The sequence below is a fragment of the Nicotiana sylvestris genome, chromosome 2 (assembly GCF_000393655.2).
Source record: "Nicotiana sylvestris chromosome 2, ASM39365v2, whole genome shotgun sequence".
NCBI classification, from domain to species: domain Eukaryota; kingdom Viridiplantae; phylum Streptophyta; class Magnoliopsida; order Solanales; family Solanaceae; genus Nicotiana; species Nicotiana sylvestris.
The window spans coordinates 207,291,896-207,363,984 of NC_091058.1; the positions used below are offsets into that span (position 1 = coordinate 207,291,896).

The 72,089-nt window shown below is 37.5% G+C and overlaps 4 protein-coding genes across 4 annotated transcripts; 3 read left to right on the top strand and 1 right to left on the bottom strand.

The window, feature by feature from the left end:
* The first annotated feature begins 9,487 nt into the window (after positions 1-9,487).
* Positions 9,488-16,004, top strand: LOC104237038 (ERBB-3 BINDING PROTEIN 1-like). The gene is made up of 10 exons (XM_009791106.2): positions 9,488-9,597; positions 9,698-9,807; positions 10,469-10,553; positions 10,659-10,808; positions 11,218-11,371; positions 14,037-14,252; positions 14,329-14,465; positions 14,834-14,925; positions 15,060-15,242; positions 15,708-16,004. Exons 2-10 carry the CDS (start codon positions 9,717-9,719, stop codon positions 15,782-15,784), a joined length of 1,185 nt encoding a protein of 394 aa, XP_009789408.1. The 5' UTR covers positions 9,488-9,597; positions 9,698-9,716; the 3' UTR covers positions 15,785-16,004.
* A 10,612-nt stretch (positions 16,005-26,616) lies between these two features.
* Positions 26,617-29,493, top strand: LOC138886211 (uncharacterized). The gene is made up of 5 exons (XM_070167265.1): positions 26,617-27,131; positions 27,233-27,289; positions 27,652-28,329; positions 28,971-28,996; positions 29,249-29,493. The coding sequence occupies exons 1-5, from the start codon at positions 26,617-26,619 to the stop codon at positions 29,491-29,493; spliced, it is 1,521 nt and encodes a 506-aa protein (XP_070023366.1).
* Positions 29,494-35,762: 6,269 nt separating this feature from the next.
* On the top strand, positions 35,763-42,362 carry LOC104237039 (ran-binding protein 1 homolog c-like). Its single transcript, XM_009791108.2, has 4 exons — positions 35,763-36,115; positions 37,269-37,420; positions 38,055-38,180; positions 41,785-42,362. Exons 1-4 carry the CDS (start codon positions 35,958-35,960, stop codon positions 42,012-42,014), a joined length of 666 nt encoding a protein of 221 aa, XP_009789410.1. The 5' UTR covers positions 35,763-35,957; the 3' UTR covers positions 42,015-42,362.
* Positions 42,363-47,493: 5,131 nt separating this feature from the next.
* LOC104237040 (F-box/FBD/LRR-repeat protein At3g26920-like) lies at positions 47,494-49,954 on the bottom strand. The gene is given in 2 exon segments (XM_009791109.2): positions 47,494-49,450; positions 49,552-49,954. A coding segment is annotated over 1 exon segment (699 nt). The 5' UTR covers positions 49,233-49,450; positions 49,552-49,954; the 3' UTR covers positions 47,494-48,533.
* Between the last annotated feature and the right edge of the window lie 22,135 nt (positions 49,955-72,089).

Genomic DNA, 72,089 nt, shown 5'->3' on the forward strand with positions numbered 1-72,089 from the left:
AACATTGGGGTTGGGCCCCACCCCCTGGACTACCTCTCTGGGATGGCCTGCAACTGGCTAGCCTCCACTTCTAGCGGTCGAAGCTCCACCTTTAGAACCTCTACCTCCACCTCTAGCACATCTACCCCCACCTCTAGCTGGCTGGGCGATCTGTGGAACACCTAGTGCCTGAACCATAGGATGGGAACCCTGCTACTGCGACTGAGTACCCACCAATCTCGGACAAGCCCTCCTAATATGACCATACTCATAACTCACCACACTCAAAACATCCACCTGAGTGTTGCGACTGAGGAAATTGAGACTGACCCTAGCAACCTGAATGACCACCCCGAAAACTCTAGAGCGGTGGTGCACTGATAGGAGCTGGTGGTGCACTGTAGGACTGCTGATCAGAATACTACATCCGAGAACCACGGCCACCTGAAGCACCGTGAGAAACCTGAAGTGCTGACTGAAAAAGCCGAGGAGAATGGACTCTACCATATGAATCCCTACCTCAAGACGAAGTACCATTGAATCTGCCTGAATGACGAGGCCTCTTGTCCGACCCATGACCATCTCCCTATGACAGAACCATCTCCACTCTCCTGGCCACATTGGCCACCTCCTAAAAAGATATCTCACTCCCAGTCTTCCTAGCCATCTGAAGACGAATCGACTGAATAAGTCCATCAATGAACCTTCTCACCCTCTTTCTCTCTCTCTCGGTGGGAAGTATGACAAGAACATGACGAGCTAGGTGGATGAATCTGGTCTCATACTGGGTAACAGTCATAGAACCCTGCTGGAGACACTCAAACTGCCTCCGATAGGCCTCTCTCTGAGTGATGGGGAGGAACTTCTCCAGAAATAGCTGAGTAAACTGCTCCCAAGTCAAAGCTGGTGATTCGGCTGGTCTAGCCAAATAGAAATCCCTCCACCAAGTCTTGGCGGATCCAAACAAGCAAAAAGTGGCAAAATCAACCCCATTGGTCTCAACTATCCCTATGTTCTTGAGAACCTCGTAACAACTGTCTAGATAATCCTAGGGATCCTTAGTAGATGCACCGCTGAAAGTAGTAGTGAAGAGCTTGGTGAACTTATCCAACCTCCACAAAGCTTCCGAAGACATAGCTGACCTATCATCGGTCTGAGCTGTTGTTCGGCTGAAGAAGCGGTACGTGACCTCGCCATGTGCAAAAGGACAAGAGTAGGGGTTTTAATTTAGCACTGAGAGAACAAAATCACACGATAGGAAAGAATGAATATGAAGTTTTTCCTAACTCTGTAGCCTCTAGGGGATAAATACAAACGTCTCCGTACCGATCCCTCAGACTCTACTAAGCTTATCTATGAACTGTGAGACCCATGTAACCTAGAGCTCTAATACCAACTTGTCACGATCGGTATTTTCTACCCTCGGGAGTCGTGATGGCGCCTACTAATACGAGCTAGGCAAGCCAATTATTTGCACAATTTACCTTTTTACCCATTTTATATTCATTAACAATTTTGAAGTAATAACATTTAAACAACGGAATTTAACATAAGCAAAAGAAAAAAAAGCAATAAACTATCAGAACATGAATCCAATACAACTATTTGAATCTCGACTACCCAGAACTGGTGTCACAGTTTCACACATGGTCTAAGAACACTACAAATAAAGGTCTGAAAGAAATAAATACAACACTGTCTCTGGAAATGCATGAAAGAAACAGGAATAGTAGATGGAAGGAGACGCCAAGGTCTGCGAACGCCTGCAGGGCTACCTCGGGTCGCCTAATGAATAAGAATCAACAATCCCACCGCGGTCCGAAGTCTACAACACTAGGGTCTGCACAAAAGAGTGCAGAGGGTAGTATTAGCAAAACCGACCCCATGTGCTAGTAAGTGCCTAGCCTAACCTCGGCGAAGTAGTGACGAGGCTAGGACCAGACTACCAAATAAACTTGTGCAGTATATAATGTACATCGGAAAATAAAACAGAAATGAACAAGTAAGGATGGGAAGGGATACATGTTATATGGGTATACCAGTATTAACAGTAAATCAAGAGTAATAGTCTAAGGGCAACTTAGAATTCACAGCAAAACAAAAAAAAGTGATATCCAAGCTAAACACACTTGTATCAATAATTGTTGCGGTGCGCAACCCGATCTTAATATATAACAACACTGTTGCGGCGTACAACACGATCCATATCATTTATCATTGTTGCGGTGTGCAACCCGATCCACATATATCTTTGTTGCGACGTGCAACCCGATCCATAACATTTATCATTGTTGCGGCGTGCAACTCGATCCACATATATCATTGTTGCGACGTGCATCCCGATCCACATATAATATTGTTGCGGCGTGCAACCCGATCCACATATAATATTGTTGCAGCGTGCAACCCGATCCACATATAATATTATTGCGGTATGCAACCCGATCCACATATAATATTATTGCGGCATGCAACCCGATCCACATATAATATTTATAATTATAACGAGAGTCACGACAAGGGATCAATAAGGTCTACACTATCCCGGCAAGGGATCCAACAACATAAGTAATTACGTCCAGGCAATGGAGAAACAACTATAACCAAACTTGTTACAACATCTAACTACCTCAGCTATAATCAAACTTGTTACAACATCTAACTACCTTAGCTATAACCAAACTTGTTACAACATCTAACTACCTCAGCTATAATCAAACTTGTTACAACATCTAACTACCTCAGCTATAACCAAACTTGTTCCCCGAGAATAACCATAATCCTTACCCAACGCAAAGAATCATCAACCTAAGCATCCGTAATATCAACTAAGAACACAATGCAAGGGAACCACAACTCAACAATAGCTCGACAAGGGGGCAACATAATGATCTCTTCTCTTTCTCATCTTTACTTCACAATTCACTTCACAACTCGAGCCAATGCTCTAGAGGTTCAATTATCACATATACTTTCACAATTCGTTATACAACTTGAGCCAACGCTCCTCAATGTTCATAGGTCTCAATTCTTTCTACAAACTTTACACAACAATAGAAACCTTCACCAAGGCATTAATAACACAACGAAGTCGTGAAAATTACAATATAAGACTCACGGTCATGCTCGACACCAACGTATAGATACTCGTCACCATGCCTATACGTCATACTCAACAAGATACAAATAGAAAATAGAACACAACTCCTAATCCCTCAAGTTAAGGTTAGACCAAACACTTACCTCGATGCCACGAACTTAATTCAAGCCCCAACTATAGCTTTACCTCGTGATTCTACCACCAATTCACTCGTATCTAGTCACAAGTTACTTAATTACATCAATAAATGCTAAATGAATCAATTTGAATGCATGAAAATGAGTTTTCCAAAATTTTGCCCGAAAAGTCAAAAATCACCCCCGGTCTCACATGATGAAAACTCGAGGTTCAAACCAAAACCCGATTACCCATTCCCCCATGAACCCAAATATATAATTTGTTTTGAAATCGGACCTCAAATCGAGGTCCAAATCCCCAATTTTTGAAAAACCTAGCTTCTACCCAAACACCCAATTTTCCCCATGAAAATCATTGATTTTAAGTTGAAATCATGTTAAAAGATGTTAATGATTGAAGAAAATGAGTGAAACATGACTTACAATTGATTTGGAGAAGAAGAAGCCTTTGAAAAATCGCTCTAGTGTGTTTATGTTTTGAGAGGATATGAAAAATGGGTTTAAAATCGTCTAAGTATAAAAGTTGCAGGTCTCAGATGTGGGAATTGCGAACAGGGGTTCGCAATTGCAAACCCCGACCTCTGCTGGCTTGGAAATTGTGAAGGGAAGCTCGCATTTGCTAACTCTTAGGAAATCTGGATTTTTCGCATTTGCAAAAGAGACCCTCGCATTTGCGAGGTCGGAATTGCGGAGCAGAACTCGCATTTGTGAGATAAGGCAGGCATGGGATGGTTCACATTTGCGACCAAGCTCTCGCATTTGCGAGCCAAGCTTCGCAAATGCGAAGCCTGCAGGCATGATCACACCAGCAAAAATCCTGCAATTTTTCTAAGTTCAAAATGCACCCCGTGGCCTATCCAAAACTCACCCGAGCCCTCGGGGCTCCAAACCAAATATACACACAACCTCAAAAATATCCTACAGACTTATTCGTGTACTCAAATCACCAAAATAATATCATGAACATCGAATTAAACCTCAAGATCAATGAAATTTTCTTAAAACTTCTTTAAACATCAAATTTGCATTTAAGGTCCGAATCACGTCAAACGGATTTCGTTTCTCACCAAACTTCACAGAATTATCTCAAATCATATATAAGACCTGCACCGGGTGCCGAAACTAAAATACGGGCCCGATACCAACATGCTCTAATCAAAATTCATTTCCAAATCATTTAAACAATTTCAAAAAATAATTTTCTTTAAAAAAATTCATCTTTCGGGCTTGGGACCTCGAAGTTCGATTTCGGGCATACGCCCAAGTCCCATTTTTTTATAGGCTCGTGCCCTCTAGGACCGTCAAATCATAGGTTTGAGTCTATTTACCCAAAACGTTAATCGAAGTCAAATTAATTCATTTTATAGTCAGAATTTCACATATAAGCTTTCCAGCTACGCGCCCGAACTGCGCATGCAAATCGATGTGATGCTAAAAGAGGTTTTTAAAGTCTCGGAATGCAAAATTTCATTTTTAAAACAAGTGATGACCTTTTGGGTCATCACATTAGAATTTCAAGTATGTGTAGTCCTTTTTGTTTTTTTAAAGAAGGGTCGATTAGGGTTTTTTAACTGAAAAAGGATTTGAGCTATTTGTTAATAGCTGACTTGTTGTTATTTGGTCCCCTGTTTCACCTGCAATTACTTTGAAGATAATGCTCATGTGGGTCTCTTACATATATGTTTTGTCCTTATTTTATTGAGGTGAGACTCTAAGTTTGACACTTTATTATGTGGTCCCCCATATGCATGCTTGTGTCCGTGTCTTTATCATGTACATCATTCAATTTTGTTTCTTTATTCATCTACCTCTGTACCTTTTCTTATTCCCTTTATTCATCAAACTGTTTTGTTTATTCAAGCTTTCCCTTACATGATTATTTATTATTTCTATACCTCTTGTCTTTGTTACTTCTTTATGCATTTACTATGGTAGGCTGTAATAACTTTATTCATGGTTACTATACAACCTTTTATAGATAGTGCTAGTTGAGTTAGTTTTTCATCATGGTGAGAAATGGACTAGTAAGCCACGTCCGATGTATAAAGAGAAGTATGTGCACATCAATAAAGGTTTTGACTCTGACTTACTCTCTTATGCCGATTTAGTTGATGAATTTGATACCAAGTTTGGGTATATAGAGGTGCAACAATTAATAGTAAAGGTCCATGCTAGTAGATATTATGAAATAGAGTGGGATTAGGACTCTATTGGATTTTGTTAATGAACATTTTACTATTATTAATTTGTTTGCTATAGAAGAGTGTGAACCAGCAATTGATGTACCTAATATAATCACTCAGTGAGTCGCACACAGTAGAAGTTGAAGATGCTACTGATTGTAGTGATAATGATAGTGAGGAAAATGATTCTGATTCTTCTAAATTAAGTTCTGATGAATTGGAGCAATTTTTTTTTACAAAAGATGAGGGACATCAATGATAAGTTAACTGACTATAAAGAGTTAGATAGGTCAATGCCATTTAAAGATATACCTGAAGCTAGGAAAATAATCAACATGTATTCTTTTGCAAATGGATATGACTTGCAGCAAGTTAAAAGTCTGGGTTTAAGAGTGGCTTGAGACCTTTCATTGGATTGGATGGAATATTTTTGAAAGGGAAGGCTAAAGGTCAATTGTTGGTGGCTGTTGGTCAAGATTCTGCCAATCATTTTTATCCATTGGCTTGGGCTATTGTTGACAAAGAAACAAAATTTACTTGGAAGTGGTTCTTAGGTCACCTACAGACTTCACAAGACCTCAAAATGGGTGAAGGAATCACATTTATATCAGATATGCAGAAGGTATGTACTGTATATTTGTACTGTTATTTAAGTTATTTTATTAGTTTCTTTGTACTATTATCTGATTTATTTACTGATTTTTGTAGAGGTTGATTGACTCAATCCAAATTGTTCTTCCAGAGTCACACTTCAGATTTTGTGTAAGACATATAGAAGCAAATTGGTGTAAGAGATGGAGTTCTGGTGAGTTCGAAAAATTGCTATGGTGGGTTGCATGGAGTACTTATGAAGAGGACTTCAAAGATCAGATAAAAAATATGAGTCAAGTAGATGATGATGGAAAAGAAGTTGTTGAGGATTTGTTGAAGTATCTACCAAAATGTTGGAGTAGGGCATTCTTTGATACTGTTTGCAAGAATTAGTCTGTAGACAACAACTTGACTGAGTCATTCAATGCATGGATCTTGCAAGCAAGGCACAAGCCAATCATTAAGATGCTTGAGGATATTAGAATCAAGGTGATGAATATAATTAATGAACATGAAGCTGAGGTGATGACATGGGGAAATGAATATAGTCCTAAAACTATGGAGTTGTACAACCAATTCATGAGGATTGCATTGAAGTGTCATGTTAATGGCAGTACAGACCATGGATATGAGGTGACTGAAAGTAGTGACAGGCACATTGTGAATCTGAGGTTAAAGAAATGTACCTGCAGGGCATGTGATCTTTGTGGCATTCCATGTCCTCATGCAATATGTGCATTATTGAACAAGAGAGTGGACCCTCTAAGTCATATTCATTGGTACCTTACCAAAGAGACTTATCTCCAAACTTATTCACATAAGTTACAACCAGTAAGAGGAGAAAAGTTCTGGAAAATTGAACCTTCACAATACATGGCTCCACCTCCTTTGGTAAAGATGACTGGGAGACCAAAGGTTAAGAGAACATAAGAAAAAAATAAGGAAATTAATAGGCAAGGACAATGGTCTCAATCAAGAAAAGAGAGGGTAATGACATGTAATAAGTGTGATGAACCTGGACACAATGCTAGAGGGTATGCAAAGGTAATCAAAACCACAACTTTTTCTATCATTCTTCATGTTTCAACATCTAATCAAAACTTTCTATCTTACTAACAACATTCTAAAGGAAAGCAGCCCATTGGAGGAAAAAATAAGGGAAAGCAGACAAAGAGGAAGAGAACTTTACTTGATGAAGCCGATGATGAACAACCCAAATCTCCCTCTCCTACACCAGTGCCACAACAAGCCACCGCTGAGAAAATTTCTTTGTCAGTCCCTCAGCCAAGTCATCCTACTCAAACAAGTTAATCTAGCAACTTGTTGTTCATGCCAACCCCTTCAGTGCAGAGGAAAGAACCAAACTGCAGTGCCATTCCAGACTTCGACTACCCAGACTTTGAGCCTGAGCCTAAGCCTGAGCCTGAAATAGCTATAAGGCCAAGAAGTATCTCTGAGGCAAAGACTAGGCTACAATTGAGGCAACTACAAAGTACAATAATTAGAACACGGGCAATCGGATTTGTTGGTGATGCTAATGGTGTGAGTGAGCCATCAAACCTACCATTCTCACCAAAGAAGCTGCAATAGAAGGGAAAAAATGCTATTACTGGTAATCAACTTAACAAGCAAAGATTGGCCAAGTTTAAAGCAAAGAAAGGTAATGAGAAGAAGCAGACTTAAAGAAATTTGGTGTTCTGGAATGTAGATCTACTAAACTCTATTATGCTTGTATATTTTTGGTTGTGCTGTAATTACTATTAGCCAAGTAAACTTGCTAAACTTGTGTGGCTATTTAGTTAGTGACCTGTTCACTCGGATGTCATGTTATCACCTAGTTGTGTAAGTTTTTGGAGTGATAATGTGACATCCCCTTGTTTGTGATTTAATGTAGTTTGAATGTTTAGTTGGGGAAACTTGATGTCATGTTGTCACTTGTTTGTGTAGCTTTTTGGGGTGATAATGTGACATCCCGTTGTGATGAATGAAATGGGAGTTTATGAATTTAAATGTTCTTTTCATTATTATTCATTGTACAACTATTAGGTTAGTGAATTGTTTAAGTGTTCGTTTATGAGTTATAGATGTTGTCCAACCCCTTAAACACATACAATCTGTGAAACTATACAGATTTTGTTTAAAAGTTATTTTGTGAAACTGTCCAAATTTTGACATAACTGGTGTTGTGAAACTGTCCAGATTTTGGAGCAAAATGTTGTTGTGAAATTGTCCAGATTTTGGACCAAAATGGTGTTGTGAAACTGTCCATATTTTCTGACATAACTGTTATATTCATCAACCTATAACATCAACTAATAATATAGCAGGTTCATCACAAAAGAACCCACACCTTCTAAGATTACATTAACTAATATAAGCGCTAATGTAAACGGTTGCAAGCTCATATATTGGAATTACATTAACTAATTTTTGACAACTAATATATTGGAATTACATTAACTAAGATTACAAGCTCTAATGTAAACAGTTCAAAATAACATACATAACACATTCTCTTCCAATTTCAAACGGGAATAAAACTGACAACAAAACATATTCATTAGTATCATCAACAAGATTTACCAACATTCACTTCATCATCGACGCCGCAACAAATCCAACAAAAAGTGCCCATGAGATCATAAACATCATCCTCGTCTTCAAAACCTTCTCTTCCAATTTCATTACTTTTGCAGCTTCAGCTTTGTGTAGAGCCTCCATAAAAATTAATTCTTCTTTCAATTTATCATTATAATTTTCAATCGCTTCCCAAAACGATGTTACATCTTTAGTTGTAACCAAATCACTGTTCAACGAGATTTCATTTCCCCGTTCAAAATAACCTCAAGAACGATTCTGTCGAAGACAAAAAAAATAGAGAAGAAACTAAGATCGTTATTATTAGACTATAATTTAGAGCAAACAGATAATAATTTAGAGCTTTTGTTACACAATCACTAATCTTAGGCTTCAGACATTTAAAAAATTGCCTTTCAAGATTTAATGGAATCATTGAAGTGAAGTGGTTTGCAAAGATGCCACAACGACATCTAATTTGGGAAGAACACCTTCCTTGCGACATTCAAGACTCAGGAAAAGGATTGGGGTCGTCTGAGCCCTAATTTGTGGGAGACGGGAATGAAATGAGTGTTATGGGGTTTTAATTTGGTGGGACCGCTGACATAACAACTGACTTGGATAAAATTGATGTGGTCAGCTGTCACGGTGTCAAAACATTAGGGTTAGAGATATTTTGTCAAACTTCATTAACGGCAGGGACAAGAATGACCGAAAAGTGTAACGGGTGGCTCAACCAACCAATAAATAGTAGAGGGGCAATTTTGACCCTTTGCCCTATATTTTATAATCGACCACAAAGCTAATACCAGCCACGTCACATGACCAATTTATCCTTAAGTGGGACCCGTCTCATGCCACGTAATCACCACGCTGTCACATGTCTCCCCATATTAGACCCACACATAAATTCCTAAAATAAGAAAACAGTCGTATCATATCTATAACTTTGGCTAAACTCAAAACCCTAGCTCAAATCCCGTTTGCCTCCATTTTCATTCCATCAACAAAAACCTAAGTTTATACTCAGGTTAGTTCCTTGCATTTTCGATAACCCTTTTCATTATTTCTAGCATTATCCCTTTTCTCATTCCCCTTTGTTTACTTCAGTTTCAATTTTTATTTTTCAGCTTGAGACATTTGATAACTATGTCGGACGACGAGAGAGAAGAGAAAGAGTTGGATCTGACAAGTCCTGAGGTTGTTACTAAGTACAAAAATGCTGCTGAAATTGTTAACAGTTAATATCCTTCAACCCCCTTTTGTTGTTTTTCTCAGTTTTTTTGGTCATTTTCTGCTTTCTTGCTTGTTAAAAAATAGAATCTTTTCATGTCTTTTATGTACCCCTTTTGATTTTTTGGATTGAAATTGTCCCCTATAAAATGGGGTTAATCTATTGGGGTTATATGATAGCTGAAAATCATTGCTGATTTAATGTGTGATTCACTTTCAGAAAGAATGTTGGGTTGTGAAATAAGAGAGAAAAACAATTTTCAGTATCAATTCAGACATTGATTTCTAAAATTTTTGGATAAAATTTGCATTTTAGAGGATGCATAAGAACGTCACAGAGTTCAAACCCTGCTGTAGGCAGAAGCCTGGTATATTTAAGTGGAGAAGGATGAAGGGGGTGGGCCCATTATCCACCGAGAATCGAACTGTGCACCAGCTGACCCTTGGGGATCTCTTGATATTAAAGAAAGTTACAAACTTTTGTATTAAATTTTTCGAAGTATGTGAAAAAAAAAATGCCTAGTGAAAAACAATTTATACCCCAAATAGTATTTTATCAAAAGTAAAGATAGGAAGAAAAAACAGTTTGACACCTATATAATAATGATGCCATATAAAATGAAACAAAAAATGTTTTAAATTTTGATATTTTGCTATTAATTTTGCAGAGGCTCTGCAGTTGGTGGTGTCTGAATGCAAGCCAAAAGCAAAGATAGTTGATCTTTGTGAAAAAGGAGATGCCTTCATCAAAGAGTATGGACTTTTCTCGCTTTATATCTTCTCAACGGATTTTGTATTTCAGAATTGGTGATATATGTGATGTATAGATGTCTGCTTGATGAGTAAATTCTGGTACAGGCAAACTGGGAATATGTACAAGAATGTGAAGAAGAAAATCGAGAGGGGTGTGGCATTTCCCACCTGCATTTCAGTTAACAATACCGTGTGCCATTTTTCTCCACTGTCTAGTGACGAGACAGTATTGGAAGAAGGTGATATGGTGAAGATGTAAGTAATAATTTAGAGCACTTTGAGTTGATCATTTTTTTTATGATTGCGCATGGTAGGAAAGAGAAGTGCAGTTTATTTATTTGGCATAATTACATTTTTGGGTCAACCCAAAAAATAATAGCCGGCAAATGTATATGTTTTGTATATTAAGTACAAGTATATATATAATATACATATCATATACATAATCAGTATATGTGTTTTGTATATTTGAGCTGCCTCCTGTAATTATTTTGGGCCGCCTGGCCAAAAATGAAAAAAAATCTCCTGATCCAATTCTTATTCAATGAGATTTAATTGTTTATTGCTGAACATGAAGTTGTTTTTGATAACTTAACTGTCTTTTACTGTATTCTGGAATTAGATGATCTGTTTGTAAGAGTAAGACATGGTTATTTTTGTGCAGTGATATGGGGTGTCATATAGATGGCTTTATTGCTGTAGTTGGTCATACACATGTGCTCCAGGAAGGACCAGTTACTGGTAGAGCAGCTGACGTTGTTGCGGCTGCTAATACAGCTGCTGAAGTTGCCCTGAGGCTTGTGAGACCAGGAAGGAAGGTAATGTTTAATCTAACTCTTTGTTTAATCCAACTAGAAAAACTCACATTGGGTTTAGGTTGAATGTGGGGGCTGTTCTTATTTTACTGGATGTGTTTGTGTCCTATAAAAACCAGAATTTATGCTTGTGGAAATTATTGAGTAATCGGAGATAAAAAAGAGGACTCAGATGAGTTGTGGTTAGGGGTGAAATGCCCCTCGCACCTAGTAGAGCTAGATGGTTCTTCCTGAAATGCATTAAGGCGTAGCAGTTAACTGGACATCTAGGGGTAAAACACTCCAAATTGATTTTCCTTGGTACCTAACATAATGCATGAAAGGATTCGTAGGAAATCCTTTGATAACCCGGATTCCTATTTCTCAATGATATTCCATGATCAAGATAATTGGCTGAATCCCGTGAAACACCATAATGCTAGGGTATTAGATGTTATATATTGGAGGATATTGGGAAATGTATTTTTGTTGAGACATGCTTTTCAAACTTTAGATACCACCACATATATGCAGTGGTTGGCGATAACAATATCATTCCCTTATGGAGATTGTGTGAGTATCAATGTCGGTCAAGTACCAGCTTCTAAAGAATACTGTAAGATTAGTTCAGTGGTTAACCTGAAAATATGCTTATCTATTGTTCTAAAATAATAGTCTTAGTTTAATCCTTTGAAAGGATTGGTTTCCCAGTTATGCGTCAAAGAATACCTTCATATCTACAAGTTTCCGTATGACAATGAGTTTTGGGTGGGTTTGAATGAATATGTCGATAAGGTCATTGAATTATCCAAATGTACCCCAGATATGGTTTACTGACAACCTAAGCTTGAGATCCAAGCTGATGGCTTCTCTTTGATTACAAAATAGTTTTCTCTGTTCCAAAGGTTAGGTCTTTCAAAATAATACGTCCATGATTTTTCCTGCTAACTAGTAGTAATTATTTTTCATCCCAGCACCTTTACTGAATAAGTGTGTCAGTTTGCTCATAGTTTAGCTGAAAGGAGATTGTTAACCATGCTTCTAGATCTGCTAAGTATCTTATGTATGATGTACGATGTTATTATCTTCAATATTTGCTGCTCTACTTTTTGTCTGATGACATCTCTTGCTACAAAACTTGCTTAGCATAACTGCTATGACATAGTTAGTAGATGATTCTCACATGTTTGTCAGAAAAGAAATTACGAATTTTTTTTGTTTTGTTTGAAGCATCCTAACTGCACTACTTTGTTGATATATTTCTTTGATTGAAAGAAACCTAGCAGGTTTTATCATAGTCACTAATTGTTGATGTGGACATTTGCTTATTATGCTTAGTAAACATGCTATATTTTAACCTGCTTTTTCAACCATGTAATCTTATCATCTTTATCAGCACTCTGCCCCTTAGCTACTTAAATACTGTCAGTAAACGGTTGTGAAAAGCATGGAAAAATACAGTCAGAAACCTCAAAGATACTTTTAACTGGGAGAAGAAATTTTTATCTTAGGTAGTACTCCCTCCGTTTCAATTTATGTGAACTCATTTGACTGGGCACGGAGTTTAAGGAAAGAGAGAAGACTTTTGATCTTGTGGTCTAAAATGAGGCACATATATTATGTGTGGCTATAAATCTTTGTGTAAAGGTAAATTGTTTCCAAATAAGGAAAGGGGTCATTCTTTTTGGCACGGACTAAAAAGGAAATAGGTTCACATAAATTGAAACGGAGGGAGTAGTTTTTTTCCCTGAAAACAATTGATTTGTTTTTTTTTAAAAGAAAAAGATAAATGATTGTACTCTGATCTGTTTCCAGAAAAAAATATAGATAACAGAAAACATGAAAAAAGTAGCAAGTGTTTTGGGATGGAAAACTGTGGCCAGATTTGTGCCTTGTCAAAAACTGTGGCAACAGTTGCGAAAATGGAAAGGGTAGAGTGTTTTGGCACCATATTTTTTTCTTTCTGCAGCAGTTATTCCCTTTCAACCAAAAGAATCTTTTTTTTATTATGTTAGAAATAGTTTTAGTTGCACAAAAAGATGTATACTTGGCCTCTTAGAATCCCTACAAGACTAGAAAGGGATGTCTATTTTTCCATCTTTCCTAGTCTGCTAGTGCTAGAAGTAGATCTGAAGGTCAAAATTGAACATTTAAGTGAACTTTATAGACTTCTGCACCAAAGGTTTGTTTGACTTGAATCTTTATCCCAGCTCTAGACGCAAGACCTTTCAGTCAAGTCTTGGAAAGCAGATTAGTTCTAGTTGTAATTAGTTTAAAAAGCCTAATATGCTAATATTCTGCTGTTAGGTGGTGGTTACTTATTGTTATACATTATGTATGTTATAGAAGTGTAAAATTGTTCTTAAACGAAGTGTTCATTGTTACAAGTAGTAGTTAAATGTCTTTTGTTGCTATTGTCTTCTAGTTGCCTCAGTATGCTGTGTAGTAGTAAGTGTTTCTGCGTTGGTCGTGGTTGAGTGTATTGAAATGCTAAAATAGGCGAATTAATGTTCAGGATATAGCTTCAATAGAGGCTATAAAACTCTTCATTGCGTGAAGATGATTGCATGCCTTTTCTTATGTCTTGTTATTTCAACATTCATCCCAGTAGTTTCTTTTTAAGCTGCTTGTTTCAGTGCTCTAAATGTTTCTGTTAAATACTTATTGTTCAGTTTCTTTGGCGTTGCAGAACTCGGATGTAACAGAAGCTATTCAGAAAGTTGCTGCGGCATATGACTGCAAGATTGTTGAGGGTGTTTTAAGCCATCAAATGAAGCAGTTTGTGATTGACGGAAACAAAGTTGTGTTAAGTGTGTCCAATCCTGAAACGAGAGTAGATGATGCAGAATTTGAGGAGAATGAGGTCTATTCAATTGACATTGTAACAAGCACTGGTGAAGGAAAGGTAAATGTTGCAATGTTTGATGCCTGAAAATTACATGGAGACTAAATATTTTCAATTGAATCTCAAAATTTTGCAGCCAAAATTGTTGGATGAGAAACAAACAACCATCTACAAGAGAGCTGTAGATAAAAGCTACAACCTGAAGATGAAAGCGTCGAGGTTTATTTTCAGTGAAATCAGTCAGAAGTTTCCTGTCATGCCATTTACAGCAAGGTTGTTGCGATTTTCAATATTTTCTCATGTAACAATATGCTGTAGTAAATATATACTCCCTCTGTTCGAATTTGTTTGAAACTTTTCAGAGTACGAGGGTTAAATTGGCTAATTTTCGGTATGAATTCGGACATAGATTCTTTAAGTTTTTTGAAATAAAATTTCCATATTTAGAAACTACATAGTAAGAAGGATTATAAGCCGCAATAGTTAACAATTCAAAATATTTAAAAACTATTTGCAAAATATATGGTCAAAGAAAACAACGTCTGACTCCCGAAATATTAATTGGTTCATTCTTTTTGAAGCAGGGGAAATAAATTTTCATGATTATCATGTTGTTTTCTTGTTCTTCTTTACTTGAACAGGGATTTGGAGGAGAAGAGAGCTCGTTTGGGACTCGTTGAATGTGTTAACCATGAGCTTTTGCAGCCCTATCCTGTTCTACATGAGAAACCTGGTGCGCACTATATTAGCTCTCAGTTCTTTAATGCAATGCTATGCTTAAGCAGTATATTGTTCCTGTATTCTTACTGAAACTCCATTTCCAGATAATGTCCGTTTCCTTTATTTTTTTCTTGTGTTGATGTGCAGGTGATTTGGTTGCTCACATAAAATTCACAGTGCTGTTGATGCCTAACGGGTCAGATAGGATCACAACTCATACTCTCCAGGAGCTGAAACCTGCTAAGACAATAGAGGATGAACCTGAAATCAAGACCTGGTTAGCCCTTCCCGTAAAAAGCAAGAAAAAAGGCGGCGGGAAGAAAAAGAAAGGTGAGTTTAAAAAAGCATTTGATAAATAAGTGAACTAATGTAGTGTTTGATTCATCGTGAAACAAGCATGTTCTTGGAGATAAATGTAGTAATATGATGGAAATATAAAGGATAATGTTTGACTATGTAACCAGTAATTGCTTTTAATGGAATAAAAAAGATGGATACCAATTAGTTGAGATTAAGTTTAGTCATGTTACTACGTTACTATATGTCCAATAACTTGTAGGAGTTTTAGTCCTCTCAGAGATTTATATGCCACTAGAGAATACATAGAATTCCTCTAGTGTTTTTTTTTTTAATAATTTTTATTCTATATAATACTGGACGAAGATGAGTTTAAATGGAGCGACTTGAATAGTGACGATTTTTATAGTCGATCGCAACTTGCTTGGAATTGAGGCGTAGTTGTAACTGGCGATTGTTTTGAATTCTCACAATATCAATCCACCCTTTGATTTGCAGCGAAGAAAGGTGAGAAGACAGAAGACTCATCCCAAGCTGAACCAATGGAAGGAGAATCAAATGGTGCTGAATCTTGATATGTTGCTAGAACTTTGATTTGATTCAATTCCAAGAACTATTTGTTGATTGTTAGTTAAATGTGGGATATTGAGGTAGTTGTGGATCTTTCTTTGCGGCATTTTGCAATACAAGAATGGCATGGACAGTTGTTGTCCTTGTCTTGACACTTTTGTCATGTTAGAATTATTCAGTGGGGTTTCCAATGCTATAATGCTCTATTATCAAAAGCTTCAGTAAGATGTTTTGTACTCTTCTCATTTTTGAACTAGGATAGCTGAGTGTTGTTTGTGATATTAATGTGTACTATCCACCACTCCATACCGGAAAAATGAACAAAAACAATGAAGTGCCATTATTGAAGTGAATAAGTTACCGACTTACCGGTAAAACTCTCTATAACAGTCTTGTTTGTTTCGATATTTTTTGGCTATTATAGTAAAGTGTTATTAGAGACAACATATATTAAAATATAACATGATTTGTTCTAAAGAAAAGTTGGCTGTAGAGACAAAAAAATGTTTTAAGTGTTTAATGAAGAGAGTTGATTCGGTAGTAATTCAAATTATATTATAAACAATCTTACAATAATTTAAATACAACATATTTTTCTACAACAAAACAGCCAGCATAAAAAAATTAGGGAAAACTACCCTCTATAGCCCCTCAAAATTTTAATAGCCCATGTTTTGTCCTATTTACAAAAAATGGCCCTTCGGCCCAAAAGTATTGCATATAATAGCCGAAAGGAACAAGTATGACAACATAAGTGCTTGTAGCTTAGTGGATAGAGCGTTTGTTTCATAAGCGCGCAATGTATAAATATTGTATCCTAAGTATGACAGTGTATCCTTGGTGTATATTGAGCCTATCTCGAGTGTGCTTGTGTATCTAAAGTGTATATATTTGTGTACCCCAAATGTATTTTGTATCGTGAATGTATAATCTGTCCGAATAATGTATCAAAATTGTATACATGTGTATTTTCTAATATGTAACATAGTGTATATAAATTATATACAATTTTGTATGTGTAATGTGTGCACACAGTGTATTTGGAGTGTATCATGTATTTTTGTATAGTGACAGTTTTTTTTATATATATTTTGTATAGTTACATCTATTTTGTATAGTTACATCTATTTTGTATATTTTTTGTATAGTGACAGTTTATTTGTATATTTTTTGTATAGTGACAGTCTATTTTATATATTTTTTGTATAGTGATAGTCTATTGTATATAAATTGTACAATAAGAGTCTATTTTGTATATTTTACGAATAGTGACAACCTATTTTCTATGTACCTTCCACTACCTTTCTCCCTTGTACGGTTATACCCTACCACTTACCAAGACATAACTGAGAAATCAAATGACCAATTGCATATCTGATTTAAAATGTTATAACCAGAATTGTATTCTTCTTTTCATAAGTTTCCTTTTCTTTCTAATTTGATGATATCATGTAAGCCAAAAAAGATTATAGCTTGTCAAGAAAATAATTTAAACAGTTGTATGTCCCTCTCAAAATTTGCCAATTGGCAACATTGATGATTGATGTAATTCTCCTTAATTCGTACTTCCAATGTTTTTGATGGGAGTATTATAAAAGCCAAAATTCTTGCAAATGGAAAATAATGTAATTCTTTGGGCTATTAGTTTTGGCCGACAAAGAGCATCTTTAGAAATTCGCCGAAAAGAGGTCATGCGAGGAAGAAAAAATTACTGAAGTAATACTACAAGATTGGGAAACAGAAGATATATATAAAGAATCCAAGCAAAACTAAATGGGGAAAGTGCAAAAAAAACTGTTAGTGTTGCCTTCGGCCAATCAGGTGCTTGTGAGTTCGGTGGCTAGCCACTAGAATAACTTTTTGGCTATACAGTGTATAATGTAACTTTGGGCTAGTGGGTGTTATAAATTTAGCCCGAACGGCTATAAATGAATTTTGCTCATAAAATTATACGTGAATGAAACAATAAGTATGAAAAAAAAATAAGAAATATATATTACGCTCATCTGTACGTATCTGTTCTACATTATAAGTCTCAAGAAGATTATTGTTCTTAGCAGTATGGTAGAGCACTAAGGGGTGGAGGTAGAGTGTGAGTTATGTGTTCATTTGATCTGAAGCAGCATTATTGATTCGGATCTTGTACGCGATAAAAAAATTTAATAAATGAATAAAAAATATAAATTTTGAATCCAAATCATTATTCATTCAAATCCAATAAATTAAATGAGTTATGGTATAATTCTGAACATATAAAGTTCAAATTTTGAATCTTATCTTTGAAGCATTATCTCCATGATGGTAAGTTCAAACCACTTTAGTTTCATTAATAATAATAATTATTATAAAATAATAAAAGAAGAAGAAGAGTATTGCAGAGCAAAGTAGAGAGAGAGAGAATTCTTATTGATATGAGATGATTTACAATGGAATAGAACCCTTTATTTATAGGGAGATGGTGACTTAGCCACCAAGTAATAAACCCTAGAATCTCTCTAAATATGGACATCCACCATAAATAAAATTCTATTTATAACACTCCCCTTGAATGTCTATTCAACAGATAATGTGCCTTGTTAAAACCTTAACTAAAATAAAACCCAGTGGGAAAAAAATTCTAGAGAAGGAAAAAGAGTACACATATCTAATAATACGCCTTTTGGTTGCCTCGTTAAAAACCTTGCAAGGAAAACCCAGTGGGACAAAACCCTGTAAGGAAAAAAGAGTACAACGCGCATTAACTCCCCCTGATGAGAGCATCAATTCACATCCTTGAGCCTTCACATTCCAATCTTGTGCACCATCTCCAAGAGATCGTTGGTAGAGATTTGATAAATAAATCAGCCATATTAACTTGAATGAATATTTTACACCTTGAAATCATCATTCGTGATAGATATATAACGTCTTCATAAATACCATGGAATGGCTCTTCAATATCTCCATAGAGGTATTCTCGCTATCACATTATCATGTTTATAGTTATAGCAAAATACATTTGTGCATAAATTGCATTGATGATGTGGTATTTCAAGATCAAGAATTGCATATGCTTTTAAGCAATTTGAATCCTTTAGGGATTATCATATAAGTATAGTCAAATAAGCCATATAAATAGACTTTAGATGCATATCAAATTTTTATGTCATGCCTAGACATATAAGATAGATAAAGGTCGCACATACCATTGACTTTATACTTTCAAATTTTTGAACTACATATCCAAAACTACATGTATTTCATATGAAACCAATTCTATTCGAATTGTTTCTTCAGGCTTAAGATCCTCATATATATTTAGTGCTATCATAGATGTCGTCGACGAACATTTTATATCGGTTCCAACCTCCTTATTTTTTCATAAATACATAACATAGAGATCTCTTCATTCATATTTTTAGGTACCTAATTCTCTCCTGAGATTTTATGAAGTGTTATGTCATGTGATCTTCTAGATCACTTGCCTCCTTTATTATGATCATTTTGATCATTTGCTCATCTTCTTTATGAAGAAGTTTATTTGAAACCGATTTGTCTATACGCTTTAAGTGTACTATTGACTTTGTCCTTCTAGGACTTAATATGAGCATTTCCAATGAAAATATAGTTACTTTCTTTGGGTCAGCAAATGCGGATGGCATGTTTTGCAATATGTTGCAAATGCATTATCTTTTTATGAACTTCAAGTTCATATTATCTTATTCTAGGATCTAGATATATACATGATAATTCATTCCACGTAACATTTTCCCAATTGTTTATCCAGTCTCCCCCTCATGTTAGAAAATTAACGTATTTTCCTCAACTTTGAGAACCCATCTTTGTGCGTTATGGTATTAATCAAAATATACCCTGCATATCAATAATAATAAGATGGAATTATTTGGTTCCTAACCCTCAACCACTTGTGAGGGGAGAAAATAATATACTTTGGTATATAACGTATATCAAATTGATATAGATAACTTTGTTCTCATAAGCAATTGTTTAGCTATTAAGTGGAGGTACTCAATAAATCATTTTGCTAAACCAACTGTGATATAAACCAACTTATCAAGATGAACTATCTTGAATAAAAAATCTAAAAATTATGCTCTAAATCAAATTATTGAGCAAATTACCTCGCAAATACCATGTTGCGGGTTAATAATAATCGCACATGTAATTATCTCATAGATGCATCTTATGTGGTATACGTGGCAGGTGAATGAGCTCATATTCACCTTTAATATTTCCAGCACTCATGGGATTCAATCCCAATTTTAGTTGGTCAATTAATTAATGAGAACAAACGACATTAGAAAATTCATAAAGAATTTTCTAGTTCTTTCATATTTACCCATGTGAATTCTCTTTTATTTTTGCACATCATACTTAAATTGATATGACTAAACCAGCTATGCCAACTGGATATCAATAAAATCCAAGTTTATTATGATATGAGTTTTATATCAATAAACTTCTACTTTATTGTGACATTCTTTTATTTGTGTAGTACAAACTGGAGAATAAAGCGGGTAACTTTTCACATAAATATTACCCCGCTACAAGTTGTAGTAATAGAAGATATTAAATCTTTCCTTTATTTATAGTCTCAATATAACCAACTGCTCTCGCGAATACTTTAGAAACTGAATAATTTTCTTTGAGACTTACTGCGACACAATAAATTGACATGATAATCAATTGTATTCCTCCAAAATAGTAATAATTGGCTCTTTCAGAGCTCTCAATTAATTTTATACTACCACAGATTCATCAACATCCATGTGGTGAATATCTCTTTTAAAGAGAAAGTTATACCATTATGGTCATGGTCAAAATATTATAGGCAAGATATGTTGCTTCTATTACTTTTGCCATGTAATAATCGCACTGCCATAATATTTTGGCTAATCACAATGGGTACGTGATCAATGACCGTTCATGCCATAATAATGAAATTATTTTCTTATTTCATTTCAAACCTCCTTCTAGAGGGGAGTGTAGTTTATTCACTACCACTATAGCACGTTCATATTCTTTCAAGAATGAATATGTATTCATAAATCAGATGTTGTCACATTCACATCATGAATGGACCATGATCATCTATATGTGCTTTACAAAATCTCATGTCAAATTGATGACAAATATTACTTTCACAAAGTGAATGATTATTTTGAGAATCCTTACTGTTCTCATTGTCACAATGATGACGATTATAATTTCATCTATTGCCACTTCCATATCCATTGATATATTCATAGTAATAATTTTGTCTTCTTTCAGATTTATCACATACTGCTATCACATTCTCTTAAGGGAATGAGAATGGAGCAAATTTAATGGGACAGGTTTTTAATTTTTTGCCCACAATCATACATGAATTTGATCATGGCAAGGCATAAATTTTTTACCACTTTGGGTGGTTATAATTTCTTTCAAACTCCATTAGAGTTATAATCAAAATTTATCGTCTTTGTTTGTATTTAAAATCAAATTGTAGAATGTCAAGAATTTGAAAGAAAAAAGTAAAATGCTTACTATGATGACCCAAAAGGTCATCACTTGTTTTAAAAATAAGTTCTGTATTTCGAGGCCTTAAAAACCTCTTTCAGCATCACCTCAATTTGCGTACGCAGTCCGGGCGCGTAGCCGGAAAGCCATTATGTGAAAATCTGTGAAAAATGATGAATTTTGATTTTAAAATGAATTTAAGTTGACTTCGGTCAATATTTTGGGTAAACGGAGCCGAACCCGTGATTTGATGGTCTCGGAGGGTCCGTAGGAAAATATGGGACTTGGGCGTATGCCCGGAATCGAATTCCGAGGTCCCAAGCTCGAGAAATGAATTTTTTAAAGAAAATTATTTTCTGGAATATTTATGAATTTTTGGAAATGAAATGTGTTTAAAACTTGATGGTATCGGATCCGTATTTTGGTTTCGGAGTCCGGTACAGGTCTTATATGTGATTTAAGATGAGAATTTGGTAAGAAACGGAAGTCGTTTGAGGTGATTCGAACCCGTAGTTGTGAAGATTGATACTTTGAAAGTTTTGAGATTTTTTTTAGATTTCTATGCTAAATTCATTGTTTAAGAGGTTATTTTGGCGATTTGATCGCACAGATAAGTTCATATGATGTTTTTGAGTTAGTATGCATGTTTGGTTTGGAGCCCCCAGGGCTCGGGTGAGTTTCAGAAGGTTTTGAACTTAGGAAAAAATTGCAGGTTTTTGCTGTCTCAGGTGCACAGAGGGTTTGTTCTTCGCGTTCTGATAATAGGCTATATAGTTGTTATTTACACCATAATTGCCCATGCTTTGTTGTTGTTTTATAATGTAAGTTGCCAATAAAATACTTTAATTAATGCTATTTGGTTTCGCAGGGAATATAAGATGTGAGGAAGCAACATGAAGTGTTTAGAGGCAATAACGTGAAGAAAACACCCACTCAAGAAGTACCCAAACACAAAAGAGCAAAAAGAGAAGGAACGCGGAGACAAAAAGGCCCAGCACACGCACCGCGGTTGCCACCGCGATCCGCGCCGCGGTTGGAGGCAGTATTCTCCGTGGTCAGTGCCGCGGTCGACGCCGCGGCCGCGGCGGCATGTTCACAGCCCAGAAATTTAAGGGGCCAAAGTGTTAATTCGGGAAAACTTTTGTAAAACCCTTATAAGATGTAGGAAACCCGCCCAAGAAAAGGGAGCTTATTTTGAGATTATTTTGGCAAGAAGAACAAGTGTGAGAGATCATCCAAAACATCATAGTTCTTATTTTCTATTTTTCTTGCAATTTTCCATTATGAATATTTTCGTAGTTTATTCTTACGTTGTCATGAGTAGCTAAATACTCTAATCTAAGATTTTGGTGAAACGCGTTGGGGATGACTTGGTTGTTATATTAATATAGTTTGAATTGATTGTTAATCTCTATTTGTTCATCTACGTTTTGATTGTGGTTAGTTGAAAGGGCCCTCAATTATCCGTTCCTATTTATTATGTATCTTCTTGAGAGAGAGTGCATATTTAGGTAGTTGTTTGAACAACACCACTCCTGGAGTATAGACGAGAGTCATAACCGAGGGTTTAAAGATTGGATTAGAGATAACTATATCTCGGGTGCAATCTAAAAGAACGGTAATGTGAATCTAGCTAGCGTAACTTGAGAGAGTGCGTCTAGTAAATTATCATAATTGCTTGAGAGAGATTTATGATAGCCGGAGAGTTCTTGATTGATAGGGACAACTAAGGCATCACTACAAGAAACGTACAACCAAGGAAATCACCAACGGGGAAAACCATTACCTTAGACCTTATTCCAACTATTTACACATCAAGCATAGTTAATTGTTATCTGTTAATTATTTTCAGACTTTAGTTGGTAGAAATATCATCAATTGTGAATTACAAAGTTTGGGGAAAATTGATTTTGTGAATTTAGTAAATCAGTCAAAAGTAATTGATAGGGTAATTCTCCGTGGTTCGACTCTAGGCAGAATTACTCATATTATATTTGTTACGCCCGTGTGTGTCTTTGTATAAGGCATAGTTTGGCATTATCAAATTTTGGCGCCGTTGCCGGGGAGTTAACGGTGTTATCAATTACAATTGAGAGAAGTACAAAAATTCTAAGTGTAGTCAATTTTCTCTGTACCCAATCTTTTCATTGAAATTCTAACGTTTGAACTCTTGTGGAAAGCAGGTATATGCCTAGAAGTTCTTCGAGGACTAGAGAACTGCTAGAAGGACTCTCAGACCCCGAGGAAACATTCAGGGCATTGAACCGTGCCAACAAAAGACTTAAAACATTCACTGAGTGCAAAATCCTTCTCGATAAGATGTCACAAAATTCGGGGTGGATGACTAGAGGTACAACACTTGCACCCATAGTGCATTCAGTTCCTCTTGACCCAAATAATTCGTATGCAGAGAACATGGCCACACTCATGACCCAGTTGAGCATATTGACAAAGAAGATTGATGAGATGGGTACAAAACAGGTGCACGTTGTTGATACAACAAATGGGGGACTGTGTACATCTTGTATTAATCAGTCTTATGTGTGTTCATGGAGCGGAGAAGGTGAAAATCAAGGGGCAAGAGAAGATATGAATTATGTCAACAACTATGGGGGTCAGAGGCAAGGAGCACAGCAGTGGAGACCGTAGCAAAATCAGCAGTACAGGCCTAATATGCAGCAGCCTGGGGGTATGCACCCTCAAAACCAATTGGTGCCAGTACCATATCAGAAACCATAGGGCTATCCACAGCAAAATCAGCAACAATTGACATACCAACCACCCCTCAGCAGCAAGATAACAACATGGTGGAAATCAGGGGTATGCTTCAGCAACTCATTGGGACAAATAATAAAATGCAGGAAAAATTGGCAGTGCATGATTCAACCATAAAGAATATAAACGCAACTGGGTCAGCTGTCCATGGCTTTGAACAACCGTCCTTAGGGAACTTTGCCTGCAGACACAAACATAAACCCCAAGGACCAAAACCTGAATCAGTTGATGACAGTAAGTCTTCGGAATGGGAGAGATTTAGACAGAGAGCAGGAAATTGCACAAGCCAGCAAGGACACTACACCAGCCACTCCAGTTCAATTAGAGGTAGAGGAACCAACAGAACTTACTGAAGTGGTGGTTGAGTAGAGTTAGGAGGAAAAAGGCAAAGAAAAGATGAATGAGCAAGTTACAGAACAGGTGGCACCTCTTGTGCCAGAAAATTCTAACAGAGAGAAGCCAGCAAGCAATGCACAAAGGGTGATACTTGCACCCTTCCCTCAGAGACTGGTCAAACAAAAGAAGGCAGACCAATATAAGAAGTTCATGGAGATGCTGCGTCAAATTCAGTTGAATATTCCTTTGATGGATGCCTTGAGGGAGATGCCCGGTTATGCTAAGATGATGAAATATCTAATGTCACGAAAGTTTGATTTTCAGGATCTATCCACTGTAACTTTAACATAGACCTACAGCGCAGTGGTGGCAAAACCGATGGCTCAAAAGATGTCGAACCCAGGTAGCTTCACTATTCCATGCACAATTGGAAGTTATGTCTTTGCAAAGGCGTTGTGTGATTTGGGAGCCAGCATAAATCTGATGCCGCTGGCTGTGTACACCAAACTGGGCATTGGTAGAGCTAGGCCAACTTCGGTGCTGCTACAGCTGGCTGACCGCACAGTGAAGATGCCCATTGGTATTCTTGATGATGTGTTGGTACACGTGGTGAAATTCGTGTTCCCTGCAGACTTTGTTATCTTGGATTGTCAGGTGGATGAGGAGATACCCTTTATTTTAGGGAGACCATTTTTAGCCACGGGGAGAGCACTGATCGACTGTGAAACTGGGGAATTAAAAATGAGATTGAACGATGAGGAAGTCATATTCAATGTTCAACAATCTATGAGGAGACCCAGTGAATATGCTAATTGTTCTCTAGTGGAAGCAGTGGATGTAATCCTGCAAGAAGATGATATGACCCTAACTGTAAAAGCTCTATTGGAGGCATGTCTGACGAATTTAGAAGAAATGGATGGTGAAGGGTTAGCCGAATGGGTCATGGCACTGGAAGGTCGAGGATTTTGGTCAAGGGAACCTCAGTTCGAGTCCCTTGAGCTAGAAAAAAGGGTCACTCCTCCAGCAAAGCCATCAATAGAGAAACCACCCAAGTTGGAACTGAAGCCACTCCCAGATCACCTCAGGTATGTGTTCTTAGGCCCTGATTCGACCTTTCCTATTATCATATCATCCGGTTTGTTAGATGTGCAGGTAGAACGGCTCGTACAGGTACTGCAGGAAAACAAGACTGCCATAGGCTGGACCATGGCAGACATAAAGGGTATCAGCCCAGCCTTCTGTATGCATAAGATTCTCCTGGAAGAGGGGCACAAACCTTCCAGGGAACACCAACGAAGGCTGAACCCAAACATGAAAGAGGTTGTAAAGAAAGAAGTAATCAAATGGTTAGATGCGGAAATCATCTTCCCCATCTCTGATAGTAATTGGGTCAGCCCTGTCCAATGTGTGCCGAAAAAAGGGGGAATGACTGTTGTAAAAAATGTGAACAACGAGTTGATCTCAACTCGTACAGTCACAGGGTGGCGTATCTGCATGGATTACAGGAAATTGAACACAGCCACCCGGAAGGACCATTTCCCCTACCTTTCATTGACCAAATGTTGGATAGGCTGGCTGGGCGATCGCACTTCTGTTTCTTGGATGGATATTCGGGGTACAATCAGATATCAATAGCCCCCGAAGATAGAGAGAAAACATCCTTCACCTGTCCGTATGGCATCATTGCCTTTCGGAGAATGCCTTTTGGGCTTTGCAATGCACCCGCGACTTTTCAACGGTGCATGTTAGCCATCTTCACAGACATGGTAGAGGATATTATGGAGGTCTTTATGGATGATTTCTCCGTGGTGGGAGATTCATTCGAAGACTATCTTCACAACTTAAAGAGCGTGCTTAAAAGATGTGTGGAAACAAACTTAGTGCTAAACTGGGAGAAGTGTCATTTTATGGTACAAGAAGGTATAGTCCTGGGGCATCGAGTGTCCAGTAAAGGAATTGAGGTCGACCATGCTAAGGTTGACGTGATTGAGAAGTTACCAACTCCCACTTCAATCAAGGCGGTGAGAAGTTTTCTTGGACACGCTGGATTCTACTGGCGTTTCATAAAAGATTTTTCCAAAATTGCTAACCCATTATGCAAACTCCTTGAAAAGTATTAGCCCTTTGTGTTTTCTAATGATTGCAGGTTGGCATTTGAGGAACTGAAGAAGAGATTGATCATTGCACCCATCATTGTTGCACCTAACTAGAGCAACCATTTGAGCTCATGTGTGATGCCAATGACTATGATATAGGAGCAGTCTTGGGGCAGCGAAAAGATAAGCTGATGCACCTGATTTACTACGCAAGCAGAACCCTAAGCGGTGCACAGCTCAATTACACAGTGACGGAGAAGGAGATGTTGGCGGTGGTGTTTGCGTTTGACAAGTTCCGATCATATCTGATTGGTTCCAAGGTAATTATATATACTGACCATGCAACACTCAAGTACCTAATTGAGAAACAGGAGTCTAAGCCGTGCCTGATTCGTTGGGTGCTACTGTTGCAAGAATTCGACCTCGAAATTCGTGATCATAAGGGCACAGAAAATCAAGTCGCTGATCATCTATCGCGACTTGAAGGAGCTGAAAAATCAGCCGAGGTCGAAGAGATCCTGGAAACCTTTCCAAACGAGCAGCTGCTCGCAGACAGTCTTGAAGAAGCCCTATGGTATGCAGATTTTGCAAACTACCTGGCCTGCGGTATTGTTCCCTATGACATTTCATCTGTCCAAAAGACAAGGTTGCATTTATTATTGGGACGAGCCTTATTTGTTTAGAATCTGTGTTGATAATATGATCCGGATGTGTGTCCCCGAGATAGAACAATCTTCTGTTTTGCAGGCTTGTCATGCATCAACATATGAAGGACATTTTGGAGGAGCCAGGACAGCTGCGAAAGTGCTAAAGGCCGGGTTCTTTTGGCCAACAGTGTTTAGAGATGCACACCTATGGGTGAAGGGCTGCGACGAATGTCAGCGAACCGGGAACATTTCCCGTCACCACGAGATGCCCATGAACCCGATTCAAGAGGTAGATGTGTTTGATGTTTGGGGGATTGACTTCATGGGCCCCTTCGTCAGCTCATTTGGCAATAAATACATACTTGTTGCTGTGGATTACGTGTCTAAATGGGTGTAAGCTGCAGTGTTGACCACTAATGATGCAAGAGTGGTGATAGGTTTTGTGAAAAAGAATATATTCACCCGATTTGGGATACCAAGAGAGATCATCAGTGATGGAGGCACTCACTTCTGTAACAGAGCCTTCGAGAAATTGCTTGCAAAGTATGATGTACGCCACAAGGTGGCTACCCCTTACCATCCACAAACCAGTGGGCAGGTTGAAGTGTCTAACAGGGAGATAAAAAGTGTACTAACCAAGGCGGTGAATGCCATACGAACTGATTGGGCAAAGAAGATTGATGACGCACTCTGGGCCTATAGAACTACGTTCAAAACACCAATAGGTATGTCACCATACAAGTTGGTATTTGGGAAGGCCTGTCACCTACCGGTGGAGCTAGAACATCGAGCTTGGTGGGCACTGAAACAATTGAACATGGATCCCGAAGCAGCTGCACAAAATCGACTGACAGAGTTGCATGAGCTGGAAGAATTTAGATATCAAGCCTTTGAAAGCATAAGGCTCTACAAGGAAAGAATGAAGAAGATGCATGATAAGCACATTGTGGACAGAAATTTCAAACCCGGTGACAAGGTATTATTGTATAATCCAAGGCTGAGATTGTTTCCGGGTAAGTTAAAGTCCCGATGGTCAGGACCATTTAGAGTGGTGCAAATGTTTGCAAGTGGAGCTGTCGAGATTGAGCCAGAAAATGGGACAAACAAGTTCTCAGTAAATGGGCAAAGGTTGAAACATTACCTTGGAATAGCTGAAGAAAAATGGAATACAATGGTGATCAATTTGAAAGAACCCCAGTAAGCGAATGAAGAGTGAAGGCTCAACCACTTGCGTCGTGCCGCGACGTTAAATCAGGCGCTGCGTGGGAGGCAACCCACGAATGTGTTGTAAGTGTAGTATGTAACTTAGTGTAAAAAAAATTAAAACAAAAATTTTTGCCAGCCGCGACCGCGGCCAGGACAACGGCTTCGACCGCGGAAATCACTAAGCGATTCGGTTTTTCACCGCGGCCGCAGCTCGGACCGCGGCAATGACCGCGGGAGACTCTGTCTCAAACCGCGACGACGTCCGCTGAATTTTAATTTTTAATTTTTTTATTTTTTTCCCACTCTTCTTTTTAATTTTAAAACCCTTCCCTATATCAAAATAAACAATCCCCCCTCTCCTAAAATCCCCACTTCTCTCTCTCTCTCTAACCCTCCCTTCCAAACCCTCCCCTCCATACTCTCTTCTTCTTCTTCCTCCTTCACAACACCCCTCATCTTCTTCCCCCACCAAGGTATGTTTCCGACCCCCCCTTCTCCTTTCCTTCTATTGTTTTTGTTGCATTATGCTAGTTCATATTATTCTAATGTAGTATTAGTGATAGGATTTTGTTTTGTTTAGTTCTTCTTCTTCTTTTTAGTGTAATTTCGTTTTTAGCATATGTCTGGTGAAGGGGCTGTGTTTTGAATGTTTGGAATGGTATTGTTGGTGGGTGATAGTTAACAAAAAGTGTGGAATGTGTGGGTATAGTAGATAGTTGAATTGGGAAAGTTTTCTTGATTCCCTTGGGGCCATGAATATGAAGAAAATGCCTTGCCCACAATATGTTTGAGAAATTGCCTCAATGGTGATACAAAGAGATGTTGTGACATGGTTTTGGTGAAGTCGGAGTAACCACCCATAGTCACACATTTTAGGCTCATCCTAATACGTATTTCTCTATTTTGACAGGTATTATGAGTTCAGCCCGTAAGAGACGACACACCGGGTCCTCTGCTAGTGGACCAGGAGGCTCCTCCCAAGCTAGGGGCCAAACCAGTGCACCACGGTTTGATAGCATTCGGTTCGTCTCTGCAGAAACAGAGGCAAGGTACAATCAGAAACTTGCTAGGAAGTTACTCCATGAGGTCCATATCGACATGAAGGCTTTGGTGAGGGAATGCCCCAATATGTTTGATGAGCTACGGAGGTGTTAGCTTGAAATCTTCTTTGAGGCTCCCGTGGAAGCAAATATTCAGCTAGTAAGGGAATTCTATGCAAACCTGCCAGAACACGAGGACAAGGTTGTGACTGTGCGCAACACCCCGGTTAATACTGCTATAGAGGTCATCCGCAGAGTGTATCGCCTCCCCGCATTCATGGGTGCAGATCATTACATCATGGCTAGTTGCCCGATGGTTGACTGGGACAGAATTCTGGAGGTCATCTGTATACCTGGTAGACAGCCCAAATGGGTAGCACAACCGATGACTCTGCATTCCAAGTCTCTTACTTGGGAGGCCAAATGTTGGCTCACTGTCATCACCACTCGGTTGCTACCATCCAGCAATACCACCGATGTAAATGGGCCACGGGCCGCTATGATCTATTGCTTCATGACTCACCAAGGGTTTGACGTCGCCCGAGTCCTCTCTAAAGAAATGTCCATCCGATTGCCCGAACTAAGCAAAGGCCACTACTTCCCTTCGCTTATCACCTGTATATGCCGCCTTGCTAATGTTCCCGAGAACTCCCGAGTTGATGGGAAATTACCTATAAAAACCCCTTTCCAGGCGAGAAAAATTGGGCAAGAGGGACGAGAGCCAGTACGACGCAATGATGACTCGTCTGATGAGTCTGAGTCTGAGGATGATTCTGATGCTGCTGAAGCTGTTGAGATCACAACCCCTCCTAGAAGAGACGAGGCAGGATCGTCACAGCCACACCGGAGCACTCGGATGGATGCTTTGGAGCAGGGAATGACTGGACTGCGGACCTACGTCACTGACTTGGGGTCCCGCATGGATGTTGTGGCTAACCGACAGGTGAAGTCGGAAAAGAAATTCATGGGTTGGTTGAGAGCACTTGTCGCACCTGCAACGTGAACCCAGACACAGTTTCAGATCAAGAGTGACCCTTCAGGGAAGTTTCTTTACCTCACTGCTCTTTATATTGTCAAGCCATGGGGACATGTCTTAATTTTAAGTGTGGGGTGGGGGAAACTTCGTTGTATGTTGTACTTGTGAATATTATCTGTTTATTTTTGTTTTGTGTTAGTTGCTTTAGAAATAGAGTACCAGTGTTTTTTTAGGAAGTTAAAATAGAAACGACTTGTCCCGACGATGGATCTCTTTCGGCGGGGTTCTTGAGGGACTAAGTTGAGATTTTTTTTTTTGAAATATAAAGACTCTTCCTAATGACCGATTCTTTAGACAAATTTTCTTGAGGGAAGCTAGTAAATAGAAAATACCAAAAAGTTTTTTTATTTATTTCTTAGGTAGTGTAGTAACTCCCCCTTGGTTTTTCTTTGGGCCTCGGTTCTTTTCCAAGGTTTTAGCTTGAACCGGGTATAAGTAGATTTTTTTTTTGGTTTTAGGTTAGGATTAATGGGTGACGAGCTTAAAATTGAAGAAGAAAAACCCTTAGCGTTCTTACACCCGAACACGATAGACGCTAGAGTGTAGCGCTTAGCTTCAAGGGTTGAATCTTGTTTAAGTACCTTAAAAATTGTATGTTTGTACCTAACTTGAACACTCAAAAGAGAATGTTTTGATAAACTAATCCGGAGTGAGTCATGTGCCATGTGGGTGTAAGTATCATTGTATTCCATGTTGTACATTTGATGCCTAGAACTTGCCCTGTGTATTTGCAAAGCGAAATAGTAGCTTCATTCGGTTTTAGAAGTGATATAGACATTTCTTTGTTGAGACAGACATATAAAGTTAACCCACCTAAATGCATTACATCTTAGTTAACCCCGTTGAACCTATAAGCCTGTTTCTTTGGCAACCACAATGTGAACCTTAACCATTTGTTTGAATAGCCTGCTGTTTGAACCAATTTTCCTCCCTCTCACTAAGCACTAGATTGGTATTGAGATTATGTGAAAATAAAAGTGTGGGGTGGTGGTTTGGTTTTTGAAGTGGAACCATAGAAATAGAGAAAATGTGCAGAATGTGAAGCGTAAAAAGAAAAGCACCACGAAAAAAAAGTTCATATATATTTTGTAGTGATTAATAAGTGGTAGCTTGTACAAATTGCACCTAATGCATGGGGATGTTTAAATAAATGTGGAGGAGTGTTGGTTTACAAAATGATCATTATTAAATTCAACGTAATTGTATTAAAAGTGCTTAGGGAGGTTAGTCACTATATCCAAATGTATCCTACCCGTCCCTTAGCCTACATTACAACCAAATAAAGTCCTATTGATCTTAGACTGAATGGGGCTCGATTAGTCGAGTACTACACTGGGGCAAGCCTATGGTGCATCTTTGTGGCATGTGAATGTTCTTTTTGGAGAGTGAGCGAATTCTGTCTATTTGAGTTCCTAATTGTTATCACTATCATTATATATATGGAACTACTCTCTTGTGTGATGTGAGGGCATGTGATTCACAAAGGAAAGGTGCATCGTGACTATTGTGTAGAGTGGTTTGGGTAAGTGCAAATGTTACAGGATACGAAAAACTTGAATCTTGAGGTAAAAGTTGTTCACTACTAGGTTTAACTCTTGTGAAATGTTCATGGCGTGAGTCGTTGAGGGAAAAGCATAGGAAATGAATTTTTATGGAGTGTGGTGAATTGCTCGAGGACTAGCAATAATTTAAGTGTGGGTGTTGATAATAGGCTATATAGTTGTTATTTACACCATAATTGCCCATGCTTTATTGTTGTTTTATAATGTAAGTTGCCAATAAAATGCTTTAATTAATGCTATTTGGTTTCGCAGGGAATATAAGATGTGAGGAAGCAACATGAAGTGTTTAGAGGCAATAACGTGAAGAAAATACCCACTCAAGAAGTACCCAAATACAAAAGAGCAAAAAGAGAAGGAACGCGGAGACAAAAGGCCCAACACACGCACCGCAGTTGCCACCGCGGTCCGCTCCGCGGTTGGAGGCAGTGTTCTCCGCGGTCGACGCCGCGGCGGCGGCGGCATGTTCACAACCCAGAAGTTTAAGGGGCCAAAGTGTCAATTCGGAAAAACTTTTGTAAAACCCTTATAAGATGTAGGAAACTCGCCCAAGAAAAGGGAGCTTATTTTGAGATTATTTTGGAAAGAAGAACAAGTGTGAGAGATCACCCAAAACATCATAGTTCTTATTTTCTATTTTTCTTGCAATTTTCCATTATGAATATTTTCGTAGTTTATTCTTACGTTGTCATGAGTAGCTAAATACTCTAATCTAAGGTTTTGGTGAAACCCGTTGGGGATGACTTGGTTGTTATATTAATATAGTTTGAATTGGTTGTTAATCTCTATTTGTTCATCTACGTTTTGATTGTGGTTAGTTGAAAAGGCCCTCAATTATCCGTTCCTATTTATATGTATCTTCTTGAGAGAGAGTGCATATTTAGGTATTTGTTTGAACAATACCACTCCTGGAGTATAGACGAGAGTCATAACCGAGGGTTTAGAGATTGGATTAGAGATAACGATATCTCGGGTGCAATCTAAAAGAACGGTAATGTGAATCTAGCTAGCGTAGCTTGAGAGAGTGCGTCTAGTAAATTATCATAATTGCTTGAGAGAGATTTATGATAGCCATAGAGTTCTTGATTGATAGGGACAACTAAGGCATCACTATAAGAAACGTACAACCAAGGAAATCACCAACGGGGGAAACCATTACCTTAGACCTTATTCCAACTGTTTACACATCAAGCATAGTTAATTTTCAGCTGTTAATTATTTTCAAACTTTAGTTGTTAGAATTATCATCAATTGTGAATTACAAAGTTTGGGGAAAATTGATTCTGTGAATTTAGTAAATCAGTCAAAAGTAATTGATAGGTTAATTCTCTGTGGTTTGACTCTGGGCAGAATTACTCAGATTATATTTGCTACGTCCGTGTGTGTCTTTGTATAAGGCATAGTTTGGCGTTATCACGTTCACGTGGTTCCACTCGCGAACGCGTGAGGCAATTTCCTCAGGTGCCAGTTTGTTCTTCGCGAACAGGGAGCTTGGGACGCTAACGCGAGGTTGTGGGGGGAGTACCATTCGCGAACGCGTCGAGGCACTCGCGAACGCATAAGGTAAAGGCCTGGGGGGTCATATTTGTTCTACGCGAACGCGACCATCTGACCGCGAATGCGAAGGCTCTAGGAGCTGAAGCTCCGCGAACGCGATGATCAGCTGGGTCTAAGCCATCGCGAATGCGACAGGCCTATCGCGAACGCAATGAACGCCTGCCCAGTGATTTTTAAACACTAACAGAACATACGAGATTTAACCCAAATTTCATAACTTCTTCTTCCAAACTCCAAACTGGGCAATTTTTGAAAGAGAACTTCACCACAAATCCATAGGTATGTAATCTTAGACTCATTTTCTTCAATTTCCATTAACACCTATTAGATTTCTAGGCCTAAATCATGTTCTTAAGGGTAGAAAATTAGGGATTTGGGTAGAGTTAGGGCTTTTTTGTATAATTGGGATTTAGACCTCGTTTTGGGGTCGGATTTTGGAACTAATTACATATTCGGGCTCATAGGTGATCGAGTTTTGGTCCGGACCTCATGTTTTGACCAAGCGGGCCCGGGGTCGATTTTTAACTTTTTGGGAAGAATGATAGGAAATCTATAATAAGCATTGGGATTGGATTGTTTAGCGTTTATTGATGTTATTAAGTTGATTATGTCTAGATACAATTGATTTGGAGCCAAATTCAAAAGGAAAATCGGTATTTGAGGCTTGAGTTGGCCGTGGAAGTTCGAGGTAAGTGTTTGGTCTAACATTAATTTGAGGGATTAGGAGTCGTGTCTTATTTGCTACGTGGTAACTGTGGAGTAAGACGTATAGGCATGGTGACGAGTATTTATACGTCGGTGTCAAGTATGCCCATGAGTCTTGTATTGTAATTGTTATGACACGTTGTGGTTTATTGCGCTTCAGATGAGGATTGTCATTATTATTCCCTTACCGGAATGTTATTATCATTATTGTTCCCTTGTCGGGATGTTATTATTCCCTTACTGGGATGTTTGTTTTGATATTATTGTTCCCTTGCCGGGATGTTGTTGTAATATTATTGTTCCCTTGCCGGGATGTTCTTACATTGTTGTTGTTACCTTGCCGGGATTCTTTTATGATTGGTGTTGATAAATGAAATGGGAGCGGGTGGCACGCCTGCAAAGGTAATATATAAAATGGGAGCGGGTTGCACGCCTGCAACGGTAGTATATGAAATGGGAGCGGGTTGCACGCCTGCAATGGTATCATATGAAATGGGATCGGGTTGCACGCCTGCAACAGTATTACATGTGTACCTATTTTTCTATTTCCTTATCTTTGCTGGTAATTGATTTATGACATTCCTTATATTTCTCTATTGTCGTTCTGTTGTTACCTGTTACTCCCCGCAGCATGTTTCCCCCGCTCAACTTTAGTTGTAATTATCTGCTTCTATTTCCTCTGTATATGATTTAACTGCACAGTTTTATTTGGTAGTCTGGTCCTAGCCTCGTCACTACTTTGCCGAGGCTAGGCTAGGCACTTACTAGCACATGGGGTCGGTTGTGCTGATACTACATTCTACACTGTGTGCAGATACTGATACCGGAGCGTTTGGACCGCAGTGAGTGTGCTGTCTTCAGTCCATGCAAGTGACCCGAGGTAGTCCTGCAGTCGTCCGCGGGCCTTGGCGTCTCCTCCTATCTTTTCTCTTACTGTTTTTACTTATTCAGAGACAAACTTATGTATTTCATTCAGACCTTGTTTGTAGTATTCTTAGACAGTGTGTGAACTTGTGACACCAAATTCTAGGTAGAGTTGTAGTTAGACTTTCGCAGTTTGTATTAAGATAAATTATCAGATTTTGTCTTCCGCTTAATTATTTTCGCTATTTGTATAATATCTACTCATCACTAATAATGGTTTAAAACTGGAAAAGGTTAAGTAATTAGAATAATTTGGCTTGCCTAGCTTTCACCAGTAGACGCCATCACGACTCCCGAGAGTGAGAAATCCGGGTCGTGACACTTACCTTAAATCCAGAATTTAATCACGAAGGAAGTTCATGGAGCAATTGACAATCATTATGCTCAATCCCAAAGCTTTTACTCAATTGGTTAGAGTGTCGTGCTGATAACATGTTATAAAATAATAAAAGAAGAAAAGTATTGCAGAGCAAAACAGAGAGAGAATTCTTATTGATATGAGATGATTTACAATGGAATAGAACCCTTTATTTATAGGTAGAGGGTGACTTGGCCACCAAGTAATAAACCCTAACTATTTATAATAATAATAATAATAATAGTAGTTTAACTCGCCTATTTTGAATTACTTCATTCTATTTAAAAGAAATTGGAGTACTAATTTGATTATTAAAGAAACCCTATATAAAACCCTTGGTCCTTGTAGATCATTCCTACCATTAATCAAACGATTTGATTCAAACAGCTGCTCCACTGTTTTTACTCTCTACAATCCTCTCTGCATCACATCCAATATCAATGGCAAGCACTGAGCCTAAACTCGAGAACAGGGAAGAGGAAGAAGAAGCAGCCGGAGCCGATGATGAAGATACCGGAGCTCAGGTTGCCCCAATTGTCAAGCTTGAGGAAGTTACTGTTTCAACTGGCGAGGAGAATGAAGATGCCATCGTCGATTTGTAATTCACTTTCTCTTTATTGTGTCAATTGATCTGAAATTAGGGTTTAATTAATTACGCAATTGATCAAATCTGTCATTTTCAATACTCCTTCAAGTGGAATCTAGGATTTGAACTTTATGGATTCGATTCGGGATTCTACGATGAACTCATTTGATTTACTGGGTCGAAATCAGTTGTTTGTACTTATTTAGTGTATTTTTTAAACAACACATATACAGGGTCCGAGTCAAAGCTATCGGATCAATGATCCAGTTTATAAAATATGTCTGTTTTTATATATTCTTCCGTTAGAATGATGTTGGAGTTTGCAGGGCGAGTATCAACACAGTTAATTTGCATGGAAATCTGTTTATTGCTTGTCCATTAATCCAATTCTAGGGTTAGTTAATAACCCAATTATTCAAATATGCCGTTTTAGATGCTTCTTTCAAAATAGAATAACTGGGGTTGGATTACATGTGTCAACACAGTTAACTTTTAGTGTGAATCTCTTTGTTGCTTGTCCAGTAATTCGATTTAAATGTTCCCTTATTTAAAAGAAGATTGGTGGTGTACAAGTGTCAAAGTAGTTAAATATCTGCATCCAGTTGCGGATCCGGGATTTGAATTTTATGGGTTAGGGATTCTAGCATATTGACCTCAAGTGCTAATAAGTGGGTTTGGAATTTAATATTTGTTCATATTTTGTGGATTTCGTAACAAAATATGCAGGGTTTTCGTCAAAGCTATTGGGTTTGGCCGAACCATATGTTACGCCCGTATCCATCCAGATCTCTTTATTACTTGTCCATTAATCCAATTCTAGGGTTAATTAGTAACCTAGTTGTTCAAAGAATGGCTGCTTCAAAGTATAAGTGCCAATGCAGTCAATTGGTCCGCCCCAAATCTGTTCATTGCTTTTGCATTTATCCAATTCTAGGGTCCGGAGTATGAGTGTCAGTGCAGTTAATTTTCCGTCTGAATCTGTTTATTGCTTGCCTGCTGATCCAATTCTAGGGATAATTAATAAACCATTTTCCCAAATCTGCTGTTTAGTGCTCTCACCTTCCAAATGTAGATGGTGGGTTCCGAGTAGGAGTGTCGATGCAGTATATTTGTTGTGTGATTTCGGATCTGATTTTCTTCTTCTCTTTTGAAATAAAATTTGCAGGAAAGCCAAGCTTTATAGGTTCGATAAAGATGGGAATCAGTGGAAAGAGAGAGGTGCTGGAACTGTGAAGCTATTGAAGCATAAGGAAACTGGCAAAGTTCGCCTTGTTATGCGCCAATCCAAGACCCTTAAGATCTGTGCCAACCACCTTGGTCTGTTTTTCTTTTAAAGAAAATTATTTTATGGGGCCCTCCTTATTATGTGAATATTTCATGACAATTCCTGCTAGAGCATTCTATAAAGGGTAAAGAGTAAAGTATCTAAAAGATGTCAATCTTTTTAGAATTGAACAAAATGGAAAGAGTGTCATATATAGAGGAATATAAGAGGTATTAAATAATATTATACTCCCTATATCTATAAAAGGATGATGATATTTTGACTACATGCATAAAGAATGTAAAATTCAGTGTAAAGTAGGATGTAGATTTCTCAACCTTTTTGAAATTAAATTTAATATTTTATAATCTGTTGACTTAGCAGGAATCGTTTGAGTTAGGAAAGAGATTTGTATGTTAGTGTAGATATGTGATTTAGGGAATCTGTAGTCTTAAAGGACCCGTAATTTGTCAAAGAAATTATTGAGTATTGTAATGAAACTTGTTCGAATGAAGTATAATGAATATAGAGGATCTTTATAGCAGTTTACAGTGTAGTTACTTTTCTCCTAATTCTCGTTATGAATCAGTTTCATTTGCTTGGGTGATCTGAAGTATAGTGTCTCTTCTAATTTTTTTTGGGTTTAATTTTTTCTTGACAAGTATATGTTTTGGACGTGTTATCCAGTTCTCCCAACGATGACGCTTCAGGAACATGCTGGAAATGAGAAGTCTTGCTTGTGGCATGCACCAGATTTTGCTGATGGTGAACTGAAAGATGAGCTTTTCTGCCTCAGATTTGCATCTATCGAGAGTGAGTAATCTCAACTCTGGATCACTATCTTTATCTACTTGTTTCTAAGTTTTCTTGTTAGTTAGATGGAGTTCTAGCAAATTAGTGAAGACAATACTTGATAGTTTCTTATTCATCAATCCTTTTCTGCCCTGTTAGCACATCATTATAGAAGTTTTCTCTATCACTATCAATCTAGAGGAGTTATCATAATTACATGTTTCTTATGCTTGGTAGTCAACCTTCCAATCCTTCTCCTTTATCCTAGTCTAGGGCCGGCTATGCTTTACATATGCAGTTGCTTCCTTATTTTTTGGGGGATAAATATAGGCAGTAGCTTCCTTTATCTCTATGGTTGCAAAATCAGCCATTTTATGTATGGATAGATTCTGTTTTTCTCTGAGTGCTTATTGCTTGAGTGTTATTTCCTTTGTTTTAGAGTTTTACGTACTCAGGTAGAAGTTTTACATCTCCACCTCTGTATCATTTATGAGAAGATTCCATATTAGTGACATTTTTTCAGTTGAAATATCAAGATGTATCATGAAACAACTTTTAGAAACTTTTTCAGTAAGAATTAATTTTAAAAAAAGAAACTTATAGCCCGTTTAGCCAAGCTGCAAAAATCAGCTTATTTTGAGAAGTGCTTTTTTTCAAAAGTGTTTTTCTCAAAAGTACTTTTGGTGAGAAGCAGTTTGTGTTTGGCTAATTAGTTTGAAAAACACTTCTGAGCAGCAATTAGTGTTTGGCCAAGCTTTAAAAAACTGTTTCTAAGTGTATTTTTCTCAAAAGTCCTTCTCAAAAAAGTGCTTTTGAGGAGAAGCAGAAACAGTTTTGGAGAAGAAGAAAAAAGCTGCTTCTCCTCAAAAGCACTTTTTTTCCTTCCAGAAGCTTGGCCAAACACCTCAATTTTTGGCCAAAAAAAAGCACTTTTGGCCAAAAAAAAGCTTTTGGCCAAACAGGCTATTATTCAGTTAACATAACCAGTGAATTGTGCTGGGTTTCCGACATACTATGAATTGCATGTTTCTCTCGACTTCTCAAATCCTGATGGGCCATAATTTTCAATCAAACATTAATTTTCCCCCTTGCCATATTTTAACTCTAGTCTGATCCTTTTCCTGTTAGAAACCAACTCAGGCTTGGCTATGCTGTAACTAAAGCCTGTATTTGTGTGTGTTTTTTACTCGGATGGAACTATAAAAAAGACTAGAATCTATCAGAGGGAAAAATTGTTTGTAAACCTTAATTTTTTTTTTGAAATTGTACTTTTAAATATTCCTTTTCCTTTTCCTTTTTACACTCAATTGACGCTGATCTGGAATATTGAACGTCTGAGAAGTGCGAATCATATGATTAGATTTTGAGCCTGCATCAAATTCAGCGATTTAAACCTTTATTTAGATGCCATTCTGTATTTGTTTCCTTTTACCTCTTAGAGCTTTTTGGGTTCATGATGGACCATAATACCAACAAACTATAGGTAGGTACTTTGATTGAAATTATACTGTCTGTGTCCTTTTTTGGGGCATAGATGGTAAGAAAAGTCTCTTCAGGCTAATTGTGTCAAATTGTTATAATTTATCTGAAAGTAATTTTCGTACAAAAATTTGACTAGTAGGCACGAAATAAATGTTAGTGAAGTTATTAAGCTTGTAGATAAATTAGGCTATGAAATAATCAAAAAGATACGAGAGCAAGAAATAAATTTATATATCAACTAAAACATGGATGAAGAACGGAAACACTGTTTTATCCCATGTGTTGGGCAGCAGTAGCCCTGAGGGGTTGGGGTGGTGGTTGGTTGGCTGAGGGTGGGGATGGGGAATAGGTGAGATTTTGGGGGGGGGGGGTTACAGGAGTGAGAAACAGTACTTTTCAATCTTATGTGACACGAAAAAACACTAGGTGATTTCTTCCCATCCGCCAAAACCTTGGTGGGCAGAACCCGGTACTTGTGCTGGTGGGAGGTAGCAAGTACATAGAGGATTAGTCGAGATGCACACAAGCTTCCCAGACATCATCTTTATGAAAAAAAAGAGTCAAATATCCCAGCAGATACCTGAGCTAACCATAGGGTTGATTTTTACCTCAAAAAGCTTTATATGTATATGTTATATAATTTAGTTGATAAATCAGAACAAGAAAGTTTGCTGCACGTGTTTCACATTGGACTTGTGACTTGTCAAAAGGTGAATAAACAGAGTCCATCGCCAAGCTAAATGCACATGATGTGTTTCCTCTTCATCTAAAGTGAAGTGAATATATGGACGTGATTAATTTTTTCCATCTCAGATCTTTAGTCTAAAACTGACCTGTTTTCGTCATTCTTCCTCGAAACTCAAGGCTGCAAATTAGCTGACGGTTTCAATTGCTTCATCGAATCATCACTCTTTCCACTGTAAACCAAAGCCCTAACTTCTGTCTGAATATAAACCTGCTGTCCGTACTGTCCAAAAAGAAAGGGAAAAAGCCTAGTATATTTTGTTTGTTTTTGTTTATGCATGTCTGCAGATGTGTAAGTTGAATATGATTCAGATAGAAAATCTTGGTTGATAAGTTGGGATAGAACTTGGAAGGAGTAAACATTTTTAGGAGTATAGGAATTTGCTCAGCCAATCTGGATACATTTTTTTGTTTGTTTTGATAACCATGGTGTCCGGGCCTGCTTGCGTGCACCTCGATTAATTCCACGGGACACAAGCTACCTCCCACTAGCACAGGTACTGGGTAACTCTATTCACCAAGGCTGGGATAATTGGAAGAAATCACCTAGTATTTTTTCCTACGCTTGGATTTGAACCTGAAATTTCATAGTTCTTAACCTACTTCATTGACTACTAAGCCACACTCTTGGCTGTACCTCTGGATACATCTAAAACTCATGAATTGATGAGTTTATTCTTAAATGTTCTGCTAACTCAATATTTAGAGTGATTTTACTTTTGAAATTTGTGCTTTAGGATATAGATTAGTATCCCCTTTTTGGCCATGCCATACCTCAGGACCATGAACAGTAGGCCTACAACTTCATTGATGTAACTGGGAGAATAAAGAGCAAAAGGAAGTAAAACGAAATAGGTTGAATGGGACATTCCTTTGCTAGAATCATCAGTGCACCCAAAGCCTAGTCTTTGTTTGATTGAGATTCCGGAGAATCCATGCGTCCTATTTTTTTTTTGTTGAGGTCTCTGTTGGCGTCTAGAGAAGAACTGAGCTTGGATCTTTCACGGAATCGAAATATATCTCCATGGCTGTGGTGGTGAAAGACCATGGTCAGTAACATATCCAATGAGTAATATTTCTTAGCTTATTTTTTTTTGTGGAGGGTTGCTTTTTATGGGCTTGAGGAGTGTTTTGGATTATAAGGTGTGGAATGTAACTGGGTGAGTGTGAAAATAATCTTATGATGCATTAGGTCTGTAATACTGCATGCATCACTGCATGTTTGCCTTGAGGGGTTGGAGTTACAGTATTTGACTTTTATATAATTAGATAATTGTCTAGACACTTCAATGGAGAGGGGTCTTACAAGTGTGATGTCTTAAATTTTAACACTGTTCCTCTGTTTTTCCCTCTCTCTTGTCCGATATGATGTTTTAATCTGACTTGTTTTTCTTCTTAGATTGCAAGTCTTTCATGGAGATGTTTCAAGAGGTTGCTGAATCACAAAAGAAAGTGGAAAATGAAGATGGATCTACAGCTGCTGGACTGCTTGAGAAATTAAGTGTTGAAGATAAAAAGGCTGAAGAGAAAAGCGAAGATAAAGCCGAAGACAAAACCAAGGAAGGGGATGGTAAGGATGAGAATCCATCCAAGGATACAGAGAAAAAGGATGAAAGTGCTTCAGCCTGAGGGGTATGCACCCCGTGCACTCGCCCTTGTAGTTTTGAGGTTCATGATGCCATTCCACAATTCCACTTTGAGGTTAAGTGGAATTGTCTTTTGTTTTTTTCTTGAGGTTGGGTTGGGGTTATGGGAACTGGGAATTGGTTGGCTTTATTAGTCTATCATTGAGGCGTGTGAACGTTTACAGAAGTTGTCTCACTTTTAAGGTCACGTTCTGTTTTCTGGTTGAAATATTTGTCGAGTGGGTGTAACAATAGGTTTTGTTTGTATTGTTTGCGCACACAATGTACTTCGCCATTTAGTAATGCGTCTGAGTTTTGAGTCCATTTTTACTTGAGGTTTCAGTTTGATTCATATCTCGACTTCATAGTTTATTTGAAAGGTGTTGCTGGTTAATGCTGCTGCGTCATATTTTGATGTGTTTACTTTGTGCTTTTGTGGACATATCCTTCTCATATCAAATATTGGGGTGCTCAAGGAAATGGGCTCTCTTGATTGAAGTTATGGGACGGTTGAGCTTGCCATTAAATAGGATTCTCTTTTTTGGTATTAGTCCTGCAGTTTAAGTTATATCCACTACAAAGCAGTTACTCGCAGATGGTGTTTATGGCAAACCTAGAGGTGGCAAAATTAGAGTTTTTGGCAAAAATCATCCTTGACCTATAGCCAAAACTTAAAGTACATCCTTGTGATGCTTTAATGAACAAAAAACATCCTTGTATTATTTAAACGGGTACAAAAATGATCCTTGCATTAATTTTTGTTAAAAAAACTAAAGGCAGAAACAAAAGTGCATACCAAGCACCCCTAAAGTTTCCAAAACTGCCCCTCCTGCCAATCATCTTCCACCTTCACCAAAAAAGACAAAGGCTTTGAAATAAAAGTTATATTAGCGTGCACATCCAAACAATGGATCCAGCTTGGTGCAGATTCAAAGTTATATTACGGGAAGAAGGTCGGCCACGCCAGCTTGGTGCTTGTTGATGAAATCAAGTGAAGAGAAAGTCCGAAAAATAAGCTGCATTAAGAATAAATGTAAATATGGAGTGTAATATATTTGTGATGTAGAAGAAACAATCCCAATTAGTTATATGTTCATTGTCAACAATTTCTTTAAATCTTATGATGAATGATCATTTTGTGTGATACTTTTAGCTTCAAGATCAATTCGATTTACCTTTACTTGAACTATTCCAACAAGTTTTAGACAGGGCAACAATCAAATAATGCTTTTATTAAGATAATACTGAAAGTACAAGAGGGGGGGGGGGAGGGGTTGCACTATAGCCTTTCTAAATTTCTAGTCGACTACTCTTCAGACCTAGTCGACTTATGCGGAGACAGCCTGCACAGAACTGTTAGTTCTTTCGATTTAAATAAGTATTAATCACAATAAACAGTAAAGGAACATAATATAATACGAGAACGATAAAGTAAATGACACCAGGAATTTTATACTGGTTCGGAACCAATGTGGTATCCTAATCTAGTCCTCTTGGGTTGCAAGAGTGTTATCTTTTAGAGCTCTTTGTAAATTGAATTGAGTACAACCTTTGTGATTTTTAGCGATCACCACCAACGCTGACAGAGTTGGTTTTCACTCGCTCACCAATAACGACCCTTTGGTTTTCACTCGCTCACCAAAGAAACGAACAATGACACAACCTCTAGGACACACTGTCTCTCCAATATTTTTCTGTCTCTCTTCTCTCTTTTGGGTACACAGTAAATCTACTAAAGTGAATTACAATGCTTGTTAAGAGTAGAATAAAGAACTTGTAGTTGGATAGACAATTATATAGAAGGCTGCATGCTTTTCTTCTTTATTAGAAGCGCCTATTTATATCCTTTTCAACTTGTTCTAGCTATTTCATGACCCAAGGGAATTTTGAATATTTCTCGAGATCTTCGTTGCATCCATTGCTTCCTTGAATCTTGGAGTAATATCTGTATCCATATCTAGCCTTGACATAAATTTGGTCACGCCATGAGATCCTCCTTCGAACCAATATGATTTGTGGCTTTTTGTCCAAGGTTAGATTGCTTCTTATTAACTTGGACAGAATATAGTCTTTGTCTTGCTTGAAATCCTTTCCTTGTGGGTCTCTCCTTAATTGCAGGACATGATAATCTTTCTTTTCTGATCTTTCCAAACATGGCCACTAAGTCTTTGAATATTGATATTCTTTTGTGCACCTGCTAGACTTTCCTTAATAATTGTAGGTAAGAATCTTTGCTTAAAAGCTTCTGATAGTCTTAGATAGATTGGCAGGGCTCATTGTATCTTGACGGATGACAAATAGATATTCCTTGATTTGTTTCCTTGTATGAAATCTTCAGCGGTTTCTTTTTCTTCTACAAATTGTGGTGAATATCCTTTTTGAATTTACTTTCCTTGCTAACTAATATTCTCTTTAGTTGTCCAAAGTTCTTTCCATAATATAGAATATATTATACCCATAATATATTTTCTTTCCATAGAAAATAAATTCTTCTCCCATTATATTGAAAATATTCCTTTCTTGATCTTGGAAAATAATATCTTTCCATAATATAAATTGTACTACATTAATAATATATTTTCTTTCCATAGAAAATATATTCTTCCTTGTCCTTGTAGTAGACCTGTTAAATGGGTCGATCCGACCTCGACCCGAACCCGTTGACTCTTGGCCCGTGGGTCCTTAACCGGGCTGGTCCGGTTCACTTTCTTATAGGGGCCTGTCCGGATTAGACCCATTAATCAAAACATGTTGACCCGACCCCGACCCGTAACCCGTAACCCCTTAACCTGGGCCCTAATGGGCCAAATGTAATTTAATTAAAAAAAGTTAAAAACTAATAAATGATAAAAATTTCAAACTTTTATACATATATATGAACTTGAAATTACTACATGTTCTTGAAGCCAATTAAAATAAAAATGAAAGAAAAATCATACTTTAGTAATATGGAATTCAATTATTTCTGTATATAATACATAAGAAAAATGATATTCTAATATAATATACTCTAATTCTCATTAGCTACTCTATCCACTCCTTCAACATCGGACATGGTCAGATCTTTAGTTGAGTCTGAATCGTCATTTATATTTCCTCGATTTCTTCTTTCTGCATATATCCAATCTCTAAAAGTAACAAGGACATCCAAAGTGCGAGGACTTAAAGATAATCTTCGCTCTCCAAGTTGTAATTTTCCTTGGGTAAATGCATTTTCTGAAGCAAAAGTTGAAACCGGAACCGCCAAAAAATCACGAGCCATTGTAGATAGCACCGGGTTGAATGGATTTAGTTTCTTTTTATAAAAAATATATGTAATATTTTATTAAAATAAATCTTACTGAGCTAGTCGACGTCCAATTAGTCAATTACCCGCTCTACTACCACATTCATAAGGGTGGTCCGGGCCGGTTGACCCGTGGGTTAGTTACCGGTTCGGGTTCGGTCCGGTTCAGTGGGTCAAAATATTGTAGCCTGGCCCAGGCCCCTTAAATTAATGGGTTGGTCCGGTTAGGGTTCTGTGGGTCACGAGCCGGTTGAAGGGTCAATTTTAATGTGTTATGTGGGCCGGTTCGTGGGTCGACCCGGCCATTTGACATGTCTACCTTGTAGTATCTTTTCCATATAGTATCTTCCTTCCACAAAATAATAGATTTTCTCCATAATTTTAGCAACTTTCCTTTCAAGATGTTGAAAAGCTTTCCATCTATAATTTTCATAGATTCTTCTTCTGATATTGTAGTAAGCCATTCAATATTTGAAATTTCGATTTCAAATATTATTCCTTCTAGATTAAATCTCTGAAAATAATCTTCCTTGATAAATTCTTCACAAGATATTTTCTTTCCCATATTTGTTTGGATCTTTACAAACATTTTCTTTCCTGTACAAGAATAAGATTACCACAAGTAAATGTTCTTTGATTAATAATTATTTTGGTTTGTTATCATCAAAATTAATACGTGAAACCTTGGAGCTAACAAATACTCACATTCAAGAAAAATTATGTAACAGAATCAAGAGTCAGGTAAGAGCATGCTCCATAGTTAATTGCTCAAAGCTCACATGTCTAAGGGATGCAGCCAAATGAGCATCTGAAGCACGAATTTGCGTCAGTCTTTCTTGCATATTCTGGAATGAAGGACTATTTAACACATCTGATATTCTATCACCCAGTGATGGGTCCTCTGAGAAATTGACAAGAGCTTCTGCAGCATTATCTCTCATTTCCTCGAACTCGTCCTGCAACATACCTACTAATTGCGGATAGCTCCAGAATTTGCAAGAGCAGCTCTATCTGCTTCATTGTAACTCAACTGGGCGATAGCTCCACAAACCTTCTCCCTCACATCACTGTTTTGGTCTTCCAACAGCTGAACCAGAATCGGAATCAGGAGTAGATCCAAAGTTATAAATTATATATAGGTTTTGTGGAGTTTGGTTGTATTTTAGAGTTTAATCTCCAGTTCTGTAGTTTGATTTTGTGAACTTTTATTTTTGAAGCCTTTATCTTTTTTGGTGAAGGTGGAAGATGATTGGCAGGAGAGGCAGTTTTGGAAACTTTAGGGGTGCTTGGTATGCACTTTTGTTTCTGCTGTTAGTTTTTTTTGACAAAAATTAACGCAAGGATGATTTTTGTAACAGTTTAAATAGTACAGGGATATTTTTTGTTCATTAAGGCATCACATGGATGTACTTTTAAGTTTGGGCTATAGTTCAAGGATGATTTTTGCCACAAACTCGCAGAATTAACTCATTTTTGGTAACCCATCCAACTAAGATGGGTTGAGTTAAGTAGCAAAAATGCCATACAGTTCTCAAGACAAATGAGTAGCAAAAATGCAAAATTTCAGTTTGGTCTACCTTGAGAATACACAAAAATGATGCAACAACCAATTTAAATGCAAGACATGGAAAACAAAACGACCTTTACTTCATTCTGTAAAAACTAAGTGTAGAACTGTTGCAGGAAAAACGTAGGGAGAAGTGAACTATTTAAATCCTCATTGCCATACGAAAGCATATGATGCACCCAATTGCATATTAGTTTCAAAATGATGCAAGGTGGAGCCAGAATTTGAAGTTTATGAGTTTTGAACTTGCTACCGTGTCTATTGCTTGTTTTAGTTACTGGATTCACAATTAAATATTTATAATACTTAATGAATTTCCCAATACAAATACAAGATTTCCGCAAACGCTATTGAGTTTGTCCGAACCCGTGCCTAATACTCTATTTCCGCCCCTACAACAATTTCATACCATCCTACGAGTACAAGACAATAAGACCCTTGTGGTCCGGTCCTCCGGATCTCACGCATAGCGGAAACTTAATGCACTGGGCTGCCCTTTTAAGGAAATAAAAGATACCAGTAACTCTTTTTCATGGAATTTATCACAAAAGCTATTGTTCCACAAACTTTTACAACCACTAACCAACTCGAATCAGCCTGAATGAAGATTTCAGGTGAATCAAACAGATGTACCAAAACCAACACTCATAAATCATAAAATAACCTTAGGTTCACAGCATTCGACCGCATTGTAAGCCTCAATCACAATTTGGCTACATAATCTATTTGATAAAACAGTGCAAACCTCTTCCTTCCCAGAAAAAGCCTAAAACACAGCATTTCATAAAGTAAAATTTGGTACTATGTCATAAGGGTAAGATAACAGGAACAAATAGTATAGTTACATAGACAAGTTCAAGATTTTTACCTGCAGTAAATTTCAAAAACTAAATATAAGCTAACATTTCTGGTATGCTGAACAAAATTGGTACTTGAGATCTAGTCATGAAAAGCTTCCTCCGAGAAAATAATCACAGAATTGGTAGAGGATCTTGGGCAACCTACCACTTTCTCAGCCAATCGAACTAAATATCGAGACACACAGTTCATTGAACAGCTCTTGCACTTTCTTGATCTCCTCGATATAATTATGAACTTCTTCAAAACCATTCCATTCTTTAGAAGAAATTCAGAAAGTTTGAAAAGTTCATCATAATCGCGTTCAGGATCTTCCTTCAGAGACATCCTGAGGAGCTGACAACTTTAACATTCTTGAGGTTAGGAAATCCGAAGCTTGACAGCAAATGAATATCATCTCCTTTAACCAAATATCCTACTACGTACCCCGAGAATAGAAGCTAGAGAACCTAAGTCTGAAGAAGAGTCTTGGTTCGAAGTATTGGGAGAGAGGGAGACCACTGAATCAGTTGGCTTAGCTCTAAAAACTTAGTGACGAGAATCTGTCTTCACAAACCTGCGAAACTTCCCCTTAAGCTGATCAAGCTGTTGATCACTCTGGTCACCCGGATTAAATTGAATGTGCATCGAAGAGGATTCAACCAGAGAAAGAATATAGTCGAGATCAAATGCAGGTCTACGATCAAATGAAAACCGTATTGCACAAAGTTCACGTTCCAAAAGAATGATCATCATCGTCATTTGGCATCCAATACTGTTCCAACTTAAGTCTCTTTAAATTTGACTAAGTGATTTCCAGACGACGAAAACCATCAAAAGAAAGACAACTCCAGAGTTCCCAAAGAAGGACAATTTGACAGTAAGTTCACAATATCGTCATCATCTAACACAATATAGTTCAACTTCAGGGTCTTTAGCGACTTCCACTCTATGACCGATCCTTTACCAAATACGCAACAACTCCAATCCAATGTAATCAATGACGAACAAGTGCAAACAGATAGAGGCAATTTATAAGTGAGATCTTAATCGAATTAACACAATACAACATCTTCCACTTTCCTTTCCACAGCGAAACTAATCCATCGACTGATTCTCCACTCAAAGTTCAAATCGGAGGTGTAATCTAAATGGAGATGGAATTTTTTTATTTTGGGACAAGTGGAATGCATCAAAACATGGTCCACAAAGGATATAAAGTTTTCAGCTTTCTTGAAATTACTACCAACGAAAAGGAAACTATCAATTGAATTCCAAAGATAACGCCACCTTTGTGAGAGAACACATGATGCCACCGCATCTTTGGTTGGCAAAAGAGATAGAATTTGTACCAGGAGTGCCTCCGGCAACTGACTGATACGATCTAGAGGTTTTTCAACTCCAGTGACTCTATTCTTTTGTTTCTTCGACATTGATGAATATCTCAAAGTACTACTATTGCTACTATTACTACAACCGCCATTTTTTCTAGAATGGCGTGAAGCGAGAAAATGATCAAAATGGTCCTTCATGTATAGGGGTTAAGGAATTTTGATCCTAAATCTAAAAGTAACAAATTCCCTCAAAAATTCAATTAAACTTAACAGCGCATCTCGCGAATCCAGTACTTTCAACGCTAAGCCATGATTTTGAAGGATCTTCAGAAGTGGTGCCCCTTTTCTCCTCCCTTTAAATGAGGACAGATGCAGCGCTGCGCCATCAGATTCATCTGAATCCAATACTTTCGACGCTGAACATAAATTTACGTGAAAAAATCTATTAAAATTGCAATAAATAAAGATATGAACGCATAATTTTAAACATACAACGGGTAAAATGCTAAAACCTTACTGGTTGAATCATAGAACTTAGATCCTGGATTCGCCTCTGCGGCCTCTAGCACTAGATCTTCCAGCAAAGCCAAAATCACCGTATATTAATTCTAATACATCTTTTGCTTTCATATGAATCCAACAACTAATCTCTTACCTTAAAAGTCAACTGTTAATTCAACCTATTTCCATAAACAAAACAGTAATATAATTACTAACCTCCTCTCTATGTATAGAATGGAAAGCTCAAAATCCTCATCCATAAAAAGCAAGTGAAAGTCAACGCTTCTAGAATTGACTAATGTTTTCGTGTTTTCTGTTTTTGGGGTTTGAAGTCATCGGAAAGTTTAACTGAAATTTTAAAGAAACGGTTGCTTATAGGGTCTGTTTGGTTCAAAACTAGGTTATACTAGAATTATAGTAATTAGAATAGATAATTTCACCTTTTTATACGGGAAAAATAATCTCATGATTTGGGTATAATCTTATTCTGATTTTAGTGAATACCCCACAACCAAAACTTGACAAATTTCATCTCAAATTTAAATTGGGATAACCCCTAATCCCTGCAACCAAACGACCCCTAGGATTTTGGACCAAAATTATCCACTTTTTGCATATATTAAGTAGTATTCCCTCTGTTTTAATTTACATGATGTAGTTTAACTCGACACAGAATTTTTGAAACTTGTGGTCCTAAAACTTAAAGTAAAAGCTTTGTGGGACCATAATATTTGTATGACTAAAAATATATTTATTCTTTTTAAAATGGAGTAATAAGGAAAGTGTATCGCATAAAGTACTATTTTTGTTTACTGGTATATATATATATATATTAAGGATCAAAATAGTCCTAACTCCTATACATTATTAAGCAGAGTCCATTATTTAGATGATCATTGAACTATCGAAAATTATGGATTAAAGTCACTTTTCTTTCATTTGTAACAAGAAAGTTCCTCACCTATCCTTATTACACTCTGATAGTCACTCAACCGAATTTCTTAATATTTCCGGTGGTAAAAGCTAACGTGGCAGTCCACATGGACTTTTTATATTCTTGGACCACATAAAATAATTAAAACCCAAGCAAAACATAGAAACAACAACAACAACAACGACCCAGTATAATCTCACAAGTGGGGTCTGAGGAGGGTAATATGTACGCAGACCTTACCCCTACCCCGAAGGATAGAGAGGCTGTTTCCAGGAGACCTCGGCTCAAAAGGCAAAACATAGAAACTCATCGATAAATCCAACCCGGCCTGCTAAAGGTAAACCCACCCGAAATCAACTTTTACTCCTAAAAATATCTCTCTTCTAAAAACTCTTGGACCCATTATTATTTTATATATCTCTTTCTTTTTCGCTTGAACCATTAGACTTTGTAACACATCATACTAATGAAATTTGTTACTGCTTTTCTTTACTTTTTCGTTTGTTTAATCTTATATTAAAGTTCATTTATTGCATTTCGATCCTATTTTTTAAAAGAAATTTTGTTTCACTCCTTTTATATAGAAGCCCATGTTGCTCTCTCTCGTACTTATTATTATTTTAAGAAGAAAATATTTAGAGAATAAGATACACAATGGTGGACCAAAACAATATCGATGGAATCAAAAAAAGTTGATAGTTTTACTTTCAGAATTGTATTAATTGGACTATGATATACCAAGTAATTAAATAACTGCTCTTTAATTAACTATCTTCGATGCGGAAAGGTTCAATTTTAGATTAGAGAAACCATGAAAAGTTCATCTGCTCGAGAGAAGAAGAGAGTTTCATAAAATAATAATGTGTCCAAGGGTTTTCGGAAGAGAGATGCGTGTAAAATAAAAGTTTATCTCAGGTCGGCTTACCTTTAATGGATCAGGTTGGATTTATTTTTGTTTGGTTGATCATTATTCTATGTGGCCAAAAATATAAAAAGTCATGTGGATTACTAAGTTAACTTTTTCCATCGGAAATATTAAGAAATTCGGTTAAATGATCATCAATAGAAATAGTTGAATGATTTCTTGTTACAAATAAAAGAAACGTGAATTTGCTCCATAATTTTCAATAATTTAGTAATCATCCGAATAATGGACTCTTATTAAGTAGTAAGGACCATTTTGATTATTTTCTCCGCGCAAAGCCGTGATCTATCGCGCTTTGGGAATTTCCTCAAAGTTGAGTACTTGAGCCTTATCTTTTTTTTTTTTTTTGGGAGGGGGGAGTGGGGGCTACTTGTCCACCTAAATCCTGATTACCGACTTTTTCTTTGAAGGGTTAAAATTTACAAATATCATTTTTGAGTTTTTATAATTGCAAAAAAATTATTGATTTAAAATTTTAAATATTATACGTGAAGTTTTAAAATATTTTTTGGAATTTCATTTGTAAAATTTAAAACTCCAATGGCTATTGACAGAGTTAAAAAATGGTCAGTGGATATTATTTCTACGTTTGGAGGGGAGTAGTGTTTCTAGATGAGTCTTTCTGAATGACTAACAACTTTGTTTGGATAAGTGGTGGAAATTTCTTTGTAAGTGGCAATTTGCCTTTGTAAACTTGTAAGACTTAGGGTGTGTTGCAATTTTTTCATGTTTGGTTGGCTTTAAGTATTTTGGAAAATATTTTTCTTATGAACTCACTTTCCTCCAACTGGAGGAAAATATTTTCTTTATCAAGAGAAGAGAAAATATTTTTCAAAACTCCTTCTCAATCTTCCCTACCCTCACCAACTCACCCCACCCCCTCTCCAAAAAAATTTTTTTTTTTTTTTAAATTTCAGTTTTTTCGTTACCACCCACCCTACTATCCCACCCCACCCCACCTCACCTCCCCCCAAAAAAAATTTACTTTTTATTCGTAATTTCAAATTCTGTTTTTTCATTTTTCTGCCCCTCACCCACCACCCACCCCCCGAATTTTTTTTTAAATATATTTTTCAGTTTTAATTTTTTTATTTATTGGTTTAAAGGTTCAAAATTTACAAGTTCCAAAGTTATGAGTTCGGAGGTTTATGTGTTTGGAAGTTTACATGTTTAGAAATTATAAAGTTTACGGGTTAGAAATTCCGTGGTTTCGAAAGTTTAGCGGTTCGAAAGTTTATGAAAAATATGGGTTCGGAAGGTTGTTGGTTTGAAAGTTTATGACTTCATGTTTATTATATCTAAATTATTTATAAATACTCTTGAGAAGTCATTTTCCTTAATTTGCGTACCAAACACCGAAAAATGAATAAGATTACTACTTATTTTCCAAGAAAATATTTTCTTGGAAAATATTTTCCGCGGAAAATATTTTCCGTTATACCAAATACACCCTTAGTTTAATTAATTAGTACTATAATATCAAAGTCTAAATATGACATGTAAAGTTGTAAACTCTCAAGAGCTTGTAGTCTATGTACTGTTGTTGTCCATTCAACAAAAGCGGCCAAACCTAATGAATGAGTAATCACTCAAATTATCAGTTACCTATCCAAAATTATCTACTAAAGTCATCTTTTTTTTGTATGTAACAACAAAATTACTTAACTATGTATAAAACACTCAAAAAGTCACTCAACTAGATTTCACAAACTTATGATTGCCAAATACCTATTTTACCCTCTAAATTATCAATATTTTTATTCTTTTTATTTTTATTTTTAACTTTTTAATATTATGATTTTTTTACATAAATTTTATTTATAAATTTAAAATATAAAAATAGTATTTAAGCATATATAATGTTGGAACAATAAAATATTGAGCTTAATAGAAAAAAATAATTAGAAGAACTTGTCCGTAATAATAATAATTTTGATATTAAGAACAAAATTTCAAAAATTTATTTACCTAATTCAAAATGAAAGAAAATAAAAGTTTTAAAATAGATATTCCATGCACATAATATAAACACTAACTATTTAAAATAAAGGTATTTTATAAAATAAATTATATATTCTTGAAATTATGCTCAATTATATTATTATTCAGACATTATAAATGCTAGAAAATTAATTTTTTTATTATATAGGTAAGTCCATAATGTAGACAAGAGGGGGTGCTCTGATGGTAAGCAACCTCCACTTCCAACCAAAAGGTTGTGAGTTCGAGTCACCCCAAGAGCAAGGTGGAGAGTTCGTGGAGGGAAGAAAAAATAATAATAAAAAAAGAAGTCCATAATGTATATTAAAAAGAGAAAAAAATATAATATTAAAAAAGTTAAAAAGAAAAAAGAAAAAAGATAAAAGTTAATAATTTAAAGGGTAAAATAGGCATTTGATAATCAAAAGTTTGAGAAATTTGGTTGAATGACTTTCTGAGTGCTATAAGAAACTTGTGGTCCTAAAATATTAAAGTTAAAAGCTTTACGAGACCATGATATTTATATAGCTATAAAAACTTTTCATTACGGGTAAAATGGTAAAATAAATAAATTGAGTTAAATTATTTTCAAACATAAATATATTTTTTTTTTGGAATGGACAAATAAAAAGAATATGTCATATAAATTAAAGAGAAAGCACTATTTTTGTTACTGGGTATATATTAGGATCAAAATAATCCAAACTCCTATACATTAAGGACCATTTTAATCATTTTCTCCGCGTGAAGCCATGATCTCTCGCGTTTTCGGAATTTCCTCAAAGTTGAGCCTTGTCTTGTTTTTTTTTTTTTTGGGGGGGGTCTACTTAAATCCTGATTCCCGATTTTAGTTTTTCGTTTTTCTAACGGGGCAAGATTTACAATAAGTCATTTTTTAGTTTTTGTAATTGAAAAATAATTATTGCTTTAAAATTTTAAATTTTATACGTTTTAAATTTTAAAATATTTTTTGGAATTTTATTTGTGGAATTTAAAACTCCAATGACTATTTTTTCAATGAGAGAGTTAAAAAGTGGTAAGTGGATATTATTATTATGTTTGGAGGGGAGTAATGTTTCTTCGTCATCTGAATTCAAACGGGCGTGGAAAATAATGTGTACGTAAATTTTACCCCTATTTTATGAAGATAAATATGTTATTTCGGATAGATTCTCTTGCACCGTTGCAATATAAATATTGTAATATGACCTCATTGGCTTTACAAGAAAAGGATGATTGTTTCTTTATTGTAAAATCCAAGTTATTCTTAGTTGGCAATAGGTATGTGCCTATAAGAAAACATTACTTGGCAGATATTTATTCTTGGTTTCCAAGTTTGGATAAGTGGTGGAAATTTCTTTGTAAGTGGCAACTTACCTTTGTAAATCTGCAAGACTTATACAACAACAACAACAATCCAGTATAATCTCACTTAGTGGGGTCTGGGGAGGGTAGTGTGTACGCAGACCTTACCCCTACTCTGGGGTAGAGAGGTTGTTTCCAAATAGACCTTCGACATATAATAATATTAGTAATAGATAGATAATATTATATTATATATCTATGTATAAACAAAAATAAAAAACGAAAATAAAGAAGTTTAATTAATTAGTATTATTATATCGTACCCAAGTCTAAATATGACATGTAAACTATCAAGAGCCTGTAGTCTATGTAGTGTTGTTGCCCATTCAACAAAAGCAGTCAAACCTAATGAATGATGCAATGCCGGGAAATTTCTTAGCTCATTCCTTTGTTGTGTGTACCATAATAATGTTCATGAATCAAGACTAAGTGGGCATTTGGACATAAAAATTGTGAAATTTATGAGGAAAAAAAAGTGAAAAAAAGTTTCAAGAAAATGTATTTGAAAATTAGAGTTATATTTGGATATGAATACAATTTGGAGATGTTTTTGAATTTTTGTGAGTGCTTTGAAGTGAAAATTTTGAAAAATAGCTTTTTGGTATTTTTCAAGTTTCAAAATATTCCGGAGACACTTAAAGTTGGCACAATTTTTCATTTAGACACTTGAACTTAGGGATGTTCCTAATCAGCACGTACATTACATAAACTTTGTTCCAATCAGATCGTATAATATTGGTATATAACAAAAGAAAAAAGATTATATTTTTTGAAGAAAGTGCTTGAATCTGATGATTAACCTTGTTATTCAACAAGTAATAGGAGACTCGAAAAAAAATTGAGGAGAAAAGAAGAGATCTATTTGCAATAGACAGATCATTTCAAAAAGGAATAAGAGAAGAGAACAAAAATATGCTAAAAATAAAAAGAAGACGAAATATATGGTAAAGATAAAAAAAGTAAAAGTTAAATTAATGAGGAATAATTTAGAAAATATAAATTTATGGTAAAGATATTTGTGTCTTGAAAAAATTAATTTTTTGCTTCTGCTTCTTAGAAGAAGCTAGATTTATAACTTCTTCCCAAAAACAGAAAAATTGCTTTTGCTACAACTTAAAAACACTTTTCTTCTGTTTTGGCCAAATATCTTATATTTCTAAATAAGTAATTTTTTGAACAAGAAAAGTATTTTTGACCTACTAGAAGCTAGACCAAACAAGCTCTTAGTTTCTTTGGAGGGTGTAAAATTTACAAGTAGCCATTTTTCAGTCTTTGTAATTGAAAATAAATTACTATCCGGAAATAAATTCTACAAATGAAACTTTAGAATATTATTTTGGAGTTTTACTTGTGGAATTTTGAAATCTAGAACAACGATTATTTTCAAATGGCAAAATCAAAAGTGGCAAGTGGACGCTATTTCTACGTTCGGGGGGTTTGGGAGGGGGGAGTAATGTTGAGTCCGAAACCAAAATGGCAACTTTTGGACTCAAAACATGTTTTTACCGTGTTAAAAAAAGATATTTTTCTATCTAAAATGCAGTATTATACTGTGTTTTACTTTAATGGAATTTTAGCCATTAAAGTAAAACGCAGTATACATATAGCGCAGTATTATACTGCGTTTTACTTCTTTTTTTTATTATACTGCGTTTTACTTTTTTTTTTGGCCCACCAATAAGTGCTCTGCGGTTAATTGACATAACAATAATTCAAATATATAAAGCGCGGTATTATATTGAGTTTTACATAAAAAAAAAATATGTACCCCTAGCTAGGACTTGCCTTATTTAAAGGCGTTAGGATTTTATGAAAATTCATTCAAAACTTTCCTTCAACCTTCCGTTCATACTTTTCTTCTTGTTATCAAGCATTTTTTATAATGTCCGAAGAGCCAAAAATAAGTGTTTCATTATATTGGGGGGAGGGGGGAGGGTGAGGTTGTAATGGAGAATAACTCTGTGAGGTATAGTTCACCTCCACAGTGTCATGTTGAATTGCCGCTTACAATGAAATACGATAAATTGGTATCGTTGTTACGTAAAAAATGAGTGTGAGAAAACGTTCGGTGAACCTTAAAGTAACCGGTAGATTTCCGTATTCTGTGACTCCGCAGGGGTTTGCTTATTATTCTGAGTTTAACATCGAAGATGATGAAACTCTTAGAGATTATTTGCGGATTTCGATGAATATAGAGAATTTATTGTAATAAAATTGTTGGAAATGTACGTCAAGGTTGAAGACGTTCCCAATAATGAGGTTGTGCATAGTAGGGATAACCCCCAATCATCGGGTGGTTATTCTGGAGCAGTTTATTCCGGACAGATTCCTGATGAAAGAGCTTGCCTTGATTTAAACTTATCACCACCAGCTAATGAGCAGCGATGAAATAATTTTTTGACTTTATATAATCCACAAGATGACTGGTAAACTTTAATTTTTCTACGCTTTAGCGATGTTTATTTTATGTTTGAATTGGATTTGTATTAACACTCATATTTGTATAGGGGGTACCGTCCAAATATGAATTTGCAAGTTATAACCCCGCTCCTAGTTGGAATATGCGTAGTTCTGGCGTGTTGGACCACAGTGGTCCATCCGGGAGTCATCACCAACAAAAAAATGTCCATCATGAAACGTCAACACAGTACGACTTGTAAGTGAAGTGATATAGCTATATGTAAAGTATTTATTAATTTGAGTAGCTTATCAATTTGTTCTTTTTGTGCAGTAAAAACGAGCAACTTGATGTTTCTGACCTCACACAGTTGTCCGTAGACGATGTATTCACTCGTGATTTGGCAAATGCATAGAGTCAGGAAGATGATAGGGATTATGACAACAATGCCGATGAGTCTGGAGATGACACACCCTTCCCTGATGAGGGTGATGATGAGGAGGAAGTGAATGTCGAACTTGAGCTGACGAGGGAGCATGCTCCTCCACCTCCCGTTAGACCAAGAGTGTATGAGTCCCACGTGCCATTTCATGAGCGGAATATTCCCTATCTTGATAATTTTCCAAGTATGCCGGATGCGGATGCCCTCAAAAGGGATGCTGACGAATTTCGGTCAGCCATGTGGGATGAGTCTAGACCAGCGGTGCTGGCAAATGGCATGTATTTTCCCGATAAAGCTTGGCTAATCAGGGCTGTAAAAATCTACAACGTAAGAGAGTGTCGTGAGATGACGGTAAGGGAGTCAACTACGGAGGTATACAAGGCTGTATGCCGTAGAGACTTTATGAGTTGTCACTGGATGTTGCGTGCCAGCAAGAAGAAATCAGGGTTGTCGAAAGTGGGTAAATATATTAGCACCCACAGATGTGAAATGGACACATTCAATGAGAATCCCTTCAACTTGGATGTAGACTTGATTTATCTTGTCTTGATTCCATACTTGGAAGTGTCCATTAGGTTCAAGATCAAAGAGTGTATCACAGCCGTAAACCAGGAGTATGGGTGTACTATCACCAAAAGAAAGGCATATCTCGGGCGCAAACGTGCTTTTGAAATTATTTATGGTGACTGTGATAAGTTATTTTATCTCTACATAGGGACATGACCACACTGCAACACTTTAACCCCGAGACTGTTGTTGAATGGAGGTGTGAGCGGAGTCCGAAAAGATCGAAATATATTTTCAACTATGTGTTTTGGTCATTTAAACCAGCAATTGATGGTTTTGTGCATTGTCGTCCGGTAATTTCCATAGACGGTACTCATGTCTATGGAAAGTATGATATTAAGCTTTTGATCGCAGTTGCAGTAGATGCCAACAGACAAATATTTTTACTAGCTTTTGCCATTTGTGCCAATGAAAGCGAAGAGACGTGGACGCTTTTTTTGAACCACTTGAAGCAGCACGTTGTCAAACAACGTTCAGATATTTGTCTAATATCTGATCGACATGGTGGTATTTTAAGTTCTGTACGACATTTGCCTGAATGGCAGGAACCCTATGCATACCACTGTTACTGTGTGAGGCACCTAAAGGCCAATTTCCAGAAGAAATATCACGACAAGGCCTTACATGATTTAATGTGGATGGCTGCAACTGAGCACCAGCAATGCAAATTCACGAGGCATATGGAAGCGATCCGGCAGTTAAATCCACGAGCCTATACTTAGCTGATGGGACATGAGCTTCACATGTGGACATTGCATGCTGATGGTGGCAGACGATGGGGAGCCCAGACTACAAATGTGTCGAAGTCATTCAACGGCTTATTGAGGTCTGCACGTGGATTGCATGTCACTGCCATGGTTCAGATGACATTCAAACAGATTGCGGAGAGGTTTGTTGAAAGGCATAGAGCTGCATCAGAATTGATGGACATGGGTGTTCAATTTATGCCAATACCGATGAGAAGATTTGAGAAGTATAGGAGGCGAGCACATTGGCATTTATTTTTACAGTACGATCACGACCAGTGTGTTTTTGAAGTTCGCACCGCTATCCGCGGACACTGGGGGAATAATCTACAGACGGTGAATGAAGCCAGCAAGTTGTGTTCATGTGGGAAATGGACCATCTACCACATGCCGTGCGCACATGCCTTGAAATGCTTTCAACAAGTTGGTTTAGGGGCAACCAACTATGTTGATAGGCAATACAGTGTTGCTGCATACGTAGACACATATAGTGGGCAGTTGCAGCCATTGGGTGCTGAGCATTATTGGCCACCGAAACCATTTAAAATGGTGTGTAACAAGGACTATTTGCGCAAGCTGCAAGTGCAAAAGAGAACGCGTATACGGAACCAAATGGATGTTGGTGATACCGTTTATCCGCGTAAATGTGGCATATGCTTGCAAACATGACGCGATCGTCGTAAATGTCCTTCAGCTGGTATGGGTGGCGGTGGTAATCCAGCTCCTGATGCAAGTTCGTCGAATGTGCCCAACTATCAAGGATACACCTAGTGTTTTGTTTTCGTAATATTTTTGTAATAAGTGTATGTACTTGTGTATGTTGCAATATCTATCAAATAAAATTATGTTCCACAATCTTGTTACATCTTATTTTTTAACATGACCTTTTGAATTAGGATGATGATATGGTAGTTCCAGCATTCAACTTATTTGTGTTAGTAAAGAAGACCAATCTGAAGATTGAAATTTCATAACATAATATTCGAAGAGATAAAAGCACAACAACCATAATTAAAGCAACATACATGAAAATAAAAGATAATAAAGAAAAATTAAAGACACTACTGTTTCATTTCAGAAAAAATGAATATGTATAGCACGGTAAAATACTACGTTTTGTGTGTTGTCTTGTCGGTCTGGAAAGCTGACCGACTGCGCAAAAGCTGTTTCGTTTAAGAAAAATTGAATATGTATAGTGCGATACAATACTATGTTTTGTGTGTTGTCTTGTCGGTCTGAAAAGCTGACCGACCGCGCAAAACCTGTTTCGTTTCAGAAAAATTGAATATGTATAGCGCAGTACAATACTACATTTTGTGTGTTATCTTGTCGGTTTGAAAAGCTGATCGACTGCGCAAAAGCTGTTTTGTTTCAGAAAAATTAAATATGTATAGCGCGGTATAATATTACGTTTTGTATGTTGTCTTGTCGGTTTGAGAAGCTGACCGATTGCGCAAAAGCTATTTCATTTCAAAAAAATTGAATATGTATAGCGCGGTACAATGCTATATTTTGTGTGTTGTCGTGTCGGTCTGAAAAGCTGACCAACTGCGCAAAAGCTGTTTCGTTTTAGAAAAATTGAATATGTATAGCGCAGTACAATACTACATTTTGTGTGAAATCTTGCCTATAAATAACGAGCGCATTGTAGTTATTTTTTGCGCTTAACAATAACCAATAGCAAATATTTCCATAAAAGCAAGGTTTTTCTTTACGCTTTAACAAATGTCTCAATTTATGTCCCAAGGTGCGAGTGCGGCAAAAAATGCATGATGCACGATTGTTGGGAAGAAGCTGGACGCCGCTACTGGGCATGTATGAACAAGTTTTATAGGGTTCCTGACGAACCTGTTTGCAATTTTGAGGTATGGATTGATGAATCCTGTCAGCAGGAATACTACAAAGACAAGTTATATTCTCTTTATAGTTTGTGTTTGAAGCAGTGGGAAAGAGAGCGACAATCCAAACGAGAAGTTGCAGAGTTGAAGAAGAAACTCAAAGAGGTGGAAAAAGAAAAAAATAAGATGGAAGACAAATTTAAGTTGTTGGAGCAGAGAATACTAGGCGATCGTGACTAAACAATGACATGTACGTGTTGATTGTAGTAGTGTATCTTTATGTTTCCCGTGTCATGTGTTTTCATTAGTTGTACTGAATTTATGTTATGTTAGGTTTGCTATGTTTGTGTTTGTGTTATAGTGTTAAAATAAAATTGTTGTTCAAATTGTGTTAAAATAAAATTGTTGTTAAAATAAAATTCTTGCCATTATTTACATAATGTGTTATTTACATAAAATACAAACAAAAAAAATCAATGTGTCCCACAACCTGTGTGCGTCAATGCAGCCACTGACCTGAGGCGCATCCTCTGTCGCTCGGGTACACTATCAGATCATCCTCATCACGTCGCCTCTTTATGTGAGGATGCGCTACAGTTTGATCGTCAGTAGAGATGGCAGGATCGATAGAAGGGGTTGTCGGTCCGTCAGCAACCTACAAAACAATTAGTAAGCTTAGTATATGAAAATGTATATCATGTTAAGTCAAAAATATTTTCTTACAATGGTCTTGTCGGGCTCCTGAATATAAGCATCCATGGTGTCCTCATCATCGCATAAAGTGGGCCGTGATGGGCTGGGACGAAGCCTTAATAAGAAAATTAAAATTTAATTTATGGCAAATAATTAAGGAAAAAACAAATAAAAATTTAATAGTAATACAAACATACCTGCGCCTGTGATAGATCCGCAGCAACCGCCGGGGATGAGCCAAAACTCAACTTGTGCTCACCATCCATGTCTAGGGTCGGTCGATCCTCAGCTGCAATAGATGGTCCTGAAAAGAACTGCTCTACATCTCCATCGAATGTACCCGTGATCATCAATGGATCTGACGGGGTAACCTGCGATGCTGGCAGCTCCAGCTGAAGGCTGTACGACGGCATGTTGCTGGAAGGCTCGTCTTGCTAAGGGATATAACCTGGCTGATCATCTCTAAGATCCTCATCAGGCGGCTCAACAAATGACTCAACACCCCTTTGCTGGGGACTACTTTCTCGTCGTCCCCCACGACCCAGTGGGGCACCCTACCTCGTGGGACAGCCCTGCCTCGTGGGGAAGTCCTGGCTCGTGCCCGACCCCTGCCTCGTGCGACAGGCCTACCCCGATGGTGCTGCTTTGGCGCCACATACTCATCAGTGTGATCTAACATTTTGTCCTCTTTGGCTCGTTGCAGTGTCCGGAGAGCCAGCTCTACCACCTGACATCCATACTCAGTGACTGCAGGATTGTCGGTATGCTGCTGCAGTCCCAACCAGTAGAATAAATGATGACCAATAGCCTGCACAACATTTAAAATATTAATTACATAACGCTATGTCACAGTTATAAGTATGGGTTCCAAAAAAAAACATACCAGTGCCTCGTGCCTCCCGGCGTATGGTCTGTACCGACCGCCAACTTGATGAACGGGGTTCTCGATCATCAGTCGGGTGTGAAGGCGGTATCAGGACGTATAAATCTCAACAGTCGCCGCCTGGATCTGTGAAGGTGGGGGCGGAATTAGGTCCTCTCGTTGCTCCCAAGTATGGACCTGCGCCTCTAGCCATGCTACAAATGCGTCATCTTTCCTCGAATGATCATCCCGATGATAATGTGTAGCCTCTCATGTAGGCTCCCTTGGTATAGTCTGCAGATGGTCAAACTGGCAAAGTACCCGCTCTGTGGCATGATGCTCCACAATATTGAGGCACATCAGCGGGATGAAAATGCTCCAAATCAGTCGATCGATCGAGTAATAATCAGGCAGGCTATCTATCAAGTCGTCGTTGTATGGCGTCCAGATGAACTATCAAATAATAACATAAAAGTGAGTATGCGCAACACAGGTGAATTTATAACAAGTAAGTTTAGGTACATATTTACCTGTGCAGCCTCCAGCATATCCAACACATTCCTGACAAGGGGGAGATTATGATGAGCATCAATGGCTCGGTAGTTTCCACGTCGGAGAACCCACCTCCTAGATAGAGGGAGAAACGGAGGTGCTACATCCGGAGGTAATGGTGGAAAGGTGGTTGTAACGGCAGGAACCGCTCCCAGGCCCAAACCTAACATACAAGGTCGACGTAAAATTTAAGTCATTTTGACTATATAGAATTGGAAGTAATGAACAGAGTATTCAAATATGTTCTCACCTGTAGAAGCAACAGAAAACCACATACGTCGCTCTGGGTGTCCATGCTAGCCCGGCACATACTCCTGTACAGGTAAGCGAGAACAACAGCACCCCAGCTGTACTGGGGTAACTCATTTAGCTGTTGAAGATGATGTAGAAATCGCATACTCACTAGATTTCTCGAAGTGTTCGGGAACAAGACAACCCCAAAAAGTAGGAGCAGCGCCGGTGATGTCGGGGTGCCATACCTCCAAATGTTGTCTAATAGCTATCACAGAAATGCGACTGCCCCATGAAGATGCAGCCTCACCCTATGACCTGAAACCAGTGAATTGTTGCAGCAAGTCCAAATACTGGGCACGCATCATAGATCTCATATACTGAGGCAGAGCAACGGCCAGTCCATCAGCATGTAACCAATACAAAACCTGAACATCCTGAAGTGTGATGGTGGCCTCGCCAATGGGCAGGTGGAAAGTGTGTGTCTCCGGTCGCCACCGCTCTATCAACGCCATGATCAGAGACCAGTCGTGCTGCAGCCGTCCAATCTCAAAAATCCTATAGAAGCCCGTATCACGCAGGCGCTGGACTACGCGGGAATGAAAACCTCTCTTCCTAATAAAGTACCACATGCCGTCCACTCTCCTGGCGCGAAGAGTCTGCTCCACTAGCTCTCCCTCGCATACGTAGGCGGACCTATGATCGCCCTCTAACACTAATATCTCATCCGAGAAAGGTCCAGGATGCACAAGCGGCACGTCCATGTCGTTTGCTATAAATTAAACAATATTAATTGTGTGTTAGTTTTATAAATTAAATATTTAATTATTTAATTGGACAGAGTATATATCTATGGGTTCCAGGCTCGATATTTGACGCTCAGTAGCACCAAGCTATCCTGAATTCTTATGTGTGTCAATTTCAATATTTTTAGAATTTTGTTTGTGTTATAATAGTTAATATTTAATTATTTAAATGGACAGAGTATATATCTATGGGTTCCAGGCTCGATATTTGAGGCCCAATAGCACCATGCTATCCTGAATTCGTATGTGTGTCAATTTCAATATTTTTAGAATTTTGTTAGTTTTATAAATTAAATATTTAATTATTTAATTGGACATAGTATATATCTATGGGTTCCATGCTCGATATTTGAGGCCCAATAGCACCAAGCTATCCTAAATTCTTATGTGTGTCAATTTCAATATTTTTAGAATTTTGTTTGTGTTATAATAATTAATATTTAATTATTTAATTTAACGGAGTATATATCTATGGGTTCCAAGCTCGATATTTGAGGCCCAGTAGCACCAAGATATCCTGAATTCTTATGTGTGTCAATTTTAATATTTTTACAATTTTGTTTCAGAAATAATAATTAATATTTAATTATTTAATTGGACAGAGTAAATATCTATGGGTTCTAGGCTCGATATTTGAGGCTCAGTATCACCAAGCTATCCTGAATTCTTATGTATGTCAATTTTAATATTCTTACAATTTTGTTAGTTTTATAAATTAAATAATTAATTTTTAATTGGACATAGTATATATCTATGAGTTCCACACTCGATATTTAATTTGACAGCATATATTAATTTGTTAGTTCTGTATGATTGTTTTATTAATTAAATAATTAATTTTTGTAAAGTGTAATTGGATAGAGTTTATAGTTAGTAGATACTTAAACTACAAAAATTCTACGCTAAAAGGCTCTATATTTTACTACGCTAAAAGGCTCTATATTTTACTACGGTAAAAGTCTCCATATTTTACTACGTTATAAGGCTCTATATTTTACTACGCTAAAAGAGCACTATTCTTTAAGCAAATAAATAATCTAAACTAAATAAAAACAACAAACATATTTTAATAACATAACATTCACTAAATTACATATAAAACAGTAAAAGAAATTTATGAACATTTTTATTAACAAGAAAAATTATTTCTCAACTTTTAACTATTTTTTTAAACACTAATAATTTAATCCGGATAAAAATAACATACAAATTTAATCGCAAACAAAACACAAAACAACGTGAAAACACATTCAAGACAACTAATATGCATTATTGTACGAGTTTTGACATAACCTAAATCGGAATACCTCGATTTATGTTTATATAAAGGTCGGAAAATTAAAATTTTGAGCCCGAAACGAGGAAACCACAACAATCGAAGGCTTGGGTTGTATGTGGGACCTACAATCTTCACTTTTTGTGTAACGGGTGGGGTCCACTTGATCTTTTTTTGAATCGGAGGGGGGGACCGCTGTTTTGTTTTTTAATTTGAAGCTTTCTGGTTTCTGTCGTGGGGAAGAAGGGGACTTATATTTTAATAGGTAAAATGCAGTATAATACTGCGCTATATGTAAAATGCAGTATTATACTGCGCTTTACTTTAACGGCTAAAATTCTGTTAAAGTAAAATGCAGTATAATACCGCATTTTAGGTAGAAAAGTATCTTTTTCACACAGTATAAACGTGTTTTGAGTCCAAAAAGTTGCCATTTTGGTTTCAGACTCGAGTGATGTTACTACACGGGCCTTTCTGAGTTCTTCCGAATGACTAACCCATCGCACACGTCCAAATACGGGAAACTAGCTCAATACTTTCATTCAGATGATTGGGGAAGAAAAACTGTCACGACCCAAAAAATAACCCTATCGTGATGGCGCATATCGTGGTACTAAGCAAGTCGACACACTACCAAAACAAAACGATATCTTCATTTCAAAGATAACTCCAAAGCTATTTAATATAAAATCTTCATAAAGGACTTCAAATCAAAACAAAGTGCAGAAAGAAAGCCTGACATCGGGGTGTCACTAGCCATGAGCATCTACTACAACCATTTGACAACATCAAGACTGACATAATCTAGAAATACCCGAATACAACTAAGGGAAGATAAAGAGGGAGGAAAACAGCGCAACGATCGCCAGATAGCTACCTTGCTAACTCCGATGGATCTGCGACTGAATAATCAACATCCTCTACCGTGACTAGAAATGCCTGGATCTGCACACAAGGTGCAGGGAGTAACGTGAGTATGCCAACTCAGTAAGTAACAACAGTAAATAAAGACTGAGAAGTAATGACGAGCAATAATGCAAGTACAGTTCATATTACAAAAACTAGTAAAATACGGCATGCTTTTAAAAATAGAGTTTGAATCAAATCAACTTCTTTATTCCAGTACCAGTAAAATCATTTAAAAACATCTTCCAAAAGTTTTTCGAACAAAGGCTCAATGCAAAAGTGAGCAAAATGATGAAATCATAAACAACCCTTGGGCAAATATCACTCATATACAGCCCCTCGGGTAAACCTCATCATCACTCCTACCTTCCAATCACCCGGCACTGGGCACTCGCACTCAGTAGGTACCTTCGCTCACTGGGGGTGTGTAGACTCCGGAGGGGCCCTTTCAACCCAAGCGCTATAACAAGCCAATCATGACATAAATCAATCAGGCCCTCGGCCTCACTTAGTCATGAATCAGTAAAACATGTTGCGGCGTGCAACCCGATCCCATAAATATCCTCACAAATCAGGCCTTCGGCCTCACTCAACCATGAATTAGTAAAACATGTTGTGGTGTGGAGCCCTATCTCATAGATATCATCACAAATCAGGCCCTCAGCCTCTCTCAGTCATGAATCAGAAAAATAGCATTTATATGATGCATTAAAACGGAGTAATAGAGACTCAATTATGCAGTAAATAAGTATAAACATGACTGAGTATAGATTTCCAATCGTAAACAATGAGAGGATAGCAATAAAAGACCTCTAAGGGTCCAAACAACACTGGCATAAGGCCTAAAGATAGCATCCAGCCTGATTTACAGAAATCTTTCTATAACACGTAAGAAGCATGTAGTTTCAACAAAATATTCAACTTTACAGTTGATACGGGACGAACCAAGTCACAATCCCCAATGGTGCATGCCCACACGTCCGTCACCTAGCATGTGCATCACCTCAAAATAGTCACATGACACAAAATTTGGGTTCCATACCCTCAGGACTAGATTTACAATCATTACTTACCTCAAACCGATCAAATCTCTACTCTGCGATGCTCTTGGCCCTCGAATCGGCCTCCAAACATCCCGAATCTAGCCAAAAGCAATACAAAGCAATCAATATATGTAAGAAACTAATTCCACAAGGAAAACTACTTAATTGGACACAAATCTCGAAATTCACTCAAATCCAGCCCCGGGCCCATGTCTCGAAATCCGAGAAAAAACACAAAACTAGAAAGCTCATTCATTCACGAGTCTACCCATACCAATTTCATCAAAATTCGACCTCATTTGTTCCTTCAAATCCTCAAATCAAACTCTCCAAAATCCCAAACCCTAACCCGTCATTTTCACCCCTAATTTCCACTAATTAATTGATAAAACAACGGAAAAACACCATGGATGGGAGTACTAGAGCTCAAGCAACTTACCTCGTTGAAAACCCCTTAAATCTCCCTTCAAAATCACTTCATAAGCTCCAAAAAAACCGACTTGAAAATGGTGGAAATGAACCAAAATTTGCGAAGTGTTCTATTTATACTTTTGCCCAAGCCTTTCGCACCTGCATGCGCACCTGCGCAAGAACCTCCGCACCTACGAAAAATCATTAAATTCCCCAACTTCGCACCTGCGCTCCATATCCACATCTACGACTACGCAGGTGCAGAAAAGACCTCGCACTTGCGGCCACTGCCTGACCTCATCACTTCCGCTTCTGCGGGCACATATCCACATCTATGGACTCGCAGGTGCGACCTTTCCTATGCACCTGCGGACCCAGCCTATCTCAACCCCGTCCACACCTGCGAACTCCCAACACGCGCCTGCGGCCTCGCACCACGACTCCCCTTCCGCAGGTGCAAAAAACACCATCGACTTTAGAAACCAGCAAATCAGCTATCTCCCAACACCAGCAATTGATCCGTTAACCACCCGAAACTCACACCGAGGCCCTCAGGACCTCAACCAATCCTACCAATAAGTCATATATCAACATACGAACTTAGTCGAACCTTTACTCAAAACAACATCAAAATACCAAATTACACTCGGATTCAAGCCTGAGAACTTCTAAACTTCCAAATTCCACGAACAATGCCAAAACCTATCAAATCACACCCGAATGACCTCAAATTTTGCACACAAGTCAAAAATGACACCACAAACCTACTCCAACTTTCATCAAAATTTCCAATGCCGACCAAAATCGCCAAAATTCTAACTTTCGCCAATTCATACCTAATTCTACCACGAGCCTCCAAATCACATTACGGATGCGCTCCTAAGTCCAAAATCACCTAACAGGGCTAATGGAACCATACAAATTCAAATCTAATGTCGTTTACACGTAAGTCAACATCAGATCAATTTTTTCAACTTAAACCTTATAGCTGGGAGTTATTCTTCTAAATAAATTCTGAATACCCTGAAAAACCTAAACCGACGATTCACATAAGTCATAATATATACAGAGCTACTCATGTCCTCAGACAACCGATCGAAGTGCAAATGCTCAAAACGACTGGCCAGGTCGTTACATCCTCCGCCACTTAAATATATGTTCATCATCGAGCGTGCCAAAAGTTATTCCAAAAGCTATCAAATCACCGTGTAACCTCACTATGCATATACCCGGGGGTGATCCTACGTCACCCTGTTCCATATAGATCTGATAACACAACATGACTGAAATTTCTTAATCCAACCTAGCACATAAGTCTTAGAACCCAATTTTCAACATCCAAATTTTTTTATAAGATCAGAATCTCGCATCAACACACTGTATAAGTCCGAACAAGCTGTATCAAACAATATCCGTAACCCAAGATATAATCACATGATATACCACATAACTCGAAAACTCATAGCGATAACTTTTAATCACAGTAGCTGCTCAAAAAAACCCAATACCGGTAATAAACCTCTTATCAAACAAAGCCTTGTTCTAACACTTTCATATGTTGCCAATGATGGAGGAAACATGTAGAAACTCATAACCATTCGTTAGATCAACAAGTCATGGAGCTCCCTCTTCTCTGACAGGAATTATAGCAGATTTCTAAGCCGACTTCCGATATTATCCTTCCAACCATGTTGTAACCAATTCTCATAGTATTCACTCTAGGTCCAATGACCTTATCTCATCTAATTCGACCATTCCGATGACATGACACATCAATACAATCAAAGCCATAACCTATGCAATTTGTGCACCCAATAGCAACATCCTAGATGTACTCAAATCATAGAAAATGATTCAAATGAGAGGACTACCTCGCCAGCTTAACAAGTACCATCACAACACCATGCTAAAAGCCTAGCACACATCGTAGAACCAAAACACACAAATTCGACACCAAGGATCTTACCTCTACATAACTCCGCTACAATGTGTGACCCCATCTAAACGTTGGTCTGCATTATATACCTCGAGCCACCCTGCTCAAAATCCATAGCCAGTCGAAATTCGACATCAAGAACCCAAAGTACATTACCACATCCACAAAGAGAAAATAACACAATGCCACCATCCAAAAAGAACATAGTCAACACGCAATCAATCACGCAACACCCGAATACTCATCTTGCTCAAATTCCCGCTATAAGCCCAAATAGACCCGCACCATATGTACATATAACCAACAATTCACAACTCCTCATAACATAGAAGGGTAACTCATAGATCATTTCAGAACACGAATAAGCTTAACAACCACTAAATGGTACCTCTCTCAACAATAGCAGTTCAGAGTCAACAAATTCGACTCGATGCAGAATACACATTCATATTGGGCCTACCAATGAACCCCAGATCAGCTCTGGCCCCCCACAATAGATAATTAACCCTCCGAAAGTCTACAATGACTAAATCACAACACATACTAACCTTGGCTACATTTTTACAGTCCACAACCACAAAACAATCTACTCATGAGAACTCCCAGTCTCCAAATCCATAGAACATACGAATCACCATCTCTGATCTCAACTCCACCGCCTGAATGTCCACACTTCTCCAATTACACGGTCATCCCACGAGGAATACTTCTTAAATTCTTTTGTGCCATAAGGCAAAATTTGAACTCCAGTCGTCGATCAGACAAGAGAGTGTACCAATGAAGTATCCATAACTCAAACACATCACCTTTTCTGAAATGTATACTCTCATCAATCCATACCAGTTAGTAATATCATTTACCTAGTCATCTGAAACTGTCCATGCTGCCTAAGAATTTATGACATTCCTTTCAGAACTAAACTGTGACCTTACACATGCAAATCTCAATCCTACACAATATACCGCATATACCATTCCATCCTGCGATAAATATGAGAACTTTATAATCCACTCCGAGTCACAAGCAACTACTTACTCAACTAGCCAAGAACTTTCCATTTGATCCCATCTAGGAGAAAATTACTATACATCACATGCTCCTCACGCTAGTAGAAAATATATATCTCTAACCGTGATAGAAACCGTCAAGAACTTTCCGAATCCCATTTGCACAAAACCAAACCGTCAGGACTGAATCCTTCTAACTCAACCAAGTTACGCAGGTCACCAAAAACCCAAGAGCATTGCCACGAAACACCTGTAGAACTCATTGCCTCATAAGCACCTAAAGAACTAATCATATCCCTTACTATGCCGATCCAACCTACTACCCAGCTGTCCTATTTATCCGAGTTCCTTCTGAATTACCTTCAAATTGACACTTCTCCTCGCCATAATACCACAATCCTCAACCCAGACTCACCACACGAGACCCAAGCATAAAACCACACCACCCTAAGGCTCATAAGACATTGGATACTCTCTTAAATATCCCCAAAAGTACCACATTCAAAATACTTACTCTGAAGAGACTACCTGCTAATCTAAAGCCATTACCTTTCTGATACTGATGTGTAGAATCCATGATGATATTGGAATACCATATGTCTTGACACCATCCAATGTAAACCTCAGTTTCTAGCCAATTACACATCCTGAAGATCCCCACTTGTTACATATAAATCTTGAATCCATTAGAACCATTCTCGAGAGTTATCCACTCTCCTCAAATCTCAATTAGACTAATCAAATGGGCCGATCGACATGTGCCCCATTAGCATTCCAACACCCAAGGAAGTAACCCCACCTTAATGCAACCAGATAAACTTATGCTTCATGCATATTACATCCTTTACCAATATCAACTCAAACCATTCCATGATTCCTATATACTCATAAAGCCTAATACAACTCGTATCCATAAATCTACTTTACTCGAGTCATCCTTGATCTTAACCTCTGCAAGTCATAACTGATTCACCAACATACCTCAAACTGAAACTAATACGACACTTAGCCGTGCAATCAACTTATCAATAGTAGACTCCCCTACTTGGCTCAAAGCCATAGATCAAAACACACAAAAACTCACAATGCTCATACTCTATTACTGCCATAATACCATAGTGTGGTTCAACTAAATCCTTCATAAGTTCATGCAACACAAACCATCTAGTTTTTCTAATCATCTGCAAATCTTGCATTCACCCTCGTAACAGTCAAGCCCACTCTCATAAGCGATCCAAACTCAAATTGCAACACATATATTTCACTGGTAATAGAGGACTCCCAACAAACAACATAGGGATCACACAAACCTCAGAACACCCCGCAGGAGATAACCCACCTGCTTAGCCTCACACTGGTATATCTCTATACTCCTCCATAATCATAACTATTACGCAATCACTTAATCTTCCTGAGTCTGAACTCATATCACGACACGAAATCTACTTCACTCCCCAACTAAACAACATGAAAAGATCCTTCAACACACCCATAACCCGGGGCTATACTTCAAATCAAGATGGAAATCAAGTACCAAATAGTTCTTTCTACACCTCACGCAGACCCTTCACGTCACATTCAAATCATATGAACACATCTCACAGCCACATCATACTCATCACGTAGCCATCCAACC

Excerpts from the sequence above, each read along its gene's own strand:
- LOC104237038 (XM_009791106.2), top strand. The coding sequence starts at position 9,717 with ATGTCGGACGACGAGAGAGAAGAGAAAGAGTTGGATCTGACAAGTCCT. Across the intron at positions 10,554-10,658 it reads GGAGATGCCTTCATCAAAGA|GCAAACTGGGAATATGTACA; the intron begins GTATGGACTTTT and ends ATTCTGGTACAG. Across the intron at positions 11,372-14,036 it reads TTGTGAGACCAGGAAGGAAG|AACTCGGATGTAACAGAAGC; the intron begins GTAATGTTTAAT and ends TTGGCGTTGCAG.
- LOC138886211 (XM_070167265.1), top strand. The coding sequence starts at position 26,617 with ATGTGTGATGCCAATGACTATGATATAGGAGCAGTCTTGGGGCAGCGA. Across the intron at positions 27,132-27,232 it reads TCATCTGTCCAAAAGACAAG|GCTTGTCATGCATCAACATA; the intron begins GTTGCATTTATT and ends TCTGTTTTGCAG. Across the intron at positions 27,290-27,651 it reads GAGCCAGGACAGCTGCGAAA|AGCCTTCGAGAAATTGCTTG; the intron begins GTGCTAAAGGCC and ends CTTCTGTAACAG.
- LOC104237039 (XM_009791108.2), top strand. The coding sequence starts at position 35,958 with ATGGCAAGCACTGAGCCTAAACTCGAGAACAGGGAAGAGGAAGAAGAA. Across the intron at positions 36,116-37,268 it reads GAAGATGCCATCGTCGATTT|GAAAGCCAAGCTTTATAGGT; the intron begins GTAATTCACTTT and ends TAAAATTTGCAG. Across the intron at positions 38,181-41,784 it reads CAGATTTGCATCTATCGAGA|ATTGCAAGTCTTTCATGGAG; the intron begins GTGAGTAATCTC and ends TTTTCTTCTTAG.